The sequence below is a fragment of the Telopea speciosissima genome, chromosome 10, assembly GCF_018873765.1.
Source record: "Telopea speciosissima isolate NSW1024214 ecotype Mountain lineage chromosome 10, Tspe_v1, whole genome shotgun sequence".
NCBI lineage: Eukaryota > Viridiplantae > Streptophyta > Magnoliopsida > Proteales > Proteaceae > Telopea > Telopea speciosissima.
In genome coordinates, this window is record NC_057925.1 from 20,927,811 (window position 1) to 20,999,899 (window position 72,089).

Consider the following 72,089-nt stretch of genomic DNA (forward strand, 5'->3'; position numbering starts at 1 on the left):
AGACATGAGTTCCCATGAGGCTCATTTCTCAACCCCTAAAGCTGAAATCATGGGAAGGGGAGAAAGAAGAGAAAAGAGAGAAGAATAAGGAAGGAGAAGGAAGAGCTAGGGCACCCCCATTGGACTCCAAACTCCATTCAAATCAAACCATTGATTTTGTTTTAGTTAAACTGAGATCTATTTCCTTACAAGTAATATTCTCTTTGAATCTAATTATGCAGGTCTTCCTATGTGATATTGAGATTTGGTATGAGCTATAACCCTGGTTTGATTTTGGTATTTGCATGTTAACTTTTGCCTCCCCCTTCTCCTGAATGAGGGCATCATTTTTGTTTGATTTTGATATTTTGTTGGATTATATACTTTGAGAGATTTTTTATTTATTTGTGTATAGTATTAATTTTTACAGGAAGTATAGGATAATATAAGGCTATTTACAACATCAATGAAAACCATGGTGCTCTAAGTTACTACGGAGTTTTAAAGCAACAGAATGATTTTGTTTTTGTTTTTGTTTTTGTTTTTTCTTTCAAAGTTGGGATGTTAGGTCTAGACAACATCTTGGACGGTTTGAAAGTGAATTGGATAGTGGTGGATATAACAAATCCGGTCGTTAAAGTTCATGAAACCTGTCTATTCCATATATTTTGCTTCAACAATATTCCATACGGACTTACTTATCACAATTTCTCATGAATTTTTGGAAAACAAGGTAACTTATAAATATGATACCATATGGAAAGCTCCCAAAGATAATGGCTGAAGAATCTCTCCACAAGAAGGGACAACTTATTAGAAAAAAAAAATTTTAAAAGTCCTGAGCTTGGCAATTCTCCCAATATTTGCCCATGACGCTTCTACCTATATTTGTAATAATCATGAATGATTCTTTTTTTTGTTCAATTGCGTGCTCATGTCGGAAAAAAATTTTCTTCTCTCTCTCTATGCATATATGCTCTTTTACATTTAGCAAATTGTGTTGTGCATTTGCATGTGCGAGAACCTAAAATTATAATCTTCTGATTCTTTATATTATGACGAAGTGGGCATCAATGATTAAACATAAAATGCATTGTAAAGCATTTCTTTCTTCATTCGTTTGCAATGACTTTTCCATAGACATACTTTACACTCCCCACATTTTTTAAAGTATTGTGTTTTTCATGTATATATTCCATTAATAAACCTTCTTAAGATCTGTTATAGTTGTAACCATCTTTACAGATCTAATCTTTCTTTCCAATCGGTTTTTGCAGAAGCTGCTCACTCTTACAGAGATATTTTGGACACTGATTGTAAATTTCCAATCTTTCTTATAAGTGTGGCTCTTATTGGGTCGAATGTTATCTGGCTCAATATAGATGTGAGGATGTTGAGACACTCATTAATAGTGCTCTGAATCAGATTGGGAAGTGGGATCAGGGAAGACTTGTAGGGAGGCATTATGGTCTTCCTACCCAATCACCGAAAGGTCATGTACGTTTAATAGAATCTTGTTTTTGTAGTGGATTATTTTCCCTTTTAGGATTCAGCGGCCTGATTAATCTTGTAATCTATCAAACCTAACAATTCTTAGGTCCTTCATCTTGCTTTTTGAGGTTTTATATAGTATTAGTGAATTTAGTGTATTATTTAAGAAACTTTGCTTTTTTACTTGCACAAACATGTGTGATTTGACCTTCCTCTTCGTCTCCCTCCCCCTCCCCCTCAAATTTATTTTGTTCCATGTAATGAGTACAACTTCCGGCCAGGACATTGGATATCTCATGTCCCCTGGAGAGAAGCTATGATGCAATTGGGTAGATGAGAACGAATGGAGTGAGGATATTGTAGGTACAATGGTTGAGGCCCAAAGATTCTGGCATCTGAAAACCATGAAATAACTACAAAGGGGAACAAAATGTTTCTTAATGCAACAATCAATTATTATGGATTAGACAATGTAATACTTCTCGGTTGGGTATCTCTTAATTAGTAATGTTCATGGCCATATCAATGGTGATTTGGATATAGAGAGATAGAAGAGATGTCACAACCCTCAAGACAAGGAAATTAACTTGAAATGAGAGAAGTTCTTAACAGAAGAAACAAAAAGCTTCTTAATACCACAATCAATTTGTGGATTAGACAATCAATTTAATACTTCTCAATTGGAGTTGTTGTCCTGAAGAGAAGACACGGATCAAAGATAATAATGTCTATATCCTTAGGAAGGAAGGAATACATATTAAGATCATGCATAAACTATCTATATACAAAAAACAATTAGCATAGGAATGAAATGTACAAAGCTAATCTAATGCACAATTCGTCACCTTCAAATCCAATGATCTCTCTCTCTCTCTCTCTCCCTCTCTTTATCCATCTCCACAAGTTTCTTCTCCCTTCCAAAAACTCTCCACTTTCTTCACAACCTCCCCCGTGCCCTAATCCTCTCTCCCCCAACAAACAGACTGCACGTGTAAGTTTTCACCCCCATGTGAGGGAACAGCACAAGCTGTTCGGGCAGCGAACAGCAGAGTATAAAAATTCCCCAAAACCAACACCCCCCAAAAAAAACTAATTTTGTGAGTAGCATGTGTTTTCCATGGTCATTTATTTAATCCAAAAGTTATCTGCATGCAAATTAATTTAATCGATTTTTATGGGCGCCGACCATTTTTTAGGTCTAATAAGCTATTTAGGCTTCAAGAAAGAGAGGAATATGGTTTGGCCTTTGGACTTGAACCACCAAACAGGAAAAGATGTGTCACGACATAAAAGCCTGCTACTTTACCAAAAAAAGACGTAAAAGCCTACTATATTCGCCCAACCTTATCAGCCCATCATCTAAGACCTTGAAATTCTTTGCTTTCATATACTTAATAAAAATTGATCGACCTGCTTTTAGCTAAATTAGGAATTGCACCTCTGGTTCCTTACTACGCCATTTAATAAGGAATATAAGAAACTACACTACAACTTAAACCTGGGGCTAGAATCTAAACTGAAGCAAATGGAAGACAGTAAGGGTACTCCTTGTCAAAATGACTCTATGGACCATGGATTGAGGAATTGATATTGGCAATGGCTGATATCGATTGGAAAAATAATCCTATCTAATTCCCTAAAAGTGTGCAGTGCTGCAATTCGGGGTGAAGATGTCAAAATTAAACCTGGCAGCTCAGACATCCAACGGTGCCAAACTTGAGAAGAAAGAAAAAGAAAACAAAAAACAAAACCAAAGTCAATGAGCTCGGACCATTGGATGTCCAAACTGTCAGGTGTCGACATCTCCACCACGAACTACCGTAGTGCACATTGGAATTGGAGAGGATTAAAATCCTATCGATTGTTGGTCAATCCATTATTATGAACCAAAGGTAAAAGGTAAAAAGTAAAAATTAAAAAAAAGAAATCGATCTTAAATAAAAACAAAGGCCAATCCTTCTGATTCTGATCGATACAAGATGATCCAGATAGATCTTCTCCCTTGTACCGATTACTAAATCTTCTTTTTTTTTTTGGATTAGAAAACTAAAACTATTTATTAAACCGAAATTAAGTTTACAAAGAGTATAGACAAAAGAAGATTTGTGAATCCAGGCTTTGCGAGCCCAGAATAGTGAGAGGGTACAGTTTCCGTCCATCCTTGATCGGGTACAGTTTCCTTTCAATTTCTCCCTTGTAGCCATTACCCGAATTCGCTCAAGTGTGTCCACACCCCCCAAACTGACTTGACGAGGAATCCATTCTCACGAACAAATACACCCCCTACACACACCTAGGAGCACCCCTTCCTACATATCCATACAAGACCCGAGTAGGCGGGTCGAGGTCCTACGAGGTACCCTCTTTTGTTTGGTTGATTTGGTGCAGATAGGCCCCTGTTCTCGGTCCCGCCTCTATCCCCCAATCTAAGATCCTGCCTTTCTAGGAGCATTACGATCTGCAGCTCAAATGGTCCCTTATGAAGTCTCTATTGGTCTTATTCTTATTGTGCGCCCTGTGAGCTCGTTTGGATCCGCGAAGGCCATCGCTCGGATGTTCCCCTAGCAATGCATGGTATTGTATCTAACCACATTGTGGCAAATCGATACAAGTAGCCTAAACAGCGAGCATCCGACATCTCCAGCCGGCCCGGGCATCCATCCAATGGATTCTTTTTTGATACAGTACGGTACACTGAACACCAACCCAATCTCGATGAATAAAAGAAAAGTACAAGCAACGGAATCAACATTAGGTACTTTTCTTGTCGGTTCGGCTAATTCCCTAGATCCAGCGTATTTGGGACATTTAGGTTATCTAGGTATCCAGTAGGAGAAAGAGATCAGGCAAGGTTAGCACTCCGCTAACTTTAGGAGTTCATCATTTATTGACGGATTTTTTGGCATTTTTGTATTGTTCTTTGATTAGTTTAGCCAGAAAAAGATGGAAATGGTTGTTTCATTTTTTATATAAATCTTTTTTTCTCTTATGAAATGTTTATTGAGGACCAAGGCTAGATGATCGTGTCATTATCTATATGCCTGAAAAACTATCGTATTCTATCTCTTTCTTTTTGCCTTCGTCCAGTGGAAAGTGGAATTCACCTAGGTTTGCAAAACTTGTGTTGCAGGTGAATCACCACTTCAACATTCTCCAGTGCCTCCATTCCAACCCCGACTTAGTACTACTTCCACCAGTGAACCAAAAAATCGTTCTTAGTATGAACAAAACCAATAACTCTAGACTAATCCGAAATAACCAAAAACTATTGCATTACTGGCCAGTGCCATGCTGAACAAGTTGGAGATGGAAGAAGACCGGGCAACAACATATTCGAGCACCAAACTTCTTTCATCTTCAAACCCAGATTCTCAGTATGAGCAAGGCCTGCCATAATGCTAAATAAGTCTGATTCCATGTCATGATGAGGTTTGATGTAACCTGCAGTGATCAAAATGAATTTGCCATCTAACAAAATGCAGAATGCCCAACCAGAAGAAAGTCTAGAATAAGATCATGCGCACATCAAAATAGGAAATTTCAAGATAGGTAAAGGAGAAATAGAAGTAACAATGAGAATCTCCTCAGAATAATTAGTTACATCAAAGGAAGAAACGGGGCGGGGGGATAATTGGAGGTCCTTCAGCCAACGCTCAATCTTCCCCATAACCTTAAGGGGATTAGGCTTTTCAAAGCCTTTAATAATACAGTTCCGAGAATTCCAAATAAAATAACAAGTTATTATAACAGCCGAGAAGAACCAAATAAGGGAGGACTTATCAAGCTTGCGGTGCAACGGAGTAGAAATGTAGGAATGTTCCAATGAGGGGTGGGAGAGAAACTCGGTTCTTAGTCCCAGAGGACTAGAAGCCTAGATATGTTTAACCCAATCACATGAAAGGAAAATGTGTCTATAGGTCTCGTTACAAGTGCCACAGAAAATACAAGTGGGAATCGATCTGAATCCATTTCGAGAGAGTATCCTTGACTGGAAACCCTACATGTAATACACGCCAGAAAAATATTTTAAACTTAGGATGTAAATTAAGTTTCCAACAGATTTTCCACCAAGAGTTTAGGGGTAAATCATGAGAAAGGGTAAGCAATAAGGGGTCTAGTTGTAAGTTTGGTGCTAAATCGACTGTCTTTAGCCAAGGTACATCACCAACAATCAGTCGTGTTAAAGAGAGGCAAATTAATAATATTAGGCAACAAATTAGGAACGGAAATTTTAAGTAAATCAAAGTTCCAAAGAAGGGAGTTTGTAAACAAACAAACCTTTTTAGGATGCTAGTGAGAGGGGGGATTCGAAAGAATTGAGAATCCGGGGATCGAAGGGATCCAAGGATCTGTCCAAAACAAGGTATTCTAACCATTACCCACTTTCTTCAAACTAAGTTTTTTCAAAGAAGGAATAATATGAGCAATACTATTCCAAGTCCAAGATCCTTTTTCCCAAGATGTTTTAGGGTAAAAAAGAAAGGTATTCGGGAAATAGCGGGCCTTAAGAACTCTAGCTCACAAGGAGGAATCTTTAATGAGAAGCCTCCATCCCAATTTGAGGAGAAGGGCATCATTATGGGTCTTGGCATTCCTAAAGCCCAATCCACTGCAAGCTTTGGGGAGATACAGGGTATCCCAATTACTAAATCCTTGCTCATCCCAAAAAAAAAATGAAATCTTTGATTCTTTGTTATGGTGGACATATATGTTTATGGGAAGGGGATCGTTGCCAAGTTGTTTGTCCCCTATACCTACATAACAGCCAATGAGAGTGCATGTAGGGATATTCAATATGGGTGGGATTTTTCATATCGTGGGAGGTGTGGACAGTCATTTCACCCTTTTTGTGTCTAGGCCTAGGTCCTTTCTATGGTTTTTTTTTTTTTTTGAGGAAGGTTCTTGGACGAAATTTTGCTGCTACCCGGGTTGCATGAATGTTCATGTTACCTAGTTCACAACCAAAGAAAGAGAATCTAAAAGGGTATTTTAGAAAATATTAAAACCTAGGAGGGTGTTTGTGAGCCCAAAGGGAAAGTGAATTATTCCATTTAAAATTTTTTTTCCAATGTTCTTTGAACGTGAGATGTAAGAAATGGTTATGAGTTGTATTCGGTCTGTTTCATATCAAATCCTAATTAATGGTGCTCCTAGAGGAACAATTATTCCAAGTAGGGGTAGTTGCCAAAGTGATCCATTATCTCTAGCAATATTTTATCTATGCTCTCAGTTGTCTATTACTTAAGGCTGAGGATGATATGAATATTCATGGTAACAGTGTACGGAACAGGGCTCTTGCCTCCTTCCATTACACATCTTCTATTTGTTGATGATAGCCTTCTATTCTCTGAGGTTAATATTGCTGAGATACATTATCTTTGAGATGCTTTATCCTTATACTGCAAGGCTTCAAGTCAAGTATTAACTTGAAGAAATCATCTCTGACATTTAGTCCAAATACACATAAAAAATGATATCTAAAATTCTAATAATTCTCTTTGGTCCTGGACCAAGAAATACTTGGGATTACCCACAAATTTTGGTGTTTCAAAGGCTGAACTATTTAAAGACATCTCATCCAAAGATGAAGGAAGAGTTCAAGGCTGGAAGTCTAAATTGCCTTCTCATGCAGGAAAGGAGGTGCTTCTGAAAATCTGTTATTTTCTCAATGCAAAATTATACTTCTATGCATTTTAAAATGTTTGCATCTCATCATTAACATCTTCAAAAGATTGCTATTAATTTTTTCTGGGGTGATAATGAAGGTCACCCAAAAATTCATTGAGTTTCATGGGAGAGATTATGTCAATCTAAAAATAAAGGAGGTCTTGGTTTTTGGGACTCCACACGTCATAACCATGCTTTACTCTCAAAAACAAAATACAAACTTTGGGATAATCCAATTTGTTTGCTGTCTCGGTTTCTGAAGGCCATTTATTATTCTAGATCAGACTTCTTATGCTCATCTATTGGTCATGATCCTAGTTGGGGATGGTACAACATTATGTTTGGAAAGGATGTCTTATGTAAAGGTCTCGGCTGGGTTGTAGGTGATGGACATACTATTAATCCGTGGATTGATAAGTGGTTACCTGGAGATGTTGGATATATGCCAGCTACTTCAAAAATTATAAGTCCAAATCTCTATAAGGTAGCCGATTTTATTGATCATGACAATATGATTTGGGAAAGAGATCTGCTTGATCTATACTTCTTTCTGTCAGATGTGGATAAGATTTTGCAAATAAAACTTTGGCTTTTTCCTAGGGAATATAAGCAGGTATGGACTGTTGTAAGGAATGTTATTTTCACGGTGAAGATTGCATATTACTTGTTAACAAATCACAGGGCCAGCCTGGAGTGACAACGAGCCTCTTCTTCTACATCATCATCAAGAAGTAGTATTCCAAATTCTGTCTGGAGGAGTATTTGGTCATGTAAAACTCTCCATAAAATTCAACGTTTTATGGAGATATTGTGTTTATGGACTTGCTTCGGCTGATGCTTTGAGACACCGCCAATGCCATATTGATCCTTTGTGTAGTCGTTGTGGGAGCAATGAATCAATACTTTATATTTTACTTGGTTGCAGTTTTGCAAAGACATTTTAATTTGGAAGTGGTCTGGGGTATATTTCCTCTTCATCAGGAGATTTACATATTTCAAGTTTTATGATGAACTGGAGATCTTTTACCAAATTTTGGGAAGGAACGTAGCAATCATCTTATATCACTTTGTTCATTTATTCTATGGTATAAATGGTTTGCGCAATGTGATTTTATTTTCGGTTGGAAGGATTGGCGGCCAGAGGAGGTAATCCGTGCAATATCTCATGCGCAATTGTCATTCCTTGGCTGTATTACTTCATCCTCTACCACTACTGGACCTGTTACGGAAAGTCATCGTTCAACAAGTAACTCTCAATGGTCGCCACCAGCACCTAACTATGTCAAGGTAAATTGTGATGCAAGCTTTTGTCATGTAGATAGTAGAGGTAGGCTTGGATTTGTTTTCAGCAATTCTATGGGTATTCTCTTCTTGCTGTCCCCATGCCGGGTATATTCAAATCAGTTGTAGTGGATGAGGCCATATCAATTCGATCGGCGTTGTTTGAGGGCATATCAAAAGGTTTTTTCAGATTTGAAGGTGGAATCTGATCATAAGAATTTAATATCCTATCTCCAACGAGGAGATTGTAATACACCATTGGATGTCAAACAAGTTTTAGATGACAAACTTCATTTGTCATCCTCTTATACTTCATGTTCGTTTTTTATGTTCCAGGGACGTAAATTATCACGCCCCCAACCCGATGAGAGATATTTTGTAATAAAGGGGGTGACTGGGACAACATATGTCATCCCAATACCTACCAGGATCACAAATATAGTGTCCCGAGCCATAGTCCACACTATCATCAAATCATGATAATCATGATAACAGCAAGGAACGTACCGATGGAATAAATCGTTCCAATGACAGAATTAGCGGAAGCGAAATTAAATTAAATCATGTGAATTATAAAGCATCGGTTCTCTAATGATAACACATAGTACAATTTAAATGTTTGTAATCATTCATTCCTCTCCTTATAATTAAACATATAGTTTATACATGATTATGGATGAATACAGAAATTAAATAATAAATCACGCCACTAGGGCATCATTCTTAGGTGTACATCGACATCCAAGTCACAGCCACCGGCTCCACTTGATTTGCATCCAACGGTGTTCATCAAGAGATTACCTGCATATCAACTAAAAAGGGGTTGCGCAATGGGATTAGCTACACTAGCTAGTGAGGGAGCAAAGGGGTATACACATACATGCACACAAACAATTTCAAGCAGTATGATGCATGCTAATATTAGATTCATTTTCCACCTAGCACATAAATTCTATAAGTCAAGTGTATGCTACTATGATAACTCGAGAGACACTGAGACCCTCAGGTCACTTGACTTATCGCCCCAAAGAAACCTCAATTATCACACGGGAGCCTACGCTGGTAGAAGCCATCAGACGACCCAGTGGCAAACCTCGATAGCCATCACTACCCCTGACCTGGCCTCTCCCACCTCCACAAGCAACAAGTGCTCAGACTATCCAACACATAAACCCCAGTTGGCAAGGATCGTAGCATAAGGGAGCAAGCATCCTAGCCACAGATATACTACCTGCAAGTCCTATCATCCCGAGAGGTATTCCGGGTGCATCAACGTTCCAGTCCATCTAGTACCCGAGTACCAGCACGTCACGGTGCATACAGATCAGGATGACAAATAGTAAATTTCATAATTTAAATTGGGGTTCTGGTACCGGCACACCCGGCACCATCACCCGATACATTAGTGAGAATAATATCACATTCATAACAGTTCACATTTGATGTAAATAATGCAATGCGCACAATGCTTATATTTTATATAATAGCATGATCAAGTTTGTTTAATATATATTCAAACCCAACAAAGTCACCCCAAAACCCACTCAACGAACTCGGGTGTCACCCAACATGGTTGACATGAATCTCACCAGTGCACCAGCTATCCGTCGAGTTGGGTAGCCTAAAAATACAAAAGCAATCATCAAAAGATGTATAGAGGGGTCCCATGTTATACCCCCAAGGTTAAAATCAAGTTTCAACCAAGGCAGCACGAGCGGACTCACGGACGGAAGCAACAGGGTGAGTCCATCCTTGACTCCATTTAGGCCAAAAGGTCAAAACGCGAGGAGCGGATCCACGGACGGAACTTCTTACTTGGATCCGTTCCTGCATCTATTCGATTTCTGAGACACACCAGAGAGCGAGCGGATCCACGGACGAATGCGTTGTCTTAATCCGCCCTTATATCCGTTCGATTTCTGAGACATACCTGAGAGGGAACAGACCCATGGGCGGAGGCAACAGAGTAAATTCGTTCCTTCATTCGTTCAGGTCTAGTCACAGGGCTTACACTGGACGGACTGGTGGATAGAACCACGACGGTGAATCCGTTCGTTCATCCATCGAGATTCTTTTTTGAGATTTTTTAGGGTTTTTCCTCAAGCTTGAAGCTTGGAGTTCACCCAGCACTCAGGGTCATGGAAGGAGTGTCTTAGGTCTCCCTAGGGTCACTAGAACCTAGGCTCACCTCACGGATCCAAGATCTTATAAGGATTTGGTCCTATTTGGTCCAAAGGTAGGGTTTGATGGTATAAAACCAAGGGTCCAGCAACAATGACTGCAATGCAGCTCATAGCAACATCTCCTAGGGTTTTGTTAGCACCATTTGAGCTCCCTTTAGGGTCAAGCCTCACCTTGAGTCCCAATTGGAACCCTAGGTTATCTCAAGCTCAAGGAATCTATCAAAATAGAAATGGAAAGAGGGATGTTCCAAGGGTTTACGTCATACCTTGGTGAGAAGAGCTCCAATTCCAGCCCTAGCCAGCCTTGAAGATCCACCTCCTGTTCCTTCCTCCCTTCCTTTCCATCCCTTCTTTTTCTTCTCTTCTTCAAGCCTTGTCCGGACAGTAAGAGGAGGAGATGTGGGGTAGCCAGCCATCTTGGCATGGCCTCCATCTTCTTCCCTTCCCCTCTCATTCCTCTCCTACTTCCACTTCTTCTTCTTCCTTGTCTCTTCTCCTCCACGGTTTGCTTGGGAGGGGGAGAGATGAGGGAATATGAGGCTTATCTCTTCTTTTAAAGACCATAGGGGACTTAGGTCTTGTTTGTTTAGGCACCCCTAAAACACAAGTTAGTTTTTTGGGTTTAATTATGTCTTAGGGATTGTTTGGCCCAGGTCATAGCCCATTAGGTCTAGTTAGTTAGGACATGTTTGGGTCAGCCCTAAGTCTTATAAGACCTATTAGTCCTTATGGTTTGTTTGATTTAAGCTAGGATAGTAAAACTCATTATTTATTTTAAGTTAAGTCTTGTGGGCCCACTTTCATGGCCCAATTAATCAATTAATGGTAAGGGTGGGGGTCCAGCTGGTCTGGGGATCTAATTAGGGTGTCCGGGACACGAGGATGTGGGTTCCACAGAAAAAATAAATCAAAAGGGCAAGTAACAGCACGGGTGGATCCAAGAGCAGAACTAGTTGAGTGAGTCCGTTCGTGACTCTGTTACTACTGTCAAGGCCCAAACTTTTAATAAAGCTGTGGGGCTTTGACCTGTACTTCCAGGGTTTCGAGGGGACACTTATAATAAAATATTAGGTTCAAGGTCATAGATGTTGACCACTGCCACCATGGCATTACCCTTTGGTAAGATCTAATCTGCCCCGGGGTATTTGGGTATATTTCGGGTGCGGGTGTAACATCCCCTCAATCTTATTAAAATTTCATCCCCGAAATTTGACGCATCTAAAGGTCTCACTGGGTGAGGGTTGTTAAATAACAACATCTCTAGTCACCCATAACATGAACTAAGTCAAGGGTTCAATCCAGGTGGGGCAGTGCCTACATGGCACGACAAGCTAGGTTCTACAATTCCCTTCCTTACAGGGTCACATTACCACAGGGGCGTGGTCCGGTTCACAATAACCCTGGGCTCCATTAGGTTGCGAGCCGATGGTTACAATATCCCAAGGGAAACAAGGCCTCAAATACTAAGTTAAGTCATAAGGAACAGAGGGTTCCTTAGATCTTACAGATCAGATTGGTGTTACACTTTGGTCATTCTTGGGTTATAGGACTTAACCTGTCCAGTCCCCAACATAGGGTTCATATTTTGAATGCTTTCACTTCGGGTCATCTCATTACCTAACCCAACTTTAGAATGATTTGGAATATTGATGGAACCTCCTATTGTTCACTCCCAGTACGGAGGAAACGCATTTGGTGACCTATTACCCCATTCATATCTGTCGTTGGAGAAGGTCTTGTTCCATCCTTCAGTTTCAGCCTTCACAACCTTATAAACCTACTACTCACTCATCCCACAGGGGAAAGTCCATATTGGTCCTCTTTTGATAGCCAACAGTCTTTTTTCTAGTTCTGGTTTAAGTCAACTCCTTTAAGTAGGTTCTAATAATTAACCTATCCAATCATTGTTGAATCCATTATCTATTAACCCGAGATTTGGTTAACCAAGGTCGGGGCTCAATCTAACTATCATAGTAAGGTCAAGGCAAAGTCACATTGTAGTGTAGGGAAGTTGGTTTAGCCACACGTTAGGGTTTAAGGGATATATTTATTTTATTGTCTTCAATTCACACATATACGTAGTATAAGTTTAATAATTACATTCATATCCCTAAGGACGTATCTGCCACCTAGGTTAATTCACAAGGACATGATAGTCTTAGGTATGGTATATTAGGTCATTTTGGAAGGTCTAGATACGGCTTGAGACCCCATCTATGAGTCCAAGCAAAGTTTGGATGGACTAAATAAAGTCACCCCTAGAGTTATCACTAACCAGTGAGGTGTCACAACTGACCCTTAACCATACAAGGTTTCTATTGGTCACGCAAACTAAATAATTTGAAACCAGCCTATTAATTCTCTTTCCCCTCTTGTCTGGCTATGAGCTTGGATCCTATGCACCCCATTAAGGGTTTTCTACTCGCATAGATTTAAGCTTCCTATCCATAGGTTTTGGTTCATTAAATTCACGGGGTTTAAGAGTTTTCATTCTCAAGGGTAACTCTCCTCCTCTCGCGTAAGAGGGGAGCCACAACTTATACTAAAACCTACCATCTCTTATCGACTTAGCCAATTGGTGCAGGCCCTAACCTTTCACTTGTAAGGCATTAAACTAGATTTAAGTGATCTCCACGAATGGGCTAAACAACATGGGTGTTAAAATTAGGGTATAGGCACATAATCATCACATATAGGTGTGGCCAAAAGGTCTCAAAAATCTAGGCTCAAAATCCTAAAAGAAATCGGACGAACTCACTGGCAGAATCAGTCTATGAGTCCATTCGTGGCTCCTCCGCAAGATAGGCAGAGCGGACTAACGGGCGGATGTGGAACGTGAATCCATTCGTTCGTCCGTTCTCAGAAGACTAAATATTATAAAAATACTGAGGCAATCGGATCTTCAGACGGACTCATGGAAGTGGATCCGTTCGTTGTTCCGCCCAGTTTTAAGAATGAAATTTTACAATTTTGTGCTGAGCGGAATCACGATAAGTGGATCCATTCGTGCGTCTGTTCCCAGAATTTTAATAAAACAGAGCCACGAATTTTAAAACTCATTTTGACTCCAAAAGAGAGGGACAAAATCGTAGGAGAAAAGGCTCTCCAAGGACTTGCGTTCAGGCCTCCCTTGCACTCCCCTGGTGGTTTTTGGCAAATCTAAGGCCTAAAATCCGTCTCCTCCACTTCCAAGGTAGGTTTCTCTTCCCATTTCTCCTTTCATTTTCTCTTCCTTTTCATTTGTAGGGTTTTTGCTTGTGTCTCTTCATCTTCCTTTCCTTTCACATGGATTAGGGATAAACATCTCATGTTGTGATTGTGTTTTTGATTCAAATTGCATTCTCATGGCCATGTACACTAAGACTATGCCAAAATCGATTGAGACTAGGGTTTTTGGGGTTGAATCAGGCCCTATTCGATCAATGGCACTAAGTTAGTGGATCCTTGTATGAACATTGTGTCTTTTATAGAATTTAAAAGTCTTTATAAGAATTTTAGAGATTGCTTGTCATGTTTGCCGTGCCTAGTTGAATTTCTTAGATTATTTCTAGGTATTTGTTGGGATAAAATCCTCAAATTCTCAATGCTTTGGGAAAAACTCCTCAAAGGCATGTTAAATTCATTCTTTGCCTTAAAATTCATAGAAAATCATTCCTTTGATATATCCTCAAGCATATTCTCTTATTCATATGGTTATTAGTACAATCCTTGGAATTTATCCCCTTTTTCTCTATGATATATGATGCCTTGTCTCTTGTTGGGGTCTTTCATTCAATCACTTGTTTGTTTGGCATTGATTGGGATGTAAAGTAGCCATAAGCACATGTGGTTCATATTGATCTCATCCTTTCACATCCATGCCCTAAGAATTCCACATGGATTTTTTACATGTATTGATCTTGTCTCTTTTCCTTCACTTCAAGCATCTCTCCAACGACATCCATATTATATTTTCTTCTTGATTAATCTTCTCATCCCACAATTTCCACATCACATAAGCATTTTGCTTCTATAATCTTATTTGCCATTTATATCTCAATTGATTCAATTTGACTCCCCATTATTGTTTTCTTAGGTGGTGTCTAATGTGTAGGAAAATAGTCATGGCTCCCAAAAGAAAGAGGGATCTAGCCAGTGTGACAGCGATTCCCACAGCATACAATGTGGGGAGGTTCATCTTGGAAAAGATCGAAGGGATCTTCCGAGAACATCTCCACAACAGGAAAATCTTAGTGGAGAGAGATATAGTGATGGAAGAGCTTTTGGCTTATAAGGTGGGGGTCAGATTCAACAAGCTGAAATGAAGCAGCATGCTGACTCACCCAGACTTTTACTATCCCACATTGGTCAGAGAATTCTATTCCAATTTGGTGTTGGTCAAGGAGGATGATGACGGCTTCAAGTTGACTTCTTTTGTGAAAGGGGTCACCATTGCTTTTAATGAGGTGGGGTTGGGGATTCTTCTGGATGTTTCTGCAGAGGGTGACAGGGTCTATCATCCCCCAGTCAGTGATCCTAATAGGTGTTTGTTCCCAGTCGACAGTAAAAAATTGTTCAAGACACTCACCAACAACAAGTTCGATGAAAATGAAGATCTTTCCAGGTTTCCTCCTTCTCAACGGGTTCTCACATTCATAGCCAAGACCAATTTGGCTCCTTCCAAGGCACTCAGCCTCCTCTGTTGTCAACAGCACTAGCATATTCCCTGTACACTGGATAGCACATTTGTCAGCCACATGTTATCGTCCAACATATGGCTCGTGCGGTGTTAAATCCTACCCGCAAGAATACTTTGCCATATGGTAGACTGCTTACCCGGGTCTTTCTGTATTTTGGGATTGATCTCGACCATGAGCCCAAGGAAACAAGTACTGAGGGGCCTTTTAGGTTCAATGCAATACAGAGGATGGGATTGTACTGCAATTATGACAGTTCTAGGGAGCAGGTCAGATATGGGGAGGGTGGAGGACCCAGAGATATTGATGATGAGGATGATGATGATGACATCGAGTTCATGGGCTCCAGACCATTTGCTGCAGGGACTTCTGGTGCACCAGGGGGACGTGGAGGTGACATTCTACTGGCTATCAGACGATTGAACCTGAGGATGTTGGAGGGCTTTGACGATGTTAAGAAGCCGTTCTCCAGTCAGGCTCGATGTCTCGAGAGCATAGAGAGAGGACTAAGCGACATCAACACCTTTCTCGGCCGTGGTGGCGGCGATGGCGCAGAGGATTAGCTCGCCTTTCTCTCCTTTCCAGAAAATTTGAATTTGCTTTGATCAGACCTTTCTTTCTTGTCTTTTGATGGATGTTGAAACTCTTTCCTTTTAGTTTTCTTGCTTTTCTTCTCTCCTTTTTTTTTATCAGTTAATTTGAAAACTTTTGATGGTGGATATACATATCTTTCGATTTGGGTTGGACAAAATCATGTGTTTTGAGTTGGAATAGATGGAATCATGGATGTTGAGTTGGGGAGAATCACAATCACTCCCAAGCAGGAATTGGAACATTTGGAAATTGAATTTGATTTTTTATATATATATATATAAGTGTTTATATCTTTACTTGTTTCCTCTTGTTTGAGTCATTGTTCATAATTGTGGGTTGGTTATATTTGGTTATTATGGTTTACTACAAATCATTACATATAATTGCCCATCTATTAATCACTCACTCAGGGCCCAACCAAACATCAACATGATTATCAATTGACAGCCTATGTTTCAAGTCTTAAATCACATGATTGCCTATTATCTTCTAGGTTCTTGTTTCACCACAATCAGTCTTCTCCTATGTCTGCACATACTTATTTATGTTCTTGAGATTTTTAATTTAGAACCTAATGTATGGAAAGTAAATTAAGAGGTTACGCCAGACTGTGGTCGGTGTAGAGCATCATTGCTCTAATACCACTCTGTCACACCCCCAACCCGATGAGAGATATTTTACAATAAAGGGGGTAATTGGGACAACATGTGTCATCCCAATACCTATCAGGATCACAAATACAGTGTCCCGAACCACAATCCACTCTGTCATAAAATCATGATAACAGCAAGGAACGTACCCAATGGAATAAATCGTTCAAATTATAGAGTTAGCGGAAGCAAAATTAAATTAAATCATGTGAATTATAGAGCATCGGTTTTCTAATGATAACAAATAGTACAATTTAAATGTTTGTAACCATTCATTCCTCTCTTTATAATTAAACATCTAGTTTTTACATGATTGTGGATGAATACAGAAATTAAATAATAAATCATGCCACTAGCGCACCATTCTTGGGTGTACATCGACATCCAAGTCACAGCCACTGGCTCCACTTGATTCGCATCCAACGGTGCTCATCAAGAGATTACTTGCATATCAACTAAAAAGGGGTTGTGTAACAAGGTTAGCTCTACTAGCTAGTGAGGGAGCAAAGGGGAATGCACATACATACACACAAACAATTTTAAGCAGTATGATGGATGCTAATGTTAGATTCATTTTCCACCTAGCACACAAATTCTATAAGTCAAGTGTATGCTACTGTGATAACTCGGGAGACACTGAGGGTCACTTGACTTATCGCCCCAGGGAAACCTCAATTATCATACAGGAGCCTACGCTGGTAGAAGTCATCAGACGACCCAGTGGCAAACCCTGATAGCCATCACTACCCCTGACCTGGCCTCTCCCACCTCCACAGGCAACAGGTGCTCAGACTATCCAACACATAAACCCCTATTGGCAAGGGTTGTAGCATAAGGGAGCAAGCATCCTAACCACAGATATACTACATGCAAGTCCTATCATCCCGAGAGGTATTCCGGGTGCATCAACTTCCCATTCCATCTAGTACCCGAGTACCAGCACGGCACGGCGCATACAGATCAGGATGACAAATAGTAAATTTCATAATTTAAATTGGGGTTTCAATACCGGCACAACCGACACTGTCACCCGATACATTGGTGAGAATAATATCACATTCATAACAGTTCACATTTGAGGTAAATAATGCAATGCGCATAATGCTTATATTTTATATAATAGCATGATTAAGTTTGCTTAATATATATTCAAACCCAACAAAGTCACCCAAAACCCACTCACCGAACTCGGGTGTCACCCGACGTGGTTGACATGAATCTCACCGGTGCACCAGTTATCCGTCGAGTTTGGTAGCCTAAAAATACAAAAGCAATCATCAAAAGATGTATAGAGGGGTCCCATGTTATACCCCCAAGGTTAAAATCAAGTTTCAACCAAGACAGCACGAGCGGACTCACGGACGAAAGCAACAGGGTGAGTCCGTCCCTGACTCCGTTCAGGCCAAAAGATCAAAATACGAGGAGCGGATCCACGGACGAAACTTCTTACTTGGATCCGTTCCTGCATCCATTCGATTTCTGAGACACACCCGAGAGCGATCGGATCCATGAACGGATGCGCCATCTTAATCCGCCCTTGCATCCGTTCAATTTTTGAGACATACCCGAGAGGGAATAGACCCACAGGCAAGGGCAACAGAGTAAATCCGTTTCTTCATCTGTTCAGGTCCAGTCACAGGGATTACACTGGACGGAATGGCGGATGAAACCACGACGGTGAATCCGTTCATTCGTCCGTCGGGATTCTTTTTCGAGATTTTTCAGGATTTTTCCTCCAACTTGAAGCCTGGAGTTCACCCAACACTTAGGGTCATGGAAGGGGTGTCTTAGGTCTCCCTAGGGTCACTAGAACCTAGGCTCACCTCACGGATCCAAGATCTCGTAAGGATTTGGTCCTATTTGGTCCAACGGTAGGGTTTGATGGTATGAAACCAAGGGTCCAGCAACAGTGGTTGTAATGCAGCTCATAGCAACCTCTCCTAGGGTTTGGTCGGCACCATTTGAGCTCCCTTTAGCATCAAGCCTCACCTTGAATCCCAATTGGAACCCTAGGTTATCTCAAGCTCAAGGAATCTATCAAAATGGAAATGGAAAGAGGGATGTTCCAAGGGTTTAGGTCATACCTTGGTGAGAGGAGCTCCAATTCCAGCCCTAGCCAGCCTTGAAGATCCACCTCCTTTTCCTTCCTCCCTTCCTTTCCATCCTTTCTTTTTCTTCTCTTCTTCAAGCCTTGTCCGGACAGCAAGAAGAGGAGATGTGGGGCAACCAGCCATTTTGGCATGGTCTTCATCTTCTTCCCTTCCCCTCTCATTCCTCTCCTACTTCCACTTCTTCTTCTTGCTTGTCTCTTCTCCCCCACGGTTTGCTTGGGAGGGGGAGAGATAAGGGAAAATGAGGCTTATCTCTTCTTTTAAAGACCATAGGGGCCTTAGGTCTTGTTTGTTTAGGCACCCCTAAAACACAAGTTAGTCTTTTGGGTTTAATTATGTCTTAGGGCTTGTTTGGCTCAGGTCATAGCCCATTAGGTCTAGTTAGTTAGGACATGTTTGGGTCAGCCCTAAGTCTTATAAGACCTATTAGTCCTTAAGGTTTGTTTGGTTTAAGCTAGGATAGTAAAATTCATTATTTATTTTAAGTTAAGTCTTGTGGGCCCACTTTCATGGCCCAATTAATCAATTAATGATAAGAGTGGGGGTCCATCTGGTTCGGGGATCTAATTAGGGTGTCCGGGACATAGAGATGTGGTTCCCACACGAAAAATAAATCAAAAGGGCAAGTAACAACACGGGCGGATCCGCGAGCGGAACCAGTCGAGTGAGTCCGTTCGTGACTCCGTTGCTGCTGTCGAGGCCCAAACTTTTAATAAATTTGTGAGGTTTTGACCCGTATTTCTAGGGCTTCGAGGGGACACTTATAATAAAATATTAGGTTCAAGATCATAGATGTTGACCACTGCCACCATAGCATTACCCTTTGGTAAGGTCTAATTTGCCCCGGGATGATTGGGTATATTTCGGGTGCGGGTGTAACATAAATAGTGTTGCTAACTCCTTGGCAAGGAAAGCATTGTTGGTGACATGTACAACAGTCTGGCCAAATTCCGATCCATGGATTTTGAAGTTATGCTCGACTCCTTCCATGTGTACTACATGTTAATCTTAATAAAGTTTTTCCTACTTCTACCCAAAAAAAAGTGTAAGGCATGGATACAGATATCGGTTATTTTTTTTTTTTTTTTTAAATATAATAAAAAAAAATGAATGTGAGTGGACTTACCCTACGTCTCATGGAGAGGGATCCAGATCTTCTATGGCACGGCTGCCCCAATGGCCTTTGCTATGCAGACACAAGGCAGTGCGCAATGACTGCCTTACCCCCACTCAGGCAAGGCACTCGGACAGAGGTAAGACAATCATTATGCACCACCTTGTGTCTGCACAGAACAGGCCGTTGGGGCAGAGGCACCGTAGAGGATCTGAATTGCATGGAGGGCCTTTTGTTTTGGTAGAGAGACTCCCTTTTTATTCTTTTAACAAACGATGGCTTTTGGTGAAGACTATGTGTGTCCTTATCAAATCAAAAAATATATATATATTTGAACACTATGTGCCAAATCAAGCAGTCCCAACCCAACTATTGATTTACAAGGTCAAAGTTTTCAATTACTTTCACATATACGCAAAGATGAAGAAGATGATCAAGAAAAAAATAAGAAGATGCTACTTTCCTTCTTCATTGAACCCAATCCATAAATGCCAAAGTAAATTGAATGTGGAAGGACGTACCCTAGTCTCCTACGTCTCATGAAGAGACTGTCCCTTTTAATTCTTTTAACCAAACAATCACTTTTGGAGAAGACTAATGTGTCAAATCAAGCAAACCCAACCCGCCTATTGCTTTACAAAGTCAAGAATTTTCAATTTCTTTCACACATACCCAAAGATGAAGAAGATGCTACTCTCCTTCTGTTCTTCATTGAACCCAAACCATAAATAAGCATGAGAAGCAAACGAGCACCCAATGGAATTAAATGCATCAAAGAATTAAGCCATGGGTCCTCTTGTGTTGCTTCAATTCCTCTTAATCCTGTTATGGCCAGTGGTGGCAACATCAAAGTTGCCCGTTGCAAAGTCCTATTGCTTGGATAAATGTGGTAATATCACAGTTCCCTACCCCTTTGGCTTCGGAGCTAAAGAGTGTTACAAAGATCAAAGCTTTCGGCTAACTTGCAACGAAAGTTACGGCCCTGTAAAACTGTTTGCAGGGAGCATGGAAGTTCTAGATATTTCATGGCAAGGACAGGTGCGTGTATGGGTCAATGTAAGCTATGATTGTTACAACAAGTCAGGCCAAAATACTGTTTGGGAATACTCTTCAATGGAGAAGTATACAGACACTTTCACGTTCTCTGAGACAGAGAACAAATTCACGGTTCTGGGTTGCGACACCAAAGCTGAAATCAACGTCAAAAGCCGTCAGTTCCAGAGTGGTTGTAGCATGTTCTGCAACAATATATCTGATGTGATCGATGGATCATGTACAGGCATCGGCTGTTGGCAGACTCCAATTCCAAAGGGCTTCGGAGAGTACCTTATAAGTATCGACAGCTTTGCCAATCACACTGAGATCGTTGATTTCAATCCCTGTAGTTACGCTTTCCTCGTTGACAAAAACTGGTTCAACTTCACAGTCTCGGATCTCTTGGATTTCACTAAGAAAATAGAACGAACAGGTTATGTGCGAGTTCCAGTCGTGCTTGATTGGGCCGTTGATAAAAAATCGTGTGAAGAAGCTAAGAAAGACCTCACTACTTACGCATGCGGCAACAACAGTTTCTGTGTTGTCTCCAAGAACGGTGTTGGGTACAGCTGCAATTGTTCCAAAGGTTACCAAGGTAACCCTTACCTTCCAAACGGATGCGAAGGTAACCCTGAACGCTCTCTCAATCTCATGCCTTTCCCTTTTCTGCACCATTTCAGTACATTTGATTGCATTTTCGGCGGAAAGCCCTAAGCTAGTTTGTGTGTTTCTTGCAGACATAGATGAATGTATAGATCCATATAATAGTCCCTGCAATTCGACCTGTAGCAATCTGCCTGGAGATTACATATGCTCTTGCCCACCTGGTTATGATGGAGACGGGAAAAAGAATGGACTTGGATGTATTCCTCCTCACACTAACAAGCCATTTCCAGTGATTCACGTCACCGTAGGTAAAATACTCCTATCCCACCAATTTTTGTCCCATCGTCTGCCTTGCACTACAAATGTGGTAATAAATTTAAGTAACTTATAATAGACTATAATTACCAAAGCTTCCTTTTTAGATTTAGAAATGGGGGAGTGTTCTTTGTATGGGACACAGGGGTCACACTTTGTGCAGTTGCCAATGAGAGCTCGCACGCTGGCACATTGAGGGTGTAATTTCCACCATTCATGGAGGTGCATTAGTCATTTCTGGCCCCCATGTGTCTAGACGTGGCCTGTGCATCCCACGCAGAGAACATTTCTGTTAATTATCACTTTTCTTCCCTTCGATTTCTTTTGCAACGAAACAGAACCTATAGGCTGGCACAAGTTGCCAAGGCCTGAGCCAAGGTCCCGCCCATACAAGAAAGCACGTGAGCATGTTTATAAATACTTACATAGTTTTGAATACCAAAAATATATTTATATAATGGGAGAGAGAACGTTACTTGGTCGCGTGGCCCCTGCACTAGCATAGGAACCAATGGAAAAGATCTCTCAAGCATCAAATATGGGGGGCGGGTGGTCATTCTGCCACCCATTTGTCTGGGCGTAGGGAGCGTGACCAAGCAACCTTCTTTTTTCCTTATATAATAATCCTCACTGAATCATGGGTAACCAAGGTTCATGGTAAGCCCTACTTGTTCCCTACTGCTCAAAAGTACATAATCTAGGCTCCATGTGCACCCTAATTTTGACCTAACTTCTAGTGTCTTTATTAAGTTTAATGTCTCCTTACAGGTACTGGCTTGGTCTCCTTATTTCTACTTCTTGGTATCTTATTTGTGCTTTGGGCACTTCAAAAGAGAAAGGACAACAAACTCAAACAAAAATTCTTCCAGCAAAATGGAGGTTTCTTGTTAAAACAACAGATATCTTCCCATGAAAGACCAGTTGAAGTTGCCAAAATCTTTACAGTAGAAGAACTAAAGGAAGCAACTAACAACTATGCTCAAAGCCAGATTCTTGGTCGAGGAGGCTATGGTACGGTTTACAAAGGAATTCTACCTGATCATAGAACTGTTGCCATTAAGAAATCAAAAAAAGTTGATGAAAGTCAGATCGAGCAATTCATAAATGAGGTGGTTATTCTCTCCCAAATTAACCATAGAAATGTGGTGAAGTTACTGGGTTGTTGCTTAGAGACTGAGGTTCCTATATTAGTATATGAATTTGTTACAAACAAAACCTTATTCCACCATATCCATGGCGAGGGATGCAATTCTCTAATTTCTTGGGATATTCGTCTAAGGATAGCTGCTGAAACATCAGAGGCGATTGCTTATTTGCATTCGGCAGCTTCGCCACCTATCATTCACAGGGATGTTAAGTCCGCAAATATACTATTGGACGATAATTATATGGCAAAAGTGTCTGACTTTGGTGCATCCAGGTTGGTTCCTTTAGACCAAACTCAAATTAGTACACTAGTGCAAGGAACATTGGGGTACTTAGACCCAGAGTACCTTCAATCAAGTCAACTCACCGAAAAAAGTGATGTTTATAGTTTTGGCGTAGTACTTGTGGAGCTATTAACGGGAAAGAAGGCACTTTACTACAATGGGCCAGGTAGAGATACAAATCTAGCCATGCTTTTTGTCACTAAAATCAAAGAGGGTATGGTTTGGGATATTATAGATGATCGGATACTGACTGAAGGATGTAAAGAGAAACTCCCCACAGTCTTAGAACTAGCTGAAAGATGTTTAAGACTAAAAGGGGAAGAAAGGCCTACAATGAAGGAAGTGGCAATGGAGTTACAAGGGTTGAGGAGGGATCAAACTTGTGTTATGCAAAACCTTAGGAAGGTGGAATATGTGCTTGTTGAACCATTAGCCTTGCATAGTCACAACACTATTGGGTACAACAGTTTGACTAATGAAGCACTAGAATCTTTAGATGGTGGGCGATGATTGTAGCTATCAAATTTCATTGTAATCTTCCTTCTTTAATTTCTCTCCAATTCTGGTGTTGTTGATTTTTTGGCCAAGTGTACACACCAGCTCAAAAGGGTAAAGCAACCTTTCAAGTCACAGAGTGCAAAGAATCATTGTGTGGTTTATACTCATCTTTTTGTTTCCTCCATTTTTATGGGAAAAAGAATGCCACTTGGTCGTGTGGCCAGTGTGGCTATTGCACCTGGACACAAAAGCACATGCCCCTATGGAAAGTACTGCCCTGTCCCCATGGAAAGGTGGAAATCCTGACAAAGTCAACCATTGCGCATGCACTCCCATTGGCCAATGCGTGCATGCAGGCTCTAGAGGCCCAAATAGCATTCTATCACCCTTTTTTATATAGTTTATGATTTTCGTTTCTCAATTTGTATGGTTTATAATCTATAATAATAGTGAAGGGGAAGTCTTGGCATAAATATAAATATGGGAATGTATGGGAGACCTAGGGTCAGCCATCTCGAGGCCCGATCTGCTAATGCTAGTAACAGTATGGTTGTGTTCGGTATGCATTCTTGGAAAGCATTCTAGGTTTAGAATGCATTCTAGATTGTTAAAAATACTGTTTGGTATACATTCCCATTCTCAAAACCTAGAATGCCCCCAAGAATGAGGCTCGTTCTAGAATGTCATTTTCATCCATTCTACTTTCTCGTCCTGACCATTGTACTGAGGATCCAAAATTGAGAGGACCCAGACTCCTTTTTAATATAGGTCACCTATGGAACAGTAGATAGGGTATTGAATATTGTCGAATGAAGCATCATTTCTCGTTAGATATGGCACCATTAGCCATGATTTCTTCGTTAGTTTCTCAGTGAATTCGTGGCATCCTTTTCTTGCTTTCATTCACTAGCTCGAATGTTTTCAATAATGAGGATGACAACTTTGACTGGTTTAACTTGCATTGGTAGTCATCATCACCTAAATATTTGTCTGCTACTTTAAAATTCACTGACTTAGGAAGCAGTTTCCACCAATAAATACCATTGCTCAAACCAACTACTAGGTGGAGTTTGGAGCTTGTTAGACCTGTGATGCAGGCTTCCTATCTATACTGGACTGGAATCTATGGCATTCCCTGCCATGTGATCAGGTTGATTGAGGCCCTCATGAGTCCCTTTTTGTGGAAGGGGAGAACAATAAATTTCTCCATACTATCAACTGGGCTTCAGTGTGCCTTCCTAAAAAAGAGGGGGGGTCTGGTGCTACAAAGAGTGAAAGATGTTAATAAGGCTTTTAAGCTCCTTTGGAGAATTGTTGAAAATGTGCGAAGGCTTATAAACTCAAAATTCTTAATTATCTTAGGAAAGATTCAAATTGGATAGTAAAAGATGTTCTTGATGCTTCTAGGGTTTGGAAAAAGATTCTCAAGCTGAGACATCTAGTTCAACATCATATATTTCTAAAGTTGATTATGGCCCCTACATTAGACTTCGGATGGACAATTGGCACCCTTATGGAGTTCTTCTTTCAGTTTTTGGTGATAGAATTAGGTATGATGTGAGTTCTAAAAGGATGGCGCTTGTGTCTTCTATCATTTCTAACGGTTCTTGGTGCCCTAGTCTTTCTATTTCTTCGGTGCTTGAATTGGTTTGGGAGCAGTTGCAATATATTGGTAGAAGGCCTTCTGGCAGTGGTGACAAGGTTTAATAGATTCCCTCTTCAAACAAGATGTTCACTTCAAAATCGGCTTGGGAGCTTATCAGATCTAAAGGAATCAAAGTTTCTTTGTGGAACATGGTTTGGTTTGCCCAGCACATTCCTAAGCATAGCTTCATTGTCTGACGTGCTCTCACTAGTTCCCTCCCTACTTAGGAATTCCTCTCTCATGGAAACATCTCCATTCCCAACTGCTGTCTTTGTTAGAATACTCTAGAAAATATTGATCATCTTTCCTTTAGTTGCCCTTTTTCTAATACAATTTGGACTTAGATTATTTGCAAGTGTTTCCCTTCTCACTTACACCTCCCTTCCTTTGAAAATGATGTTGGATTCAGAATGTACTTAAAGGGAAATCGATATGCAATAGGGCTATGAAGATTCTTCTATATGCTTCTATTTACCATTTATGGTGGAAGAGAAACAAGAGGAGATGGACCTCCTTTTCCCGGTCTCATAGTAAGATTTGCAATGCTATTGAGTTTGATGTTAGATCCAAGATTAACCATCTTCATGCCTCGGACTTAAGTTGTCTCAAGAACCAGCATATTGCTTTTTCTTGGGGGGGGGGGGGGGTTTGAGATCAGGCTCTTTTAGTTTCTTACTATTGTGTTGTTGGTTTGAGGCTTGTCCTCTTGCTTCCCTTTGGGTTGTTGTGTATAGTCTCTTTTAATAAAGATTCTATTCATCCAAAAAAAAAGAAAAAACTACTGGGTGGAGACTATTCAGCTTTGAATCCAACGCCAATAGCTCCAAAACCTCTGCATTCTCTGATTCTAATGATGACGACGATGTGGATGTTAAGCGCATGACCTATAACCATAGGATCGAGAAGAACTAGTTTCTCCCTCCTTCAGTTCCTTTCTTCTATCATAGTACTCTGATGCATATCATTTTGGGCCTTTGCTGGTGCCAGAGACCCCTATTTTTCTACCATAGTCCGATGAAGATCCTTGTAGGCCAAGAGAAGAAAGCACAGGTTCTATGAATCCATGTCAACTTTGATTATGTTCAAACTTCTCCAAATGTCCCACTTACATATAACAACGAAGCGAAGGAGTCTTCGAACTGGATGGAACTATAGAAAGGACATGTGAAAGATCCAATTGCATTTTACATTTCACCAAATTATAAACCCTTGTCCAACAACTCTGGCAATTGATCCTTCAATTCTTTTAGTTCTATTGGAGCCATCTAGTACGGTGCTTTGGATATTGGTGCAGTACTAGGAATCAACTCAATAGAAAATTCCACATCCCTTTTTAGGTGGCAATTCTATCAAATCCTCCGGATACACGTTCGGGAAATCCCTCACAATAGGTACATCAGTTAGGATTGATCCCCACACTTGAGTGTCAACAACTGATCCTAAATATCTTTGGCATCCTTTTCCTAGTAACTTTCGGGTTTGCATCGCCAAAATTATCACCGATGGTGGAGTTCCTATCACCATCCCAGAAAATTCAAACTATGGTTCTTTTATAGGACTCACAACCACTCTCTTGTCAAAACAAAGAACACTAGCATGATATGTTGATAGCCAGTCCATTCCAAGAATGACATTAAAGTCTTTAATTTCTAATAGAATTAGGTTTGCAGTCAACTTTCTATCCATAATCTCTACATCACAAGATTCACAAATTAATTATGTCTCTCATTCCTCCTGATGGTGTAGACACACACAGCTGATTATTCAAAACTTTAAGTACAACATTTAATCTAGTAGAAAAGACACTCGATACAAAACTATGAGTGGATCCCGAATCAAATAGAACATATGCAGGTATTCCAGAGATTTTTAGCATACTTGCCACAACAGAGGGAGATGCCTTTGCATCCTTCTGAGTCATCGCGAAAACCCTATAGAGGCTCTAAGCTTTTGGTTGCCTTAAGTGTCTCTTTTGTTCTCGGCATTTTGATTGGCTTGCCCTCCTTGTGGATTCCGCTCAAGATGATCCTTTAATGTGGGACAATTCCTTGCAAGTGTCTAGGTTCCTTACATTTGAAATAAGTGAATGTTCCCACCAAACAATCACCCTTGTGGTTCTTACCTCACTTCTTGAAGTCAACGTTTCCTTGGGGCTTTCCCTTATGGAATTTCTTCCAATGGCCCTTGTTTGCTGTAGGGGCAGCAAAGCCTTTCTTGAACTTTTCTTTGGTTCAACTCCTTCCTCTTTTGTTGCATTCATCTCCACAATATAAAAAATCTGAGACTTGCGAACTACCTCAGCATAAGTCTTCAATTGCATGAGGGAGATACTCTTCTAGATCTCTACCTTCAATCTTTGCTCTAACTGTCAAGCCTTCATCTCCTTCGTACTCACCATGTGTGGTGCATACCTAGATAGTTCCTCGAACTTCCTCTCATACATCATTATTGTTTGGCTTCCTTGAGTCAAATGCATGAACTCAAAGATTTTCTTCCGCTTCACACAAGGTGGAAAATACTTGACATTAAAGCAACTTTGAATCCATCCCAGGTGATTTGCCTATCAACTATTTCCAATATTGGCTTAGTCATTTTCCACCACTGATCCGCTTCCCCTTGAAGCATAAATGTGGCGCACATGACCTTCAGTGCATCAGTACACTTGATAGCTTCATATACTTTTTCCAAATCACTAATCTACTGTGTAGCAATAGCTAGATCAACACTTGTTCCCTTGAAAGCTACCGAATGGAGCTTCTTAAAATGCTTAAGGACATGCTTGTCCTCTGTCTCAGTCACTTCTCTTCTACTGCTACTACCACCAATTGGTGTAGCTTGAGTAGTCACCTCAGCTCTGTTAACTTGATTCTGTAATGCCCCCACTAAGTTGCCAATTCCACCTACGACTTGTTCTATCTGGGGTTACCCTTCATTCACAGGTGTTGCAAGGCTCTCTTTGGGCTCTTCATTCTGACCTCTAGCCCTTCTTCTCTTAGGTACCATTACTTGGTCACCAAAGATAAGGATTCCATTAATTTCTCATCCATAAAAGGACTATCAAATCAATATCACCCATCATTCTATTTAGTTCTTTCACATTCACATTCAAGTCCATCTAGTTCTCATTCATCTCAGTTTTGTTCAGTTATCATTCCTATGCCATCAGACCACTATTCTACATAATCTATCTAAACCCATTGCTTCGATACCAAGACTGTAATGACCCCGATTCAAGGACTAGGTGGGGCCCATGACACCAAAATCCAGCCGGGACCACACAGGAAAACATTCAATCATGCATTCAAATATAACAATGTGCATAAAATTAAAGCTAACATTAAGCGAAAGACATAATTTAAAACTTAAAACATGGTACTAATGGCTCTAACGTCTACATATCCCTACTCTTCGAAGAGAGGAACAGAACTTTAAAGTAATTACAATCATCTGGGTTTGAGACCCTCCTCCAAATAAAACCTTTACATTCAAGAGTTCTATCAACATCAGAGTAATAGTGTTACACTCGCACCCGAAATATACCCAAATACCTCAGGGCAAATCAGACCTTACCAAAGGGTAGTGCCATGGTGACAATGGTCAACACTTATGACCTTGAACACAAATTTCTCTTATAAGTGTCCCCTCGAAGTCGTAGAAGTATGGGTCAAAGTCCCATAACTTTCCTCAAAGTTTGGGCCCTGACAGCAGCAACAGAGTCACGAACTAACTCACTTGATTGATTCCGTTTGTGGATCCGCCCATGCTGTTACTTGTCATTTTGATTTATTTTCTTATGGGACCTGCATCCCCGTGTCCTAGACACCATAATTAGATCCCCGGACCAGATGGACTCCCACCCTTACCATTAATTGGTTAATTGGGCCATAAGAATGGGCCCACAAAGCTTAACTTAAATAAATAATGAGTTTTCTACTCTAGCCTAAACCAAACAAACCTTAAGGGATTAATAGGTCTTATAAGACTTAGGGTTAACCCAAACATGTCCTAACTAAATAGACCTAATAGGTTATGACCTGGGCCAAATAAGCCTAAAAGCCCAATTAAACCCAAAACATGTTAAATGATGCTTGAATGTCAATCACTTAACATTCCACTGTGAACTGGACAGGTCCGACTCGGATATCAGTGGTCAAAACTTTCAGAACTTTCCTTCTTGTGTTGTCATATGCTCGGATTGTCTGAGCAGAGGGTTTCATATGAGTGAGGTCTAGCCCCATGCAACTTGTAGCTTTAAGAGGTATGACATTGAGAGTTGATCCGTTATCTATCAAGACTTGGGGGAACCGGTTTTCGTTGCATTCTACAATAATGTGCAATGCTCGATTATGATTCTTTCTTCCAGGTAGCTGATCATCTTTGAAGAATTACAGAGAATGTGTGGCATAGGTAGCCCCCACGATGTTTGAAAGTTCTTTTGGGCCCATCTCTATTGGTACCTAAACTTTGTTGAGTGCTTTCAGGACTGCTTCCCTATGTGGCGGGGAGACCATCAACCACCCCCAGACAGAGATGTTGGCTTGTATCTTCTTCAATTGGTTCAACACTTGATTTTTTGGGTCGTACTTGCTCTAAGGTAAGGCAGGCGCGTACGGTTTCTCCCCAATCAGACCCTTACCTTTGAAATTTCTTCCACTCCGGGTCTTAGATACTTCAGGTTCTCTCCCCTTGATAATGAGCTCTACCGGGCATAGCTCGTCATCCTCTAGGTCACTTTTAGTTATCACCAGGGTTCCTACCATTAGACTCTTCCTTCTCGGACAAGTGACTTCACTTTTCGCCTTCAAGGCAGCGATCGTCTCTCAGGCCTTTCGAAGAATCTTGGACAAAGGTTCTTACTTCCCATGAAGATGCCTGACAAGTTGGTCATGTTCTAGTTTTCTCGGGCCTACCGGCATCATCTGTTGGATCATTTCAAAGACCTCACTAGCTAACTTTTGAAACCTTATGGCTTCAGCTATGGATCCGAAATGCTCTTCATCTTCTGATGTTTCTTCATCACTGGAGATCATTGGATGAATGTTCCTTGTGGGGTCTCTCACCTAATCATCCACATTGATGTTGTAGAGATAGAACCTATCATTTGCTTTTGTCCATTCATGATATTTCTCACTTCCACGATCTGGAGATGCTAGAGGACTTCTGCACAAATCTTTTGCCAGATCAAACAGGAGAGCGACCTCATCTTCCAATTCTTTTAGGACTTGAGGTAATAGCCATTTCTCATTCACCGGCTATTTCCATTGCAGTTCTTCCTAATAGCTTTCGTCTGTAGGTACTACCTTGAAGAGCATTTGGTGAATCTTATCGACCATTCTAAGGATCTCTCTTGCTTCAAATGGAAGGGACCAAGCTCTTGGCCCACAGATTTCTTCATACTGGTTGACATTAGGTTCTTCCTCTACTTCAGATACTTCGCTGGGTATTTCACTGCCAGTGCCTTCATCCATTACTTTGTCGTTAAGACTTTCACTGGATGTTTCTTCATCTGGCTCTTCTTTAGAATCCTGATGACCTAGGTTCTCTTCTTCTTCCCCACTACTATCAATAGGGTGAATTCCTTTGGTTGGATCAAAGTACGGATCACCGGTATTAACTTTACCGACCCAATTTTCCCACCCTTCCGTCATTCTTAGTGGACCGGTATAGGGGAAATCATCTGAGTATCACATAGGATCTCGGGGTGGATTCCCAAAGAAATCCTTGGTTAATGCTAGGTTCAGCCAAGCCATGTTCCTCAGCTCATGCAACATTCTTTGAAGTGCATCTTCTTCTGCAAGTAATTTTATCGTTTCAACTTGTTCTCCCAAATTACCACACACCACATCCGAGAAGCTGGAAGTTGCTTCATACATGATGTCGTGGGTCGTGGATATTGGCCCAAAGATGTCTTGCACTTGATGGAAAATGCTCATGCCCCATCTATCGAAGTCTTCTTCTTTAATGAACCATGCTCTTCTCGGATTTTTGGGGGACTTTTCGGGGGACCTTTCTCCCTCGTTGCTGCTACTTCCCTCATTTTTGGTAGGTATGGGTTGGATGAGATCAATTGGGTCCATTCCGTCATTGTCTACTCCAATATTGTTTATTGCAGTTTCAATGGAGAACTCATCTTCAGAATGTGACTCAAAGTCTTCTTCTTCACTGTCATTGGCACTTCCTCCCATCTAGATAAGGAAAGTGTCTCTAGAGAGAGTCTCGCCAATGGCCAGCGTAGCTATGGCTCGGATTAAGCTTGGTGTGATCTCTTCAATGATTTTTGTATTATCTTCAAGTGGCTCTCCCCCAATGGGTTGAATGTTAATCATCGGGTTAGCGTATTCTTCATCTTCTGAGTTTTCCACATATGCCATGTGGCTGATCTCATAGTCGGTGAACCCGAACTTTCTCAATTGTGCATGAGGCCCAAGGCTGTCTAACCTATTCTCAAGGTATTCCAGCTTCATCGTGCGATGGTTAGAGGCTATTCCCTTCCCTCGGTCACACCACTGTCCACCTTCTCTGAATTTTTCATCGCAGTTAGTTCTTGCACAATAAACACATACCATCATCCTTTTTGCTCTCCTCCTTTGAGCATATCGGCTTCGGCCACGAAAAGGTGTTGCCTGAGCTTCAATCATTTCTCTTCTATACATGTCTCTTAGGAAATTGCTGATATTAGTTCTAGCTTCTGCTAAGAGGTCCATCTGCCACATGAGACGCACCTTATCCCTCCAAATTCTTTTTAACTCCTTCAAGGGGCCTCCTACAGGCCAAATTAGGGTAGTTGGGTCCAAACTCGTTGTCCCTTCTTCCAAGGCATTTACAGATTTCATGGATGATCTCGGGGAGTCAAGTTCATTTTCATCAAGCAACCCCTTCAGGGTTACAAATTCTTCCAGTATCTCACGCCTCAAAGATACTCATGATGTCAAACCCTGCTCCTGACTGGTTGGAATTTTGACTGAAGGACAAGAACCCCTGACCAGGCAACCAAGAACACTGTGGAGTATCACTCCAGTGATTTGGATTGATGAAGAAACCCTGTGCATGTCTTCCTACATACCTGTCAGAAGATGGACAACTGACCCCTGCAACTACACAGCTCACAGCATTATGTATGGCCTGGACTCCAGGTAATCTCTCTCCTCCCCATAACTGTGGGACCCACCTCTGGAAAAGTGTGTAAAAACCTCTAAATGGCATGTGGGGACCATACCCTAACCATGGGTCAAACCCCTGTGCAAGCCCCACTGAGATTCAACCTTATTGAAATCTCTAGGCGATGCACTGGGCGATGCAAACAAGGCCCAGAGACATCGCCCAGAGTGCAAAACAGCATATTAAATTGATTTTAAATTATGGGGACCACTCATAATGGACATGGGCACCCTCTATAGATAGAGGGGACTCTGAGGGACCACCTCATACCTCTGGTTCACTGTGGACCCCACCAGTGTGCCCAAAATCACTGTGAATCAGTTTAAAAAACTCATTTTCAAAAGGGGCCTTAGCAGCCAAACAAACCCTAGTATGGGCTGGACCTATAAATAGCAGTACCATGGGCTCATTTAGAGTTCTTACTAGTGTTCAAATCGTGGGAGAGAAAGAAGAGAGAAAAGAGAGGAAAAGAAGAAGAAAGAGAAGAAGGAAGAGAGGGGAGGCAGCTTTGCATCCAAAAGCTTGGATTCGAGAAACCATAGGCCTGAGTAGGTATAAAATGTAACCTCTGACCTACTGTTCACATACTGATATGATGCTGCTCCTTACTTGATTTTCTAGTATTTTGATAAGTTTCTAGCCATCTGGTAGCCCAGAACAGCTGGGAACTGCCTAGAACTGCTTCAGATCTGCCATGCAAGCATGGAGCATGGAAGATCTGAGATTTTTGAGTAATTTAACAGGTCTAATATGTTGGTATTGGATCCGAAATCTAGTTGTGCATGGCTGCACTACCAGATGCCCTGTTATTTGACTATTTGGAGCCCTGGAATGCAACCCTGGCTGCATGGGACCTAGCCCTAGGTGGTAGCAGTCTTGAATCACCATTTTACATTTTTTTACAGCCTTACATGTGGCCGAAATTCAGATCTGCTGCTGTGGAAAACCCTGTGACACTATTCACTGGGCTGTCTGGGCAGCCTCTAGTAGCCAAGTGGTGGGCCCAGTGGAGAATCCACATGGACCAAAATGAAGATCACCCCTGGGGGTACCTAACACCCTAACATGCATGGGGAGATGTTTTGGTCACTGCCCATAAGCAACAACCTAGAAATCTCAGATAAATCTCAGTTTGAAGACTCTGGGCGATGCACCCAAAGCCCAGAGCCATCGCCCAGTGAGTGAAACACTACTGTTTTAGCAGTCTGACTTGGGGGACCTCACCCATTGGTCATGGTACTATGTGGGAAGGTGGAAAATGACCTAAAAGCCCCTCTCCACATCTGTCCATATGAGAGAATGCTTGGGAATCCAAGTGGGCCCCGCAGGACTTGGAAACCCTGTCTGTGCTTAGTCCTGCAACACTGCCAAGTTGAGGACAAAACTGTAAGGCTATTATGACCTAGGGCCAGGTATTAACACTAAGAATGACCATTTTACCCCTAGGCCACCATCTCTAGATGATGTACCGGGACATAGGCCTAAGGCCCAGTGCAAGGCCCAGAGAATTCCAAGTGAAAACCAACTAAACACCGGGTCAACCCAGTGAGCTCAGGTTAACTCTAGGATCACTAGAGATAGATTGGAATATTAAAATAATAATTTTGGATTTATATCTAGGATCTGATCCCGCACTCGAGGCCTACAACCAGACTGCTATTGGAACTGAAATTGCAACCGAGTTCTCAGAACCAGACCCAGGTGAGTGAAATATTATTGTGTATGTACATGTAACTGTGATGCTATGCCGGCAATTAAAATTCATATAATAAATGTTGTGTTATTTAAATTCTGTTCAATTATCCAAATCATTATACATTGACTGTCTATTGATCAATACTGTGGATCTTATCTGATGATTGTGAGTGTGATGCCGTAGTCGGCTTGGAAATGAGGCTTGTAGTAGCCCGTAGTATGGGATACGGTTGACACCGCTCGACTCATACGATACCATATAGACATGGGGTTAGAGTTTCATCACTCATGCTACGCACCCTTGCCAATAGGGGTTAAGGTGTTGGATGCCTGTGAGGGTGACCATATGTGTATATGAGAAAAGAAATGAAATGAAAAGAAAGAAATGTGTTTGCACCAGAATGGTGATTATGGGCTATAAGCCAGGAAAGAAAAGAAAAGAGGAAAGTGATGGATTGCCCTATAGGTTAATCACAGAGGGCTGGTCGGGCTAACCTTGGTGAACGAATGCAGGAGCTGACTGGTCCTCTCCGACAACTCAATGGGTGTATCGCGGGAAGGGGTAACCAAGCCCGCACCAGGGATACATGTATTGGGGATTGTAGTAGCACTAACCTGACTTAGCTGTATTGTTAGGTGGCTAATAAATAATTTGGACTTGCATATCATGTAGGATCATGTGGATTGTGGTTGCACGTGCATGCATGATGATATGTTTTGCTCACGAGGTCAGTGGGGCTCACTCTCTGTTATATATGTTTTTCTTCAGATGATTCTATAGGTGGATGCCATTGTGGCATAGAGGCTCATTACGAGGAGGAGAGCCCTGGTTGTTATGATGATATTGGTGTGGACCTCGACGGAGGTCGTGTCGATGATGCGTGCATTCTCAGTGGTCATTGATGAAGACCGTTGAAAAGTGCACTTGATGCTTTTGGTCTTGGGGACTCCTTTTTGTTTTTGTTAGGAGTTTATCCCCGTCTTGCCTGTGGCTTAGCTATAGTCTTTCTTACTTTCTTTTTGGGGTTGAGTCAGCTCACCATGTATATATATGTATGTATTTTCTTTGGCTTTTGTTCTTGTTAGCTTTACTTTTCAGTTTATGGGTAGTTTGGGGAATGTATCAGAACAATCATATGTATGTATATATTATCATCATTTCTCGTATCGCTACGCTTTCCTTTGTTTATATTAATTGTAGTTTAACTGTAGCACTCTAATCTTGCTTATGGCAAAACGATGAATGTGGACCCGTGAATGTAATAACTGCTTCTAGATCCGTGGGATTTGATGGATTGCCGTTACGCAATTCGGGTCACCTACGTAATCCTCCCAGGGGGTGGTTTGGGGTGTGACAGAGCTTGGTATCAGAGCATGAGGCTCTTCTTACATTCATGGGATGTAGATTAGGGTTAATAAACTATCAACACTAAAATAAGTAATAACAAAAAGCTACAGGGGAGGTAGATGCAATTAAATAAAAGATGCATAATTTCCATTAAATTTAAGGACAACTGTGGCCGAACCACTACATAAGTTTGACTAATAGTACTACTTTCAGATATTTACATAAGCTAGAAAAAAAAACTAAATACATCACGAACAAAAGAAAAGTACATAAGCTTAAAAAAAAAGATATGTCTGAACCACGTAGCACTGAATCAGAAGCTGGCTGGAAGAACTACTCCGGAGGAGGCAAGTCACCTGATGGAGGTTGTGACTGGCGCGAGTCTACAATGTAGAACCTGTCCTAAAAGTCCAAGCGTTGCTCAACAGATCCTACCCTGCTCTCCAATGATGTGAAGCCTCGATCCATCCTAGTCACCATGTCAGAAAGCTGGGTACTGAGGCCCTAAAAATGTGACATCATCTGTGCCCACTCGGAAGGCCCTGGAACCTAAGAACTGGTGGCATCCGTCGCCTCATAAGCAGGCAAATCTATAAACTGTGCACCAATACCCTCAAACTCTCCCTGCTCCGCACCCCGAATGTCACCCTAGATGTCACCCTGCACCTCCTCATCCTGCTCATCACCACCTTGCACCTCATCCAACCCCTCATCTCTCTGTTGCTCATCTCCTGGCATCTCCAACTGCACATCCTCTGGTGGATCACCCCCTGGCACCTTCATCTTCAGTGTCGAGGTCTTATTAATGGGCCTGGATCTATCTTTCTCCATGTACTCACCCGCCAAAGGAACCTCGAGGTGCCGAAAGACTAAGGTAAGGAACTTCCCATATGGAAGGTTCCCATCAGATGGGTTCTGTGTATGATATAGCATAACCTGGAGTAATAGGTATGGGAGGTTTATGACTGGACCTCCTCTGCCTGCTCCCAATAGGCAGTATGTGATATACGCTCTCATCATAGAAATGCTACCCCTGTTACCGCCTTTGGGGTAGATGTTGTATGTTACACACCTACTAATCACTCGAGCACTAGGCTTGTAGGAAGCCTCAGACTTGGGTGTACTCTCAGACCCAGTCAGTGTCCTAAAGACCCTCCTCCTAGTCTCCAAAGAAAACATCTCAGAAATATCAATGCGAGGTTTGTCGTAACACCTCTCCCCAGTGTTGGGTAGTCCCAATATCCCTGCTAATGTGGCAGTGGTCAATCTGATGTCCACTCCCTTCACCCTGCTCTCCAACCCAAACTCTTGTGCCCCAGATGGCACCAAGTTGCAGTAGAAATACCAAACCAAGTTGGGGTAACAAGGCTTGGTAGGAGTCAACACAAAGGCCCAACCCAAAATGTTGAACCTAGTAAACAAGCTATATTGATGGAAGTCATCCACCTGGACCACCCGACCATTTACTATCTTAAGGGACCTAAACTTATCCCAATCCTTAAAATTCTCATACCTAGAGAAGAGGAACCGATCAAACTCGGGCTCCTCCGATGATGACTCGTCCCTAGGTGAAGAGGGAGGCACCATAGATGATGATGATGATGAATGGTCACTCTCAACTGGTAGCCTCTTCTGGGCTACCGATTTCCTAGCCGTACGGTGACTAGTAGACATTTTGCTGCAAAAAGAGAGGAAAGGAAGTAGTTAGGGCAAGGAAATTTTAGCATAAACCCTAGCTAAAGTAAGAAGAAACAAAGAAAAAGCTAAACTAGCAAAAACAACCAAGAATCCTTACCTAGGCACGCGTGGATTTGCAAAGGACCTAAGGAAATGCGAAGACTTAGTGTGGAAATGGTCACACTACCCTCCAAAGAACTTCTCTAGGTGTTTAGGGAGGTTTAGGAAAAGTTAGAAGTGAAATGGGCCCCTCTCGGATTCATATATCTGCGCCCCGATTCTCTGGGCGATGGCACTGGGCGATGCATCCAACGCCCAGAGACATCGCCCAGTGAATGCATTTTTGCTGATTTTGGAGTTTTAACACATGGAAATTTGGATTTCACCTATAATAACTTTGTTAAACATAGAAACATAAATTTTCACTAATGTTTTATGAAATTATATAAAAAAAAATATAATAATAATTAATGAAACTAATTAAACAAACACAAGTTTCATGAGACTAAGAGAATATGACTCCTACTTGGGGATCTTAGTAAAGCACATAGGAAATAGAAATTTCTTGTTTATGTGTTTAATATAAGTACCTAATCATACATAAATATATATACTTATGAGAATTGATTGTGTGTGTAAAATATTTAGTTATTATGTGTTTGTTTGATATTGTGAAGTACAAACTGAGTGGAGTGCTGCTATGCAAAATTGAACATAGATATGCAGGTATGTTGTAATACGCATTTACGACGTGTAGGGAGCATAGATCTTACCCTATCCAAAGTCTAGGTCAGCCAAGAATAAGATCTTTAATGTTTTATGAAATTATGGTGTTGGATGCCTGTGAGGGTGACCATATGTGTATATGAGAAAAGAAATGAAATGAAAAGAAAGAAATGTGTTTGCACCAGAATGGTGATTATGGGCTATAAGCCAGGAAAGAAAAGAAAAGTGGAAAGTGATGGATTGCCCTACAGGTTAATCACAGAGGGCTAGTCAGGCTGACCTTGGTGAACGAATACGGGAGCTGACTGGTCCTCTTCGACAACTCAATGGGTGTATCGCGGGAAGGATAACCAAGCCCGCACCAGGGATACATGTATTGGGGATTGTAGTAGCACTAACCTAACTTAGCTGTATTGTTAGGTGGCTAATAAATAATCTGGACTTGCATATCATGTAGGATCATGTGGATTGTGGTTGCACGTGCATGCATGATGATATGTTTTGCTCACGAGCTGAGTGGGGCTTACTCTCTGTTATATATGTTTTTAGATGATTCTACAGGTGGATATCATTGTGGCATAGAGGCTCATTATGAGGAGGAGAGCCCTGGTTGTTATGATGATATTGGTGTGGACCCCAACAGAGGTAATGCCGATGATGCGTGCATTCTTGGTGGTCATTGATGAAGACCGTTGAAGAGTGCACTTGATGCTTTTTGTCTTGGGGACTCCTTTTTGTTTTTGTTAGGAGTTTATCTCCGTCTTGCTTGTGGCTTAGCTGTAGTCTTTCTTACTTTCTTTTTGGGGTTAAGTCAGCTCACCCTGTATATATATGTATGTATTTTCTTTGGCTTTTGTTCTTGTTAGCTTTACTTTTCAGTTTGTGGGTAGTTTGGGGAATGTATCAGAACAATCATATGTATGTATATATTATCATCATTTCCCATATCGCTATGTTTTCTTTTGTTTATATTAATTGTAGTTTAACTGCAGTACTCTGATCTTGCTTATAGCAAAGCGATGAATGTGGACCCGTGAATGTAATAACTGCTTCTAGATCTGTGGGATTTGACGGATTGCCGTTACGCAATTTGGGTCACCTACCTAATCCTCCCAGGGGGTGGTTTGGGGTGTGACACATGATATACTTCATGCAGGTTTTCTAGGATTATGCCTACTTGCTCTTCCTCCGTGAGGTGAGGTTACATCTGGTCTGCTTCTTTACAGAATCTTTTGACAAAGTCGGAGAATCCTACATTCGGCCTTTGCCTTAGAGCTTCTAACTCCTTTCTTTTCTTCTCATTTTCCTTGGTTTGGGCTGCTAGGATAGCCCTATAAATTCGAGAATCCATCAACTTCCTCCCTTTTCTTGTAGGTTGGATCATGAATGTTGGGTCTTCACAAGGAACATCCTCTTGCAACATATTCACCCCATGGTTTGGCAAAGGGTTAGTGGTTACATTGGGATGTTGTTCCACTTTTAATGCTATCTTCCCTGCGTCGATTAGGTCTTGTATGGCATGCTTGAGGTGTAGTTCTGTCGGTCTGGTGTCCTTTCTTATTGTGATAGTAGCAATGTAACTTTGGCTTATATCCTGGAGGTGGATTGTCCAAATCTATATGCCTCGGCAGTACGACATCCAACATCCCTTCCCTCTTGAGTTTGAAGAAGAGGCGAGTAGGAGTCATATTGCCAAAAGTAAACTGTCTAGGAGAGGTTGATTGTTCTGCTTGGATAACCAATGGCACAGTGGCTATCGGTAAAATCTTCTTCTCGGTGTACTGGCTGATAGTGATTGCGTTCACTTCAGAACCCTTCCCTCTTCCTACCTTGTTGTTCTTATTAAGGTAAGATCTAGAGGCCTACTTAGTTGAAGCCTGGGCTTGCTTTCCCTTGAAGAGCTTGTCTTTGATTCGCTTTTCCGTAGCCATGAGTGCTTCAAAGGTTTTGATGTGCTGACAGTAGAGGTGCTCATAGTACTCCCCATGTAAGTTCTCTAGAATCATTTCCACTTGCTCTGCTTCATTTGGACGTTTTCACATCCTAGATGCCTTCTCGCAGAACCTCATAATGAAATTGGAAAATCCTTCGTCGGCTCCTTACCTCAAAGTTTCCAACTCATGCTGAGTAATATCTACATCAGTGTTATAAGAATACTGCTTGGTGAACTCCTTCACCACTGTCGACCAGGTTTGAGTTTGAGTCTGGTCCGATTGAGTGAGCCATCTCAGAGCTGATCTAGCCAATGAGTAAAGGAAGGCTTGACCCATTTGATTCTCAGTAAGCTCCCATGACTTGGCCACAGTAATGAAGATTTTCAGGTGCGCTTTTGGATCCCTCGTCCTGTCGAACTTGTCAAGCTTCCATTTGAAGTCTTTAGGTATCCTCCCCGTTGGGAAGAAAACCAAATCATCTTCTGGTTTCGCTACTGCTTTCCCTTGCATAGTAATCTCCAGTTTTTTAACTTTCTCCCTCATCTATTTCTCTTTCAGTCTCAAAGGGATTCTGTGGGGTGTTGAGGACTACAACTTCTTCCTCCTCTATCACAACCTTGGGTTATACTTTGGGTATTGGCGTCACCCTAGGTTCCTCGGGGATTTGTGCATTGTCTCCTTGAGACTGACTCTGCATCTCCTGAACCATTTGTGTAACTAGATACCTCATCTAAGTCATCTTGCTTCTCATGCTGACCATTTCTTGACTCAAAACTTCTTCCGAAGAACCGGCCTCTGGTGGACCCATGTTACTCGTAAGAGGAGGTGACCTTACTAGACTCTGCATTACGGGGCTAGAAGATGGGTTGGGATTTCTGTTGGACGAAGAAGATGGAAACTGGTGGAGGTGGACCCGAGTTAATCGGCGGGCCTGACAGTCCCCAGCGAGCAACAAAGGGTTCTTTCATCGGGAATTGTGCCTTGCAAGGGCGAAAGATTGTTTTAGGATTTTGTGTGACAAATAAATTATCATTTTTTTTATCTTTTTTATTTTTTTTAATTTCTTTATATCTGTATATATGCATATCTATGTTCTGGTTTACAAAGCAAATATACAAACATATATATACAAACAGTGGTCGGGTAGCATGATGATCCGTTTCTGACCTCTTCGCTCCACTTTTGGCCATAAATACTCTCTTGTTCGATGGCTCCTAGAGATCAAATTAGGATCGTCACGAAGAGGCTTTCTTAAGGGTCTCCCGACAGTCTATCTTTAGTCTAGGTTACCCTTCATTTTTGGGATAACCTGGGCTCCATTATTAACATAATGTACTGGGCGGTGTACCATTTTTTGAGGGACTATCAAGGCTACATTTTTTTTTGATACACCATCCCGGACGATTATGTCACTTTCATCAAGGGACTATCAAGGGACAAATGGAGCCCTTTCCCATGACGAGTAAACTACGTTAAGGAGGATAAACCAAGAACCTCGTTTTCAGCCCCGAAGGTTTGCTACATTAATTTGTGGCGTATCCTAATCATATATGATCTAATTTCCTACATGATGCATGCACTAAGTAGGCTGATAAGACAGAAAAAGGTCACCCCTGATAGCACCTATATACTTATAGCTCGTGGTTGTGAATCGTCAGTACGTGGTGCTTTTAATATACCTGGAGAGTAGGTCACACAATCTCAAAGTAATCAAACTAGTGCCCTTTTTGAGTAGCGAAATACCCCACGGCACACTAGTGAATACCCTCATTGGCACGATCTCAGAGTAATCAAACTAGTGCCCTTTTTGGGTAGCGATGCACCCCATGACACACTAGTGAATACCCTCGTCGGTGATTCTAAACTCGTACAGTAAATATCAAGGGCTATGGCTTCACCGCGAATTACCCATATCTACATATGGGGTCCAACGACTAACCACGGGGCTGTGTGTTTCCATGCAGTATTTTGTGTACATGATAGTGGTGGCGGAAGCAAGTATCATCCAATCTCAGAGTACTTAGTATGATGTGCCCCACCTCCCCAGGGGTAGAGGCACAACAGAGAGTACCCTCGTCATTTGACTTCACTTCGAACATGCATGATGTAGTTAGTACACAAAAGGGGTTAGCCGAACATGTTATCAACCAGTAATGCAGAAGGAAGAATATTCTTGCGTTCAACGGTAGCATCTAGTATTGAAAGCTTGACCATCAATCCCTAGTTAAGTCGCCACTATGAGGATCCATTCCTTTCTAGAAATATGACACAGGTTTGGGTTTTCGCAGCATAGCTCAGAATGGGGTTTTTCGGGGTTATGCTTCTCGATTGGAGAGAGAGAAGGAATGCGTCTTCTTAGATGGCTATAATTCATCAAAGGATGGAGTCATACAATTAAATGAAATGGATTCGCCATCTAGGATTAGGGCCTAGGACCTGTTGGTGTAGCCCTATGAAGGGCTACGGGACTTCATTTGGTCTGGTCAGAGATTCAGGGTAAGTGGTCAGGTTACGAGAGTGGGAAGGTGTTAGGCACCCACCTTGCCCGGGTAAACCGGTCTTTCTACTAGATGCTAGTTTTCAAATATTCTTCCTTCATAAATGTCTTATTCCCACATGTATAGCTAAAATGATGCACACACTGCTTACTTAAATTAACTACTATAAACTACACGGGCATAATTTAAAAGTCTACATTGTTACGGAATTAAGATGCGATGAAAGGATTAAATACGTGTATGCGTTTAATCCAATGCAATTATACGGTACGAATCGCGTCCCCCAGCTCAGGTGGAGGTAAAAGACTGGCTTTGTCCTTCTTTGGACAGTGTAATGGCGTCGGAGAGTAATTAATTACCTAGATATTAGGCAGAATAACAATGTCAGAAAATATTTGGAGAGTACTTACCCAGATGTCGGGCAGGGTAACGAGGTACGGGTGTCAGGTGTGGAGACCTCGAACAGAATAACGGCGTCAAAAAGCTTCAAAAACTAGGCTTCTTCAAATATCAGGCAGAGTAACGGCGCAGGGTGTCGGGTACTAGGACCTCAGAAAGAATAACGGCGCCGAAAAGCACTTCAGAAACTAGGGATTAGGATGTTGAGCAGGGTGACTAGGTTATGGGAGGCTTTAGGGCTTTGGGAAGAAATGTGTTAGGAAAGGCGAGTAGAGGTCCCAGACTCCAGACAAAGGGATGAGGCTCGAAGGCTCGAACAGGGGCAGGGCCCCGAAACTAGGAAAAAAAACAAAAAAAACTGAAAACAGGAGCTCTGGGGGTCCCCCTCTCCTCAACTTGAGACTTTTTGAAATGAGGAGTGGGGGCTATTTATAGCCAAAAATCCATCTGGCGGTGCCACGGCGAAATTGGAGGCACCAGTAGATCAAAAAAACTTCATTTGGGATACCTGGCAGCGTCGAGGCCCGGGGTGCGGTGCCCAGGACACGGTACTGCGACCCAGCGGCACCGCAGTTGGACATGATGCTACCGGGGGGTGCCGCTACCACATGTGTCGTAGCCAAGCGTGCCGCGGCCACACGCGATGCCACTGGGTCAGGGCTTCAGGTGAGGGCATCATGTAGGGTCATTCCAGAGATGCGGGGGGACCACGAGTGAAAACGAGATGGAATAGGGGATGTTCGAGTCACCCCGAAGGAAAGGAGTATTTAAAGGGCATTGCCAGTCTTTCGCGTTTGATTGCCATCATCGCTGGGGGGTGACAAAATCCAGCGTCTACAATGGGAATTACCAATCGCGTAAGTTAGTTTTGGTGAGATTTCCAGATCTCCCTTATGAGTATTGGCATCCAGAGATCTTCTCACTTTGGCTAGGGCGTTAGGGAATCCTGTTGTTGGACAAGTGTGTGTCCATCAAACCCGGTTCGGTCCGGTTCAATCCGGTTCACCTTTGTATTGAACATTTATACATTTTAGTTTGATATTGTCACATGCGATATAAACTTTTTGAGCATTATGTGTCCCTAAGTTATACTTAAAATGGTAGTCACAACTAGGGTTTGGGCTGGGCACCCTTATCATATGGTCGTCGCATTGGGTATACCTAGACATGTGATGTCAGGGTACGAATGTGAGTGCTCACATGTTTGATGTGTGCATTGGCAAAGAATCTACTTTGTCGATTCCCTCATGTATTACTGCCAGATGTAGGAAGGGATAGACATGTGTCACTAACACTCTATACCTGAGGGAGCCCTGTCACTGCAAAGTGTGATCGCATTCTTTGGTTCATCAATGACTGAGACTCAAGCGAGTCAAAGCCGGTGTTCTAGGAATGCGTGAATACTTTGTGAGTGGAGAAGTTATCCAACACGGTCACCACTGCCTGATTGGGGAACACCAAGATAGAGACTGTCTGTGCTTGGTCGGATCAGAATCTGGATCCAGTGCCATTTTGGAAATGGTTTTGCAAAAATTTATTTTACATAAAATGATACATTATTTATAATTTTTGAACAAAGTGTTTTATCGAGTTTTGCGGGACCCGATTAGATGCTTAGACTCTCTTATGTGGACATGTACTATGGATTGGGGTTTGGCAGTACATGTGTACATGCCCTAGATTCCATAATGATGGTGTTGATTAGTGGGGGGGGGTTGTATATGATAAATATTATCATATAGGGAGTTATTTGAAATTTGCTATTTTAATTAGTACTTTATTTAATTAATGGATATGATGCTAATTATAATTATCCATTAAATATTAAATAAAGTAATTAATTAATACTTTCCCTATTAGATTATGCTTCTTCACCAAGCAAAGGACTCTGAGATAAACAGATAAAGCCAATCAAGAGATAAACAGATAGAACAAATCAAGAGAGAGTGTCAGACTCTCACAAGGATTCTTCCCATCTGGGTTTTGGAAACCCATCTATACAATTGGGCCCAAAACGCAAGAGGGAGGCAGGCTTCCACGTTTTTCACAACCACCCCCTCCCACTGTTTTGGCTCCCCCCTCTCTCTCTTGTGATTTCTTCTTCTTGCTCTCTTGTTTTGAGAGCTAGGGTTTTAGAAACCCAGATCTGGTTGGAGATATATTGGGATTGGCTTGGAGAACCTTGGTAGCACTATTGAAGGTTCAGATCTGTCTGCTTGGAGTGCTTCTTGGAGGAAGAACCACTATCTATTGGAGGAGCAACACTTGAGGCTCACCAGGTTAGCAGTTCCTTATTAATTCCTTCAGTTATTTAATTATTAATATTTATGGGATGTGAAAGACACTCGAATCGATTTATTTCCACTGCGCATTCGAGTATGGGATGGATCCCTCTTGCCATGTGATTGATTAGAAATGAATTTCTCCGTCTCTATTGTGATGAAAAATTTTATGGGACACAATAAGGAAGGAGAAACCCTAATAGGGATGCACCAGGGTTCCCATAGGCAACCATGAAAAACCCTAAAAATTAAATGGGGCACCCATGGGACACCATGGGATAACCCAGGGGGTATAAAATCCTAATTGGTTTATAATTGGTTTCCCTAGGGAGCCATGGTTTGATCCCTGGACCGTAGTTTGACCTACAGTGTGGTATTAAAGCCACCTTTCCCATCCATGAATATTAGATAATTAATGGTTTAATATGATTACCATGAGTGGGATGCAAGTTGGCACATGGGAAGTTAAAATTATGGTTGTTGTAACAACCTTCCCATGTGCACATGGGCAGTTACAAGGTTGTTAGTGTAACAACCTACCCAGGTGATGATGGATTTGATTATTATTTTGTTATTTCCAATTATTGAAACATGTATCCATGTACGGTGTGATTATTATTTTTTTTTAAATTTTAATCATGGTTTATGTGTGTGTGGGGGGGGGGGGGGGGGGAAGCGCACGCTGCCAGCCTCTGCATATGCCCTCCCCCTTTTTGCCTACCTATGTGCGCAGCCCACACATGGGCTGCTGCCTGCGGGCCAAGCTTGCGGGCTGCAACCTACAGGCTGCTGTCCGTGGGCTGCTGCCCGTGGGCCTTGGGCTTGCGGGCTGCACAAGGAGTGCATGTAGCCTGCGCATGTAGGCTGCATGCACCCCCCTTGATTCCCCTCCAGTTTTTTAATTAAAAAAAAAAAAAAAGGTATTTTTCAAAACAGATTTTTAAATGTTTGTTTTGTTTTTGGAGGAAGAAGATGGGTGATGGGATCCTTCCCTCCACCCACTTGCAATTAAAATTGTGATTTTAATTTTATGGGTTTGGATACATGTTATCACATGTGTTGTGGTGGTTCAATAATTGAAGAAATCCATGTTCAATTTGGTTTACTTGCTTTAATGCCAATGCATGAAATTATATTATGATGTGATTATGGGAATGACATTCTAATAAAATGGATGGATTGTTTATGTATGTGATACATGGGGTTATGGGTGGATGTGATGCTTCTCTCTCTTTCTCTCTCCCCCCTATCTTTTTTATAAACAAATGTACTCCACCCCATGGGCAGCCCAAATGGTGGGTTGGTTTCTCCATGCGGGGTCTCTTTATTATTATGGAGAGGAAAGTGTATAGAATTTTTTCTTGATTTCCATTGTAATTTTAGAGGAGTTAGGACTCCCAGGGCATGTTGATGGTGACCCACATATGGCGCTCAAAGCTTGTGGAGATGCAAGTCACCAACTTTGAAGACGTGATCGGGTGGAGGAGATGATCGAGGCGTGGCATCCATGGCATGTTTGATGCACTAAAGTTATTAGTTTTATTTTTATTGGGAGGATTCTTTAATTGCTTCTGATAAAAATGCCGCCATCCTATAATCACTTTTAATTAATGTTGATTAATTATGTTGTTTAAATCTATCCATGATATGTGAGAGTTAATTAATCCCTCTTTGATCATAATACATGTATGATATGGGCTAATCTTAATCAGTAGACATGTCCATGGCCTCCTATTGAAGATAAATGTAGAAAGTGTGTGACATGACCCCGCATAATAAGCTGACAGGACATTGTCAGGACCTCTATCACACATTTATCTATATTTACCTCTATCCAGATACGTTAGGGTATGTATAGTGAGAGGGCACTGTGACAGTGGGCCATCTTTCGTGATTCCATGATTCTAACTAATGCAATAGGTAAGTACATGACTTGGGTGTATGTCAGTCGACAGAATCTGGACATGATACTCAAGTTGCCAAAAATATTAGAAGCCTATGAGGCGGACAGCTTAGTCCACACTACCAGGGTGTGTGTAATGACTCCCGGCAGGGTAAGTTATGCATGCAAGGGTTGTAGGTATCCAATTCATCTTTTGGGTTATGAGGGAAACCCAAATCATGAAAGACCATTGATGTGTGTGTGCTCAATTTATTTCAATGGTTGTTAATTAGCATGTGGTTTTTACTTGTGCATGTGTAAATAATTATACAATGGTTTCCGTTCATTCCAACCTGTTAGCACTCATTAGTAAATACAAACTTAATGGTACAAACTATGTTGATTGGTATCGGAGCATTAAGTTGCTTCTGACTGCTGAAGGACTATACATAGTTCTAGATGAACAAGTTCCTCCTCAACCCGATCCGAACGATTTTGAGGCAAATGAAGAGATGTAGGATTTCCTCATGAGGGATTCCAAGGCATCACTTTATATCCTAGGATCGTTGGAAAAGTCAGTTGTAGACTCGATCAAGGATATACGCACTGCTGGGGGTAGGATGGATAAGCTTGCTAAATTGTTCAACAGGCAGTTGATACACGCCCATTCTAATGTGGTGAGTTAGATCCACAATACCAAGATGTCCCAGGGGACTCCAGTGATGGATCATGTAATGAAAATGATCAATCTGTTTGAAAAACTGGAATCCATGGGGACTGATTTCAGCTTGCGATACAAGACTGATGTGATTTTAGCGTCACTCACCCCTGCCTATGCAACCTTTAAGATGTCCTACAAGATGTCTGACAAGGAGATGGAGCTCACCGAGCTTGCTAACGCACTGAAAGAGGCGAAAGCGTCCTTGAAAAAGGACAAGGTTGAAGTCAATGCAACTGAGGCAAAGCCTTCTTCAAGTGGAAAGAAGAAGAAAAAGGGAAGTAAGGGTAAGACCCTGAAAACCAAGGGTGGGAAGTCTGGCAATAAAGGCAAAGGCAAATGCTTCTGTTGCAAGAAGAAGGGTCACTGGAAAAGGAACTGTCTTGCTTACCTGGCGACTTTGAAAGACAAGAAGCTGGATGAAATAGAGGCTGCTAAAGAAGGTACATGTGATGTTTACGTTCTTTATGAGTCTAATTTGTCTTTTGAACCTACCAATTCGTGGTTGGTGGATAGTGGATCCACTGTTCACATTTGTAATTATTTGCAGGGGTTCAAGGAGATAAGGAACCTAAAAAGAAATGAGGTGCGTCTTCGGATGGGTACTGGAGCTGAGACCATGGCAATGGCTGTGGGAACTTTTACTTTGAATTTTAGTTCTGCTAGTTTAGTTTTAAAGGATTGCTATTATGTACCCTCTTTCAAGAGGAAGATAATTTCAGTTTCAAAACTTGTTTTGGATGGATATAGTTTTTCCTTTAATTCTAAGTTGATTATTCGTTTTAATAATTCCTTTGTGGCATCCGGATATATGCAAAGTGGTTTGTATTTTGTAGATTGCCCTATTAGAACCAATGTTGTTTCAAATGTTGATTTGAAACAGAAAACAGCTCCAGTGAACTTAACATACCTGTGGCATCTAAGATTAGGTCACATTAATTTGGACCAAATCAATAGATTGGTGAGGGATGGACCCTTAGAGAGTCTAAGGGTGGAACCATTCCCCACCTATGAGTCATGCCTTCAGGGCAAAATGACCAAGAAACCCTTTAGCAATAAATACGCTAAAGCCACAGATCTATTGGAGTTGATACACACTGATGTGTGTGGACCCATAAATATACAAGCAAGGTATGGGTATGAGTACTTTATCACGTTCACCGATGATTACTCTAGATATGGTTACATATACTTGATGCGTAGGAAATCGAAAGCCTTTGATAAATTTAAAGAATTTCAAGCCGAGGTCGGAAGATAGCTCGATAAATGCAACAAGTCCTTACGATCAGATCGTGGAGAGGAGTATCTATCGGATGAATTTAAAGAATATCTCATATCACAAGGGATAGTTAGTCAACTAACTAATCCAGGCACACCACAACAAAATGGTTTATCCGAACGACGCAATCGGACCCTATTGGATATGGTCCGAACGATGCTCACTTATAGTGAGCTGCCTCTCTCTTTCTGGGGGTATGCTTTAGAGACGGTGATTTATATCTTGAATAGGGTTCCATCTAAGTCTGTAGCCAAGACACCCTTTGAGTTGTGCAAAGGGCGAAAGCCTAGTATTCAACACCTTAGGGTATGAGGTTGTATAGCACATGTGCGAAAGCAACAGACAGACAAGTTAGAATCCAGGACTTTGAGATGCTATTTCTTAGGCTACCCCAAAGGCACGATTGGATATTATTTTTATGACCCGATTGACCACAAGGTCATTGTAAGTAAACACGTCACATTTTTGGAGGAAGAAATGATGACCCAGAGATCTGAACCAATAGTCATTAAGGAGCTATCAGATAGCTCAGAAACGTCACTTCCAGAAGCTAGACCAATTGACATACCCACTGAAATACCAACACCTGAACAACCTCGACGTAGTGGGAGGACTATTAGACCACCCACCAGGCTTACTCTTCTAACCGAAGAAAAAATAGTGGAAGAGTTCCACATGGTATGGATTGAATCGGATGATGATCCGATGACATACTCTGAGGCTCTAAAGGATGTTGATACCACTAGGTGGCTGGAGGCAATGCGCTCTGAAATCGATTTGATGCATTCCAACAAGGTCTGGACTCTAGTCGATCCACCACTTAGTGTTAAGCCGATTGGATGTAAATGGATCTTCAAGAGGAAGAAGGGCGCAGATGGAAAGGTCGAAAGATTCAAAGCGAGACTAATGGTAAAGGGCTATACCCAGAAAGAGGGTATAGACTATGAGGAAACCTTTTCACCAATGGCAATGATGAAATCCATTAGGATTTTATTGGCTATCGCTACACACTTAGATTATGAGATCTGGCAGATGGATGTGCAGACTGTATTTCTGAATGGGTTCCTGCAAGAGAAAATCTACATGGAACAGCCAGAGGGGTTCTCTTCCTTGGAGGAAGAAAGAAAGGTATGCAAATTGCAGAGGTCCATTTATGGACTGAAGCAGGCTTCCAGGAGCTGGAACATTAGGTTTGATCAATCAATCAAAGAGTTTGGTTTTAATCAAAACATGGATGAACCATGCGTTTACAAAAAGATCAGTGGGAGTGCAGTATGTTTTCTTGTTTTATACATAGATAACATATTACTGATTGGTAATGATGTAGGTTTTCTTTCATTAGTAAAACAGTGGTTATCCACAACGTTTTCGATGAAATATCTTGGTGAAGCTAGCTATATCCTTGGGATCAAACTCGTGAGAGATCACCAAAGAAGGATGCTAGGCTTGTCACAGGCTACCTATATAGACAAAGTCCTGACCAGATTTAGTATGGAGAACTCCAAGAGGGGAAGTGTTCCCTTCTGACATGGAGTCAGTCTTTCCAAATCTCAATGCCCTTAGTCTCAGATAGACATTGAAGAGATGAAGAGGATTCCCTATGCCTCAGCAGTAGGGAGTCTTATGTACGCTATGTTGTGTGTGAGGCCCGACGTTTGCTATGCAGTAGGTATTGTGAGTCGTTACTAGTTTAATGAGTGGAGGTGTCATTGTATAAAGGAGTACAAAATAGAAATCTACAGTCGATCACAATTTTTTTTAAGAACACCTTGCATTAGGTGATGCGGCTAATAAGGTGTTTGGGTTAGGAAGTTCCTAACATTTCTGGAGTAGTCCCTGATCTTGTCAAAGGCCCCATTCCCCTGTTATGTGACAACAAAGAGGCTATTGCACAAGCAAAGGAGCCTAGGGCTCATCAGAGGAACAAGCACGTACAACGAAAGTATCACCTCATCAGAGAGATTATCCAGCAGGGCGACGTGAATATCTCCAAAGTGGACACAACTGAAAATGTGTCTGATGCCATGACAAAGGGTTTGTCTCCAGGAGTGTTTGAGAAACACATGGACGGCATGGGTTTAAAATGTATGGGGAATTGACTTTGATGTACAAGTGGGAGATTGTTGGACAAGTGTGTGTCTATCAAACCCGGTTCGGTCCGGTTCAATCCGGTTCACCTTTGTATTGAACATTTATATATTTTAGTTTGATATTGTCACATGCGATATAAACTTTTTGAGCATTATGTGTCCCTAAGTTATACTTAAAATGGTAGTCACGACTAGGGTTTGGGCTGGGCACCCTTATCATATGGTCGTCGCATTGGGTATGCCTAGACATGTGATGTCAGGGTACGAATGTGAGTGCTCACATGTTTGATGTGTGCATTGGCGAAGAATCTACTTTGTCGATTCCCTCATGTATTACTGCCAGATGTAGGAAGGGATAGACATGTGTCACCGGCACCCTATATCTGAGGGAGCCCTGTCATTGCAAAGTGTGATCGCATTCTTTGGTTCATCAATGACTGAGACTCAAGCGAGTCAAAGCTGGTGTTCTGGGAATGCATGAACACTTTGTGAGTGAAGGAGTTATCCAACACGGTCACCACTGCCCGATTGGGGAACACTAAGATAGAGACTGTCTGTGCATGGTCGGATCAGAATCTAGATCCAGTGTCGTTTTGGAAATGGTTTTGCAAAAATCTATTTTACATAAAATGATACATTATTTATAATTTTTGAACAAAATGTTTTATCGAGTTTTGCGGGACCCGATTAGATGCTTAGACTCTCTTATGTGGACATGTACTATGGATTGGGGTTTGGCAGTACATGTGTACATGCCCTAGATTCCATAATGATGGTGTTGATTAGTGGGGGGGATTATATATGATAAATGTTATCATATAGGGAGTTATTTGGAATTTACTATTTTAATTAATACTTTATTTAATTAATGGATATGGTGTTAATTGTAATTATCCATTAAATATTAAATAAAGTAATTAATAATACTTTTCCTATTAGATTCTGTTTCTTCACCAAACAAAGGACTCTGAGATAAATAGATAAAGCCAATCAAGAGATAAACAGATAGAACAAATCAGGAGAGAGAGTGTCATACTCTCACAGGGATTCTTCCCATTTGGGTTTTGGAAACCCATCTATAAATACGACCCAAAACGCAGGAGGGAGGTAAGCTTCCACGTTTTTCACAGCCACCCCCTCCCACGGTTTTGGCTCCCCCTCTCTCTCTCTCTTGTGATTTCTTCTTCTTGCTCTCTAGTTTTGAGAGCTAGGGTTTTAGAAACCCAGATCTGGTTGGAGATATATTGGGATTGGCTTGGAGAACCTTGGTAGCACTATTGAAGGTTCAGATCTGTCTGCTTGGAGTGCTTCTTGGAGGAATAACCACTGTCTATTGGAGGAGCAACACTTGAGGCTCACCAGGTTAGCAGTTCTTTATTAATTCCTTCAGTTATTTAATTATTAATATTTATGGGATGCAAAAGAAACTCGAATCGATTTATTTCCGCTGTGCATTCGAGTATGGGATGGATCTCTCTTGCCATGTGATGGATTAAAGATGAATTTCTTTGTCCCTATTGTGATAAAAAAAATTTATGGGACACAATAGCGAAGGAGAAACCCTAATAGGAATGCACCAAGGTTCCCATGGGCAATCATGAAAAACCCTAAAAATTAAATGGGGCACCCATGGGACACCATGGGATAACCCAGGAGGTGTAAAACCCTAATTGGTTTATAATTGGTTTCCATAGGGAGCCATGGTTTGATCCCTGGACCGTAGTTTGACCTACACCTGTGGCTCTTGATTGAAGAACCAGGGAGTGGTCAGTTGGTCACTTTGCAAGAGTGTTGGTAGACATGGAGGCGTCTGCTGATAGACTTGAAGAAATCATGTTTGAGCGCCAACACTATGGTTTTTCTGAGGTTTTTTTCGTCTAGGAAGGCTGTTCTTTATGAAGATAATATGACCCATTGTGGTTATTTCCAGCGTGTGGGGCATTCTTTCAGTAAGTGCAAGGACAGAAAGGAGGCGGATGAGAAACAGAAAAGGAAGGAGCAGATGGTGTCTAGTGTTCTTGGTGTCGTCCATGGTGGTGTTAATGGTATTGATCATAGTGAGGAGACGGGCAGCGATGATGGCTCCCCTCTCCCCCTCAATCCTCTCAGTCTGGGAACGCTGTTGGAGTGAGAATCGACGGTGTTATTGGGCCGCTACCAAGGGGATCGCCGGAGGGAGTGTCCAGGGTACCTGACACGTTGGCCATTGCTTTCGTGGTGGGAGAAGATGGTTATGCGCCTATTTTGGAAGGAGATATTTTTGAAGGGATTGTTTCTTTCTCTTCTCCAACTCCCCCTATTATTTTGGGAAATAATATTATCCCCCCAATTGTGGAAGATTCGGTTAAGAGATTAGCTCAACCAATTTTGGGTGGAGATACTTCCCTTGTTTGTCACTCTAATTCAAATTTGAATCGTGACATGGGCCTGGGCGTGGGACTGGACATGGTGGGCCTCAGGTGTTTGCGCACGGTCGCGGGTCGGTTTTGAGAGGTGGGCTTACTTAAGGCTTTTGAGATAGCTCAACTCGTGGAGGTAGACATGCTGGGCGTGTTTCTTCGCTGCCCTCTCAGCGGGAAGATGTTCTTTCTCGTGCGAAGGGTTGCTTGGAAGTGGTTCTTGATGTTGGTGAATCGCATGTGGTAGATTCCATTGCTCCGACCTCCCTTAGAGTTTGTATGGTGGTTTTGCATGCTTCTGAAATGATGGAGATTGATAAGGCTGCCCAAGCGGCTGAATTGGAAGGGGCACAAGTGCAAGCCAACAACGCGGAGGGAAGAAACACTAGGAAGTGGATCAGGCTTGCCGCAAGCATCTGATTGTTTGGCATCTAAATCAGGGGTTATTCCATGAAGCTCCTCTTCTAGAATATCAGAGGTATTAACAAGAGTGCTACTAAGGCAGCGCTTTCTTCTCTAATTTTGGAGATTTATCTGGACTTGATCCGCATTACGGAACCGAAGGTGGAGGTCAGTAATTTTCCTGCTCTCTTTTTCAATAAACATGGCTATGCTGCTGCTTTTATTTATAATAATCGACCTGGAAAGGTCCTAAACCTCTGGGTTATGTGGAAGTTGTTTCTCTTTTTTATCAACAGTTAACTTTCTCAGTGAGTTGGAATGGAATTCTCTCATTTATTACTGTGGTACATGCTAGCTGCTTCAGGGCTTGTCATAGGGACTTGTGGATGGATTTGGCTGGGCTTAATATGGTGTCTGCCCCTTGGTTGGTTGTTGAGGACTTCAATGCCACCTTGCTTTCATCGGAGAAAATGTTCTAAGGGTTTCCTCTTTATGGTCTGCCATGGAGTTTGGTGCCATGGTTGACTCGTGTGCGCTTCTTGCTGTGCCTTCTCGTGGAAGAAAGTTTACTTGGTCAAATAATAGGAGAATTGGTCACGTAGATGTGGTGCTGGATCGTAGTTTTTGCAATTCTATGTGGTCGGTTTCTTTTCAATCTTGCAGTCAACAGGTGTTGCAGCGTATTGCGTCTGATCATTCCCGTTTGATCCTTGTTTCTAAATTGACGAGTAAATTGAAAAATGCCCCCTTTAGGCTTCATAAATTTTGGATGTAGCGGCCTAGTTTTGCAGATGTTGTCAAAGATTTGTGGTCTCAGCCTGTGCTGGGTACGCCCCTCTTTGTTCTTGGTCATAAGCTTAACTGTCTCAAGCCCTGCTGAGAAGCTGGGCCCATTCTGAGTTCCCAAATTTTGATACATCTCTTAAGGAAGCGAAAGTGGCATTAGAGGATATTCAAGAGGCCATGGATATTATTTAGGTTAATGACTCCTTGTTTGGTATGTAGGAAGATGCGAAGACGGCGTATTTGAATGCCCTGGCGAACAATGAGAAACTTTGGTGTCAAAAGTCTCGAATTAAGTGGCTCAAGTGGGGATATCGCAATTCCAATTTTTTTCACTTATCTTCTATGATAAGGAGGGAATAAAAAATCACATCCGCAGGTTGAAAAAAGAAAATGGTATTGTGGTTGATGATCTGGTTGGTGTTGCGAAATACATTGCTAATTTTTATAAAAATTTTCATAAATCAAGTCCATTGGAGGAGCACATTGAGCTGTTAGATGTAATTCCGGCTGTGATTGGTGAAGCTGAGAAAACGAGGCTTGATTCACTTCCTAGGAGTGAGGAGATAAAGAGAGCAGTTTGGTATCTCGATCCTGATAGTTCTTCGGGTCCAGACGGATTTCTATTTGTTTTTTACAAACATTGTTGGGATATTATTGCATCTAATGTTTGCAAGGCGGTGAGGAATTTTTTTTCCTAAAGGAATCATTCCAAAAGGTATTAATAATTGTTTTATTACCTTGATTCATAAGGTGGATGGAGCAATTTCCTTGGACAAAGTTCCACCCTATTTGCATGGGTAATTGTGTTTATAAAATAATTTCTAAAATCATGGCAAACAGAGTTGGTGATTTGTTGCCATGTGTTGATATCAGAAGAGCAAGGTGCTTTTCAGAAGGGGAAGGTTATTTTCTCTAATATTAGTCTCACTAGGGAGTTGGGGAATTAAATGCACAAGGCGGTGAGGGGAGGTAGTATTGGTCTGAAACTTGATGTGCAGAAGGCATATGACTCTCTATCTTGGAATTTTCTTTTCAAGGGTCTGGAGAAATTCGGTTTCAGTAATAGATGGATTTCTTGGCTGCGTCAGTTACTCATCTCCTCTCATATCTCTATTCTTGTCAATGGAGGTCCGGTTGGATTTTTTGGTGTTGAAAGGGGCTTGATTCAAGGGGATCCACTCTCTCCCTTGCTTTTTATTATTACGGAGGAGATGCTTTGTAGAGGCCTCAAGTTGATGGTGGATGATCATAAGATTCAACCGTTGAAGAGGCGAAGGGGGTCCCTACCCCTGGTCATCTTCTTTTTAGTGATAATGTGTTTATTTTTATCAATAGTTCTTTCAGGTATGTCCGGGCTTTGAAAGAATTTTTGGAGAAGTATCAAAAATTTTCAAGTCAAAGAATTAACTTGGAGAAAAATAAACTCTTTTGTGTCGCTATCATTCCTTCCCAAACGTAGCGGATCTCAGACTTGTTGAATATCCCATTGTGTAAACTCCCAACTAAATATTTGGGTGTCAAAATCTTCAAAGGGAGGGTTACAAAGAATGCGCTACTGCCCCTGGTTGACAAGTTCAAAAAGCAGCTTTCTGGGTGGAAAGGGAAGCTTCTCTCCTTTGCAGTAAGGGTGGAATTGGTCAGTTCTGTAATTCTGAACATTCCAGTGCAGAATTTCTCTGTATACTGATGACATTCTTCCTTTATAGTGTTAATGGAGAGGTGCATTTGGAACTTCATCGGGTCTGGCAATGTGCTCGAGAAAAGCGCTTGTAGTAAAATGGGATTTGGTCTGCAAACCAGCCTCAGAAGGGGGGCTGGGCAGTAGGAGGCTGCAAGATGTGAATAAGGCTTTACTTTGTAAATTAGCGTAGTCTATCAAGCAAGATCAGTCGATGGTCAGCCAACTTTTTAGAGTTCGCTTTTTTAATGGTGATGGTTCTCTTAAAAATCATTAAAAGTCCTCCTCTATTTGGTCGGGTATAAAAAAAGTGCGGAGTTTGATGAAGCAGCATGAGAGGAGGATCATTGGGGATGGCCAGTCAAGGGAGTGAGTCTATTGCGTCCGCATCAGGGTTGAGCCAGGAGTTATTTTTACATAAATACTTGAAGGTAGCTGATTTGTTCGTTAATTCAGCTTGGCATCTCCCCCAGGTTCAATCAACTTTTCTTGGTGAGATTTTTTCTTTGTTTAGTTTGGTTCCTTTACCTTCTTCGCCCTGTTAGGATCAATGCTTTTGGGGTTTAACCCCCTCAGGGACTTTCAGTGTTTCTTCAACCTGGGAAAATATTAGAAGGAGGAATCCCAAAGTTCCTTGGTATAGTGTGATTTGGAATTTTTCTTTCCTTGGTATTTTTGTTTTGCTTGGAGATTAGTATATGGAAGAATCCCAACGGAGGAATCTCTTAGAACCAAGAGTGTAGTGGTCGTTTCTCACTGCAAATTTTGCCATTGTGCCTCTGAATCTGCTGCACATTTAATTTTTCAGTGTGATTACTCTTTATTTGTGTGGAAAAGCTTTCTGGATTTGTTTGGGATGCGTTGGCTTGATTTGTGCTCCTTTCAAGACCTTATTGTTTGGTGGAAGAGGAAGTCTAAAGTGGTCTCTATGCCTAATGCTTGGCTTATAGGAATGGTGTTGATTCCATATGTGTTGTGGGCGGAACGTAACTATCGTAAGTTGATAGTAAGAATAGGCCTGTGGGGATCTCTTTCAAAGTGGTTCTAAATCTTCTCAAGGAGCTTGCTGGTTCCTTTTCATCTCCAATTTCTAATGCTCAAGACTTGGTTTGCGCTAGAAGATTGAGAATTCCTTCTATTCCAAAGCCAAGCAAGTTAATTAGGGAGGTATTATGGCGTTGTCCTCCTAGGGGTTGGATTAAGTTGAATACAGACGGTTGTGCGTTAGGGAACCCAGGAAGGGCTGGTGTTGGTGGCATTCTAAGAGATGAGCAAGCCATCCCTACTTCTGCGTTCAGTGTTTTCATTGGTGTTAAAACCATCTATGAGGCGGAGTTTATAGCAGTAATTCAAGGTATTAAAAGAGCTAAGGAGATGGGTGTCACAAGACTTTGGGTTGAATGTGACTCAACTACAGTTACTTGTGCCATTAAATCGAGGGCGATCCTATGGTTTGTTAAACAAGATTGGTTAAACCTTGAGTCCTTCCTTGATCTGATTGAGTGGAAGATCTCTCATTGTTTTAGGGAGATGAACCCCATTGCTGATTTCCTTGCTAAGCTTGCGGCCATGGGTGGTGATTCAAATATTTGGTTTCTTGATTTTCCTCTTTCAATCAAGGAGGCGATGTTAGAAGATTCTGTGGGGTGAGCCAGATTTAGGTTCACCTAATTTGGTTCCTACATTTGTTTCTTTGTGTTAAGGGTGGTTTTCCCCTATCGTTGTTGCTTTGTATTCGTCTGGATATGTCTGGATGTTAAACAGTTGTATTTTTTCTTTCTTATAATTTAAATCTTGTTGACCTTTAGTTATATATATATATATATATATACATACTAACTATGGTTTAAAGTAATTCTCAACTTGTGTTATTGAATAATGTATATATGTGAATAGTATTTATATAGTAAGAGTTCTTATATATGGTATGGTGTAGATTGGGTCAATTTAAGTCATGGGTGGTTCAACCCATGGATTTGGATCATATTGGATTTGGTTCACTTGAGGTTTTATAGTTGATTGCACTTTAAGTGAAGAACATTTTGGGAAGTTAAAGAGTTAGGTAAGGATGCATGAGAGCTTATTGGGCAATTTTTGAGTGGAGGTACTATTCAAGGAACTGTTTACCATGGCCAATCTTGGAAGTCCAAAAGGGGATTTGAATTATTGCAAGAGTGCCATTATAGTTAGATTAGTTGGATTAGTTTGATTAGTTGGTAGTTAAGTTAGTTATTAAGTTTTGTATATTCTTTAAGGACTTAAATAGGAATTAGTATCATCTCTATTTAGGTTTGCATTTGAGATTAAGCTGGGAAAAGATTTTTTTTCTCCTAAGAAAGAAGAAGAGAAGAATAAGGAAATGGGAAGAAATAGAACTTGCATGTTGCTGGAAATGCTAGAACCTATGGAGAACTAGTGGCGAGGTGTTGGAGATTGTGGTATTGAGTCATCTTTACCATTGATCAACTGTCGGAGTTGTAGAATGAAAAGAGGAAAGCAAGATTTCAACAAGGATGTTCAATGGATTCAATGATATGAGATTCTATGGCTTAGTATCTAGCAAATTCGTGCCTTCTTGCTAGGAGTGCATTGCATGCATGATCAAGACACCTATTGAGGAGTTTAGTGATGATCTAGGTTGCTGGGAACTGATTTCCAGTGAAGAGTGCAAAAGATTTGAGATTTAAGGTGAGTGTTTCTTGTAATGTGGTAATTTTGTTTGGTTTTGCTAATGGATGTTTGTATAGGTTTTTAGAAATGTTTTTGGTTGATTGAAAGTCCCCTAGATGTGTTTTAGAAGCTGGGACAAAGTCCCCATTCAAATCCTTAAAAGAACAGAGGAAGAAAATCCAGGCAGAAGCTGAGTTTCTGTGATCCGGAGGGCTCCGGTTTCTCTCTAGAAGCAACCAGGCGACTCTGGATATCAACCGGCGAGCGCTGGTTGCACTTGAGCAGCCATTCGGCGAGTTCGGATTAAGCAAATCTGGATCCAGATGGCCCTGTGTTGCTGATTTTTGGATCTTTTAGACTTCAACTCCTATCTTTTGACCCTCTAACCAATTTGGGTCATTTTTAATGGTCTTCTAATGTCCTTATATGATATGTAAGCTATGGTAATGATTCCTACTGTCGACTATGTAGGTGATCTTTAATTGTACGCCATTCTTGAGAACTTAGAGGCATTAGATCAAAGGAGGAACTAAAGGAAGACTGAGGTGGGGGTTTTATATAATGTGTAATATGAATGATGAATGCAATATGGCTAATGTATGAAAGTTATAATGGATATAAATATGTCACTAGAATCAGTTATGTGAGAAATGCAATGCCTGATGTATGAAGTATTAAAGTTAAAGAATAGAAGTTATACTGATTATATTTATATGCTACTTGAATCATCATGTGAAATATGCAATGAAAGACTAGATATGAGGAATGCAATGTTATGATATTTATGCAATGAATATGAGTTCAAAATATGGAGAAGAATGTTATGAATCAATGAGAATGCTATGTTGATAAATTATGTTGAATGATTTTTATATGCTATGTCAATGATTATGGTTTTGTGAATGATTTTGCTCTGCTTATGTAATGGAAGAAATATAGACTCGTGTAACAATACGAATATAAGGAGAATGAAAGAATCTTGAAGATGTTGAATTATTATGAATGCTTATACAATACTTTTTTGGGGGCTTCTTTCGGACAAGTAATCTAGTGAGTGTGTTCCTAGAGCTTGTATGGACAAGTAACTTAACGAGACCTATTGGACAAGTAATCTTATGAGTGTGTTCCTAGAGCTTGTATGAACAAGTAACCTAACAACACCTATAGGAAAAGTAATCTAGTGAGTGTGTTCCTAGAGCTTGTATGGACAAGCAACCTAGAGAGACAACCCGCAACTTGTGCTCAGAGTAATTTAATGATTATGATTTAACCTGGTTAAATTAAGAATTTTGCATACTGTGTGATTACAAACCGGATTTGATGCACGAGTCATCTTGGTGGAATGGGACATGTGGGATTCATTTATCATGTTTGGTTTTCCTTGATATAAGCTGGTTTGATATTAGACTATTCATGGTAGTATGGGATGCCCTGGATGTTTGAATATGTGATTGGTTTGCTTGACATAAATATCTAATGCTTATGCATTATTTATATGATATTTGTGCCTGTGTGTAATGTATATTGCACCCAATTGGGTGCAAGCTCATCCCAATCAAGTTGACCTTTTTGCAGATGAAAAGGTGTACACCATAGATAATATGGGAGGTGCAAACCTTTGATGATGTTTATGATCCTTATGTGATCTTTTTGATGTATATAGTTTCATGTTTCTGAAACCTTTTTGTGTAATTAAAGTTGTTAAAGTAATGGGAACAATTAGTGGTTTTCTTTTTAGTCAATGTTTTAACTGGATTATGTAAGTGATATGTAACACTCATTTTGGTCCAATAATGGACTGTAGCTATACTAATTTACTTTAGCCACCAGTGTATTTATCTTATGGGAAATGTTTTAACTAATGCACTGCTTCCACATGTGTTAAAGTGAATGATCTGGGACATTGTTTGGTTTAAATTTATATGAATTTTATGAACCTGTGTGATCAGCCTCGTAAAGATGGGACCTACTCCTTTGATCGAGTCCAGGTCGTTACATGCAGTATGGTAGTAGTAGATTGCTCTTCATTAACAAACGTAACACTACATTATGAATTTATTTTTAGTACTTAATACTCTACACTATGACATGCAGTTTATTCTCATAATACAGTGATGCAATCGGTTGGAGTGATCAAATTCAATTTCGAACCCCACCTGCCGGAGGGTCGCCGAAGCTCAAATTCATCGCATTTGGAGACATGGAAAAGCTCCCCATGATGGCTCCATCGAGCACTACATTCAGGTCACAATCTCAAAATTTCAATTCATTAAAACTCACTATAAAATCAAACATAGTTCAAAAAGAAGAGATTTTATTCATCTAAATTCTGTCTAGATCTTTTACTGGAAATATTTCTCAATCTACTTTTCTATAGGTGGTCATTAATGTACACAGACAACACTTAGACATCTCTTATTAAATGTTTCTTCTTAAGTAATCAGCCAGGATCAAAATCAGTGGTGGATGCCATGGCCAAAGAAGTTGCTTCAGGCAATATTGATTCCATTTTTCACATTGGAGACATAAGCTATGCTACGGGTTTCTTAGTGGAATGGGACTTCTTCCTTCACCATATCATCCCTGTGGCATCTCATGTTTCCTATATGACTGCAATTGGCAACCATGAGAGGTACTGACTGTTACCCTCATTATACAATATTTATAATTTACTACTTATTTATCACATTATGGGGCTTATGTTGGTTCATGGCTTCTTTGGTAAACTGGATACCATGGGTGTTTGGCTTATTGAAATACAGTATTTGGGCAGGTTCACAAGTTAGAACTAAAGGTTTAAGCTAAATGTTAGATCCGGACCAGACGTGTAGTACTTGGGTTGGAATTACCGAAATTACCTCCCCTACTATATTTTTTACCTGTAAGTAAGATTTAGATCATATGCACCTAAATATTACGGAGATAACTGTTATTGGTGAAGCTTGATTGCAGTTTAATCCTGGAAGTACTTTTGATTCTTCCTCAATAACAGAGGTCCTGCTCGCTGGTGAGCGTGGCATAGGTTGCAAGGGGACAACACCCCCCTATCCAGGGGGTGTAGGGGCGGAGCCCCCGACCAAATTTTTTGGGAGTCATTTATACTGGGATATTTGTACTTTCGACGATTAGGGTTTCGCTATATTGTACTGCATGAAACGCTATATATAGGGTGTTATCTCGTAAGGAGGTGTGTGTAATGGGGATCTCCTCAAGAGATCAAGGATCGCTCAATGGAAGAGAGATTGAGAGGGTGAATGTTATCGCATGCGATGATAAATGGATGGAAGGGTTTATATTTTATGTGGAGTCAAGGGATTGAGGGCAGTGAAGGTGGAGGGTAGCGTGAGAGGGAGAGTGATGGAGGGAGATGAGAATGAGGGGGAGATGATGGGATGATGGAGGTGAGATGGAGGGTGAAGGCCGCCCGCGGCTCTTCTAGGCCGTGGTGAGGGCTCTCTTCAAGGAGCGAAGGGGTGGCGCTCTTCTAGGCGCAGGCTGTTCTTCAAGGCTGCCGATGGGTGGCTCTTCAAGGCCAGAGGAGGGGTGATCACAGCAGGATCGGTTGGAGCTAAAGCTTCACAATATTTCTCATAAAATTCTGCCTCTATTCCATTCCATGGTTGGGGATTTAAAGCCCAAGAATTGGTTACAAAATATTTGGAAATAATGGAACATAGAATCTAGGAATAATGGTAACCTTCCTAAACTACTAAAACTTGCAACCCAAGTTGCATTACACAAAAGATCCTAAGCACATAAGGAAAATAGTAAATAGGAAAGCAAATAATCCTACATGGTACATACATATTGAATCTAATAAATAGGAAGGCAAATATTCTAAAATCTAAAAGATATGCTAGGCCCCAATAACTTGTGCTCCAAGAACTGATGTGGCGCCTAGGTGATGTGGCGAAGGCGTTGGGGCGGTTGGCGAACCCGTGCGGAACGCCTAAGCTCTTTGGGATGGTTGCGATCGTGGTCCACCCGATCAGCCATATCCGATGCTGCATCAGTGTGTGTGAGGGTTTTGTAATTTCTTCATCAGAACAGTGAAAGCCCTAATTATCGCTCGGTCTTGGGTGTAATCCATCTTCGGTAAACCAGATAAATCTTTGAGTTCGCTATGTGATTCTTTTTCTTTTTTCCTCTTCCAATCATTGTTCTGTTACATGTTAATTCCTAACAGTAGGGTCTTGTGTGGAAAATATACAAGGATTAGGGAGGATGATGATCCATTGAACATTGTTACAGAGATTATATAGACTCGGGATCGGTTTACATAACTCTGGATTCAGGCGGAGAATGTGGAGTGGCTTATGAAACATCTTTTCCTATGCCCACGAGTGCCAAAGACAAATCATGGTACTCCATAGAGCAAGGTCCTGTTCATTTAACTGTAGTTTCTACTGAGCATGATTGGAGCCCCAACTCTGAACAGGTAATATTTAAGATGATCTTTCTGTTACATCAATTTTTATTCATTAAATCATTTACAATATTCTAAAAGTAAAAAATTTGTTACAGTACCTTTGGATGGTAAGGGATATAATTTCGGTGAATTGATCAAGAACTCCTTGGTTAGTCTTCACAAGGTAAATATAGCAATCTCTCTCTCTCTCTCTTAAAGTTAAAGTTGAATTTGGAGATGGGTTAAGGTCTTCTAATGACTGCATCCATAAAGAATGAGGATGGTGATGCTTTCTTAGGGATATTTCAAGGTTCTCTGAGGGTTTATTCCCAATGAAATATTTTGGCCTTCCTCTCATTACGGCTAGACTCACTGCCCACCATTGTATGCCTATTCTCGATAATCTAAGGAAGAAGCTTCAACTTTGGAAAGCTAAATTCCTTTCTTATACAGGTAGATTAGTGTTGGTCAAGACAATTTTGTAGAGTGTTTATATATATTGGACTGGTATTTTCGGGTTACCGCAATTCATCATCTAGAGAGCGGAATCCATGATGAGTGCCTTTTTGTGAAAAGGCGCTGACAATAATAAATTCCTTCATACCATTCGTTGGCGTCAGTGTGTCTTCACAAACGAGAGGGGGGTCTTGGGTTTGAAGAATCAACGATGTGAATATTGTAGGATTGTGAAACTCATGTGGAAACTGGTGTCCAAGAGTAAGAGTTTGTCAATTGATTGGATATATTCCAGATACCTTAAGGAGGATTCCATTTGGACAGTATCATGCCTACTAGATGCATCTTGCTCTAGTTATCAAATCCAGATTGGATGATGGCCCTTCCACCCTTCTTTGGTTGGACAACTAGCATACCCTGGGGGTTCTTTTCAATTTGGAGAATCAATTCGTTATCTTTCTAGGACTGAGAAATTGCCAAGGTATCTTCCATTCTCATTGATGGTAGATGGAACCTTGGCCTGATCTTTCCTCCTAGTATGCTTGAGGTGCATTTAGCTTATAAGGGGATTAGTAGGAGGCCTAGAGGTTCTCAGGATCTAGTTGTTTAGAATGCTTCCCACTCTAGGAGTTTTTCCTCGAACTCAGCTTGGAATCTCGTAAGATCCTCAGCGGATCTGATGCCCTGGTTTGATGTAGTTTGGTTCAAGAATCACATCCCTATGCACAATTTTATTGTTTGGAGAGTGACTCTCCCAACTCAAGACTTCCTTCAAAGAGACAAGTTCTCTCTCCACCTTCTTGCTATTTTTGTTGTAATTCAGTCAAGGATATACAACACTTATTCTTCCGATGTCCATTCTCTTCTAGTCTATGGGAAGGGATAATGTTTAAATGCTGGCCTAACAACCGAAGGATTAGGAACCTTGAGGTAGAGTGGAGGTGAATTTAGAAAAGTTTTAAAGGGAAATCCATCCTAGATTCAATTGGTAAGATTGCATTTGAAGCTTTCATCTATCACATATGGATGGAACGGAACCTTAGAAATTGGGTTAGGAGGTCTAGAACTATTCACCAGATTTGGGATTCCATTTCATTCTATGTTAGGGCTAAAGTGCAAACCTTCTAAGACTCTTTCTTATATTGATACTCCCCGCAATAGGTTCTTGGTTTCTTTCTGGGGTTTACCAACTCGTCTATGGGAAGGGATAGTGTTTAAATTTTCTGGACAAAGATACTAATTAAAGAATTCAAAATCCTGTTGCTCTTTAATTAGCAATTTGATTAGCAACACTGGATAATATTTTATGATATGAAAGTGAGGAAGAGTTGTTTGGATTGTGGTAACCCGAAAATACCAGTTTAATAAATATACGAACTCTCTGTATGACTGACTTTACGATTCCAATAACCTACACGTACACCATCAGTGTGGCAGTAGTGTGCCTTCCTAAACGAGAAGGGGGCCTTGGATTGAGAAGAATTAAAGACGTGAACCTCTCACTCTTAGATTTTGAAGCTCATTTTGAAATTTGATTAGTATCACTAGATAATATTTTGTGATATGAAAGCGAGGAAGGGTTTAATTATCTAACTGAAACATTTGCTGATGCAGACACAGGCCTATGTACTCATCAATATCAGGAGGACTAACTAAAAGCATGGATCCTAAGTTTGATACAGCAGTAGAGCCTATACTAATGGACAACAAGGTAAGCAAAATGTGACTGATGCGATGCATTAATAGTAAGATGACATTAGAACACAGATCATTTAGGTAATAATACATTATATTTGTGACCATGAATCAGGTGGATCTAGCTCTGTGGGGCCATGTCCATTGCTATGAAAGAACGTGTGCCATTTATCAGAATAACTGCAAGGGCATGCCTACTAAAGGCATAAATGGAATTAACACATATGATAATAGCAATTACAGTGCTCTGGTTCATGTAGTCATTGGAATGGCAGGTTTCGCATTGGACAAGTTTCCTGTCAATGTAAGTAAATGGATTTCAACCCTTTATGTTTTGATTTTGCTTTTTTTTTTTGCTAAGGATCAGCAAAGAATATATTAAGAATGAAAAAAGAAGAAAAAAAAAAAAACAGAATTTAACGTCCAGGTATTCCCAGACGGATACACAACGGAAAATAAGGCAAAGGCCTGAACCAAACCATGGACAAAGGAATCACCCACACGCTAGTCAAACCTGAATCTATGGCGACACAAGTCATCATCTAATAAAAACCCATTTACTGAGGAAGGGAGATCAGAATTCCAGACATGGAGGAGCCACTCTTAGCTGCAAACTTAGCTAGGAAATCAGCGACCGGATTAGCTTCCCTGTAGCAATGAGTAATCTTCCAAGTTGCATTGTTCAAGAAAGGATGAAGTTGCAGCCAGGCCTGCCTAGCGAACCAAGGAAAAGAGCCAGAATGGAAAACGCTCACCACAAAAGCAGAATCACATTCAATCCAAAACCGCTGAATGCCAAGCTCCTTAGCCCCTAACAACCCTTGTATCATAGCCATAATTTCCGCAACAAAGTTAGAAGCTACACCCAAGAATAAGCTCACAGTCGTAAGAGAGACAACCTGATTATTGCGAATCACCACCCCAGCCCCTGCCTGACCCGGATTCCCTAAGGAACACCCATCCGAATTGATTTTAACCCAACCTTCGGGAGGTCTACACCACCATACTTCACGAGCAACCCATGAAGGCTTGGGAAGGACAGGAATCTTCAACCTTCTAGCACAATACAAATCCTGGAGATAGCCCATAGGGTTAAAAAAGGAACCCAACAACACTCTAAGAGAATTGAGAAGCACTTTAAGAACATCACTCCCCAATCAGCCTTCCCCTCAAAAAACCTGCGGTTTCGCTCCATCCAAATCATATAAGGCACCAACAACACCCTGTGGTTTCACTTTCTTCCAGTGCTTTGAATGTCAGAGTTATTATTATTTTGTGTGTAAGAGTTGATCCTCAAAGAGAGGATTTATATAAGAAGATATTGGATGCTTTAGTCGGCTGATATGGAGGGATTACAAGAGATTTACAACCATAAATAAACTTTAACTATATAGGGAAAGTGTACACTGAAGGTAAGCCGAATATGGAGTTCCATTAAATATGGAAACTCTATATTCGGTCAATACACCCCCCTCAACTGGAAGGGCCGTGTGAGCAGATCTTCAACTTGTCTCTCATGAATTGAATCGCGCCGTAGGAAACGCCTTGGTCAATATATGAGCGATTTGATCCTTGGTTGAAATGAATTGCACATATAGTTGACGTTTGGCTACTCAATCACGAACAAAGTGGAAGTCAATTTCCACGTGTATTCTGCATGCATGAAAGACTGGGTTGATGGATAGGTATGTACCGCCGAGATTGTCACACCCAAGCATTGGAGGAGAGTGAAGCTTGACACCCGGTTCCTTAAATAGAGCTTGCACCAGATGAGCTCTGTAGAGGCATCCGCAAGGGCCTTATACTCAGACTCGGTAGAGGAACCAGCCACCGTTTTTTGCTTCTTGGAGGTCCATGATACAAGGTTAGGACCCAAGAAGATGGAATAACCGCTTGTTGATTTTTTGTCGTCGGAGCTACCAGCCCAGTCAGCGTCTGTGAACGTTGTAAGGTTGAGACAGGGGAACGGGTAATAAAAAGGCCATGAGTATGTGTCCCTTATAGATACCGTAGTATGCGCTTCACCATTCCCCAATGGTCATCAGTGGGTGCGTGCATATATTTTAGCACATCTGTTTCACAACCAAGGAAACATTAGGCCTGGTAAGAGTCACATACTGTAATGCTCCATTGGATGAATCAGAATATAGAGCATCCCCTGCAGAAGAGGGTTTTATAGAAGTGGAGATTGGGGTAAGGAGGGGCTTGCAGTCCTTCATCCCTATACACTATTGTAAATCATTGATGTACCGAGATTGGGATAGGAGTAGACCGTTCTTCTGGGGTATAGCCTCAATTCCTAAAAAGAAACTCAATCCACCAAAGTCCTTGTTGAAAAACTCATTGGCCAGATGAAGTAAAAGAGAGGCTGCCTATGAAGGAGAATTCCCAATAACAAGTATATCATCCACATAAACTAAAACATACATGACTTATATACCTGTGTTGTAGATAAACAGAGATGGATCTGTGAGCGATGCTTGGAAACCAAACATCAAGAGGAATTGAGACAACCGATGGGAACAATCCTGTGGGGCTTGTTTAAGACCATATAGAGAGCGGTGGAGATTGCAGATATGCTTCGGTCGGTTAGAACCAACAAACCCTAGAGGTTGGGACATGTAGACCTCCTCATTCAGAATGCTATAAAGAAAAGCATTGTGGACGTCCAGTTAGCCAACTGATCATTCATTTGAAACAATGAGAATGAGAACCGTACGAATAGTGGTGGGTTTGACCACCGGACTAAAAGTCTCTGTAGAGTCCACACCCTGCTATTGGTGAAATCCTTTTGCCACGAGATGAGCTTTGTACTGCTCAAGAGACCCGTCAACCTTACACTTGATACGATAGACCCACTTGCAACCTACTAGGTCCATATTGGGACGATGAGACACAAGAGACCAGGTGCCATTTTGAAGTAACGCATTAAACTCCTCAATCATGGCAATATGCCATTTAGGTATCGTATCCGCCTGCAAGAAATAAGTTCGCTCGGTGGGGTTGGAAACCGCTACAGTAAGAGCATGGGGCTGGCTGGGGCGTGGCCGCAGTTGTATATGATGCATGCTAGTGATGGTTGGTGGAATGGTTGAGGCCGGGGAGGTTTGGTGGAAGTGTAAAGGTCAACCAGGGTTCGGGTCCGCAAGGGTGGGGAGGAGGCATCCAAGTGGGGGAGTTGGGGTGGTGTTGTACCATTGGGGATGACGATGCAGTAGAGTAAGTGAGGGACGAGGGTACAGTGGATTGTGTAGGGTGTCCCATGGGGAGAGTTAGGGGTGAGGGTGGTACCTGAGCCGATGGAGGGAGGCTGAAAACTATTGGGGATGGGGAGGTGGGGGAGATAGGTGGTTGGGGAACAGAAATAGGGGCCACAGCCCATGGTGTTAGAGAAGGAGGAGGGAAAGGGGAGATAGACAAAGAGGGAGAAACATTGAAAGGGAAGATGGATTCAAAGAACCTTATATGGAGTGCAATGTATGTCTGATTTGTTTGACGGTCAAGACAATGATAAGTGGAGTGGAACAGGCCGTAACCAAGAAAGACACATGGAATGGATCGAAAGTCCAACTTGTGAGCATTATATGGACGAAGGTAGGGATAACATAGACACCCAAAAACACGAAGAAAATGATAGTCAGGAACCAGATGAGGAACCAATTGAAACAGGGAGACATAATGGGAAACCCGAATTCTATTTATGAGGTGTACAACCATTTCAAAGAGGAAGTGCCAATAACGCAAAGGCACCGAGCTATGAACAAGGAAGGATAACCCAAGTCTCTACAATGTGTCTATGTCGCCGCTCAACTGCCCCTTGTTGTTCATTGTGTGGGGCAGAGAACCAACGCACAACCCCAAAATCGCCAAAATAATTGAGAATATTATGGAAGTCCCCACCTCAGTCCATTGGATAACTTTGATCTTCCTTGAGAACTGTCGTTCAACTAATTTTTGAAAAAAAACAAAATTAGAGAAAACACCAGATTTACAAATGTCAGATAACCTAAAGGGGGGTGAATAGGTTATTACTAGTGAAAGATAGGTCCTTTTAAGATTTTTCAATTTTACCTTTAAATTAAAATAAAATATTAGACTAAAGTGCTCAAAGTAAGAAGACACAGGATTTATAGTGGTTCGGCTAACCCAACCTACATCTACTCTCAACTTTGAGAGAATTTCACTAGCCACTTCCTTTCAATACAATAGGTGGGAAGAACACCTTTACAATCTTTTTACCAGGATAAGAGGATCCTAATATTTTAAGGATAAAAGAATCCCTTGCACACCTAACTACAGTCTAGACTAATGCAAGAATACCTTGCTCATCTAGAGTCACCTGACTTAAGAGCAAGAAACAAAAACAATTACAAGAAAAAGAGTAAGAGTTACCTAAGCAAGGAGTGTGCCATGTATGTTTGATAAGAAAAATTAACCGCAAGCGCACAGTATCAGCTGTAGCTACGGGTCGAACTCAGGGAGGTCAGGTTGCTTAAATCTTTACTCTCAATTTAGGCAAAGTGTACTCAACAAGCAATTTATATCTCTAAACTTAAACTAAGAAAAATACCAAGATCAACTATCAAATTAAGAAACTAGGCTAAACTAGGGCAAAAAAAATTAACAAAAAAAGTAAGAGAATAAAATGGGTAGATTCAAATTGAGATGGGCTCTTGGGGATGGAATCCACCATAAGGTTAGGGTAAGTCAATGATCAACACATCAAAGCATTGCATATATCATGGTCTAGGTTTATAGGAGATGCGACGAAAAGGGCTGACATATCCTATGAGTAGTACACATTCAATACATAATTAGATCTTAAAAATCATGAACATGAATGGTGTCACAATGGCTACGGTGACAATATTGCATATAGTCCATTAGGATGACATGCACAATGCGGCGGTCAACAATTGTAAGTCCAAACAATGAACATGTCCATTAATACACAAGCATGCAAAACATCAACTCATCTTTCCCTCATGGCTTCATCCTACCCCAAGAGTTGAGGGTTTAGTTGGCCATGGGAAAATCGATGGAAGGAGAGAGGGTTGATGAAGAGAACATTAAAACTAAACTATAAAAATAAAATCAAAAGATTCCAAAACTTAGCTTGTGTAGAACTTGAACTTGAACCATTGAAGAAGAATTTCTAGCCTTAAACTTAAATCAACACTTTGAATTACACCAATGTAAGAAGGGGATGGGGATTAAAAGTCCTAAATTACATTAGATCTAGGAATGAAAAAGACAAAATTGCATCACAGTTCTAAGCTTAGACAAAGAAGCTAAAAAGGGAAAAATAAGAGAAAGAATGATAAAACAAAAGACTAAAGAGAAAATGAATACCTCTCAAGGGGGAGAAGACCCCCTATTTATAACTACAACCCCCAATCCCTCTTGCCAAATTCGGCCAACCAAGGGAGAGATTCCCTTGGTCAATATTTGATTTTTTTTTTTTAAAGAAGAAAGGGAGAAAAAGATTGAGGTTTTTTTCCAAAAATAGAGAGGGCGGTGGAGATTGGATCCACAATTCTCCAAACATAGAAGATCTCAATAAAATCACCAAGATAATCTTTCCAATCTTCTAAGATTTGAGTAGCTTGCTTTGACTTGGGCTCTACTCCACAACTGAAAATGCTAGATGCCACCAACAATGCACTTAGACAAAATACCCCTTGGAATTTTTAATTTGCTTGCTTGGGTCTTCATGGCCCAATGATCCAGCCCATATATGAAATTGATTCTTGGGCCTATGGACAAGGGCTTCTTTAAAACTTGATTCCTTGGATTTCAGCTCCACAAAGGCTTCTTAGCATAATTTGGGCTTCTCTTTCAAGCATGGGCCTAAAACCTGAAAACACATAACAACTCCTCGAGTCCGGTCGACCGGATAATATAGCCGTTGGGGATGAGCTGGAACCATCCGGTCATAGTCCGATCGACCGAACAGGCTAACTGGAACGTTCCAGTGAGGGCTCTGCCTCATCCAAACAAAAAGGACTAAATGATTCGATTGACCGGATCATTGCCCAGAAGACTGTTTTGGCTGATTTTGACAGTCTGGCTTTCTAGGGTTTGTTCCAACCTTTTACCAACCTATATTAAGGTCAAGAGGGTTAATATAACAACCTCCTAAGGTCTCTACATGATGCATATGATATTCATTTATATGTATGCATTTACAAGTATGCGAGTGTGTATCTATGTGCACACGAACATCTTCTTGAAGGTCTTCAAGCAATCTTTTCTTCATGAATTCTTTGCTTGAGATTGATGGTATGAGCTCTTATTCCTTCCAAGCTTTGCCTTGATCTTCTATAATCTTTGCTTGTGTTTTATGATATGTCTTTCAAGTCTATGTTTCTTCAACTCTTGACTTGATCAATTCTTGGCTTGATCAGCGCGCAGTCCTGTTAACATAGCATCGTCTAATACACAATGGCTTGTACCAATGTGTTTGTTATCATCAAAACAATAATGGAGAAAGGGAAGTGTTTTCCCAACAAAAAGGGGATAACACCAATTGTACTTAATGTTGTCTACCACAAAAATAAAGAAGTAATGATGCCCATCCACTGAGGACGTAGGGTAAGGGCCACAGGCATCACCATGAATCACATATAGAGGA

General features: G+C 41.2%; 2 protein-coding genes and 1 long non-coding RNA gene across 3 annotated transcripts; 2 read left to right on the plus strand and 1 right to left on the minus strand.

Annotated features, from left to right (window-relative positions):
- Positions 1-3,706: 3,706 nt before the first annotated feature.
- On the minus strand, positions 3,707-17,764 carry LOC122641555. The gene is made up of 3 exons (XR_006329929.1): positions 17,754-17,764; positions 8,346-8,356; positions 3,707-3,831 (listed from the first exon to the last, which is right to left on the minus strand). It is a non-coding gene; the product is annotated as an uncharacterized LOC122641555 (long non-coding RNA).
- A 2,701-nt stretch (positions 17,765-20,465) lies between these two features.
- On the plus strand, positions 20,466-23,706 carry LOC122641554 (wall-associated receptor kinase 2-like). Its single transcript, XM_043834827.1, has 3 exons — positions 20,466-21,406; positions 21,519-21,695; positions 22,471-23,706. Exons 1-3 carry the CDS (start codon positions 20,533-20,535, stop codon positions 23,640-23,642), a joined length of 2,223 nt encoding a protein of 740 aa, XP_043690762.1. The 5' UTR covers positions 20,466-20,532; the 3' UTR covers positions 23,643-23,706.
- Positions 23,707-61,012: 37,306 nt separating this feature from the next.
- LOC122643898 (probable inactive purple acid phosphatase 27) lies at positions 61,013-63,482 on the plus strand. The gene is made up of 4 exons (XM_043837469.1): positions 61,013-61,140; positions 61,341-61,528; positions 63,148-63,334; positions 63,421-63,482. The coding sequence occupies exons 2-4, from the start codon at positions 61,368-61,370 to the stop codon at positions 63,457-63,459; spliced, it is 387 nt and encodes a 128-aa protein (XP_043693404.1). The 5' UTR covers positions 61,013-61,140; positions 61,341-61,367; the 3' UTR covers positions 63,460-63,482.
- The last annotated feature ends 8,607 nt before the right edge of the window (positions 63,483-72,089 follow it).

Excerpts from the sequence above, each read along its gene's own strand:
- LOC122641554 (XM_043834827.1), top strand. The coding sequence starts at position 20,533 with ATGGGTCCTCTTGTGTTGCTTCAATTCCTCTTAATCCTGTTATGGCCA. Across the intron at positions 21,407-21,518 it reads CCTTCCAAACGGATGCGAAG|ACATAGATGAATGTATAGAT; the intron begins GTAACCCTGAAC and ends TGTTTCTTGCAG. Across the intron at positions 21,696-22,470 it reads AGTGATTCACGTCACCGTAG|GTACTGGCTTGGTCTCCTTA; the intron begins GTAAAATACTCC and ends GTCTCCTTACAG.
- LOC122643898 (XM_043837469.1), top strand. The coding sequence starts at position 61,368 with ATGGCCAAAGAAGTTGCTTCAGGCAATATTGATTCCATTTTTCACATT. Across the intron at positions 61,529-63,147 it reads GCAATTGGCAACCATGAGAG|AGATTATATAGACTCGGGAT; the intron begins GTACTGACTGTT and ends ACATTGTTACAG. Across the intron at positions 63,335-63,420 it reads GGAGCCCCAACTCTGAACAG|TACCTTTGGATGGTAAGGGA; the intron begins GTAATATTTAAG and ends AATTTGTTACAG.